The sequence below is a fragment of the Erpetoichthys calabaricus genome, chromosome 9 (genome assembly GCF_900747795.2).
Source record: "Erpetoichthys calabaricus chromosome 9, fErpCal1.3, whole genome shotgun sequence".
Classification (NCBI taxonomy): Eukaryota; Metazoa; Chordata; class Cladistia; order Polypteriformes; family Polypteridae; genus Erpetoichthys; species Erpetoichthys calabaricus.
In genome coordinates, this window is record NC_041402.2 from 23,242,894 (window position 1) to 23,314,982 (window position 72,089).

A 72,089-nucleotide genomic window follows, 5' to 3' on the forward strand; every position below is an offset into this window, starting at 1 on the left:
TGGACTTTTCATCCATATGCATTAGGTGACATAGGAGGCTGATTAGTACACAGTCATCTGAGGGGCTCAGTTTTTGAAAGGTAAGGGCTGCATGAACACTGAGGGGGACCACACCCCAGTCATCAAATACTGATGATACTGAGTATGTAGAGTTACCCACTGGCCTCTGTTTATGAAAACAAAAGTGTGCACGCCCCCTAATTTGAGAGTTCATGGTATATATCCAAAGAGGCGCAGTTTGTGCTATTAAAGGAGTGCACACTATTAATGCCAAGAGGGACACCCTCACAGGTCATCGAAGTCTAATAATACAGACTAGCCACTATGGACAACGAGTGGTGACATCATCAACTCTGCCTAGGGCTCTGAATGGTCTCTGACCATCAGTGGTAGTGAATCTGCCTCACATGAATTTTCTATGGCATGGTGCTAAAGGTGTTTGCTGTGCTACACCTGATCCTTTGAAGTAAGTGCAACATTTAGTTTGTCTGTTCTCAACAATCTTTATAATACACGTATCCTGCAGTGGTGCCCACACAATCCTGGATTAACCATTAAGCAAAATAAGCACGTGTTTAAGGAATCAAAGAAAGGGGGGCAACCACGGAAACTTTCCATTGCCAGATTTACCATGGACCATATGGTGCAAAACTGCAAATGCTGCAGCTGAACCAGGTTCCACAAAGAAGGGCTCTGACATTAAATGGATTAGGTCTCCAGGACTCTAAATATATCCAAATCTTATTATGTGATATCATCTACTGTTAAAATCTGCTCCGTACTTCTAAAATTTTTATTTTTATACTGTATTGAGGATTTGCTCTATTTTGTGTATTGTACTGTATTGTATTGTATTGACCACCTTCTTCTGACACCCACTGAACGCCCAACCTACCTGGAAAGGAGTCTCTCTTTGTACTGCCTTTCCCAAGGTTTCCCATTTTTCCCTACAAGGTTTTTTTGGGAATTTTTCCTTGTCTTCTTAGAGAGTCAAGGCTTGGGGGCTGTCAAGAGGTAGGGCCTGGTAAAGCCCATAGGGGCACTTCTAGTGTGATTTTGGGCTATACAAAAATAAATTGTAAATGGAAAACTTACATACATACGAGGTGAGACACAAAAATAACCGGATTGGTAAAATAAAATATTTATTGATGAATTACAGCATTCTAAACATTGTCACCTTCGCCCCCTCCCGATCTCTACACCGCTCCATACATATCTTCCATTGATTGAAACAGTGCTGGAAGACTTCTTTGAGACTCTTCAACAGGCTTGCCATATTTGTCTTCCCTTCATCCATTGAAGAAAAATATGTTCCCTTCAGGTCACTTTTGATTTTTGGGAACAAGTGAAAATCACAGGGAGTTAAATCAGGTGAATAGGGAGGATGATCGAGGACAGGAATGTTTTTGTTAGTCAAATTCTGCTTTACGGAAAAAGCATTGTGCGCGGGAGCATTGTCTTGTCTTGTCTCACTGTTTGCTTTTTTCACCCAACATTGTTGCGGCAACTCATGTAGCGATTGTTGTGCAAAAACTGACTGGACTATTCACAGGATATACCTAGCCGGTCTGCTATTTGAGAAGGCGTGTAGGATGGGATATAGTTCAATGATTCACGTCTAGCCGACCTCCAAACTGTTTTCCAGGAAAGGCCCAAGTCCAGTCTGGTTATTTTTGTGTCGCACCTCATATATATATATACTATAATAAAAATAATAAAAGAGTAATGATAGAGGTTAATGAAATATATTAATCTTGGGAATACAACAAAATTAGAATCTGGTAACTGCCACACAGTCCACTGAGGATCACGTGATCGTTCTTTTTTTTGGTTATGTTGGCTGTCCTGTTCACTGGGAGTGAGTGCAGCTCATATATATGGGGGCACCAAAATGTTTTTAAGTGCTTAGGTCCTCTAAAGGTCTTAATACCGCCCTGTGCCCACATGATAGCATCATTTAAACACAGGCTTATAACTTCTGGTTTTGAAGAACTTCTAATTAGCCAGTTTTTCTTTACTGATTCACACCGGATTATTACAACGCACTTGGGTGTTCTAGTTTTCATCTTGTATTCCCTAGAATGTGATAGTTTCCATTTATGTGAGGGTATTGTGAGACTTTTTGAGACCTTCCCCAATGGGATGACACACAGAACCGTGACTTACTCGTCTGTTGAGGGTTGTTTGTCCATCGCTGAGGCAACCGCCACAGAAACAACTACAAGCTGACTGCTGCCACACGCAAAGCAAAAGTTGCCTGATGGATGTTGCAGGGAACATTATAACTTGGCCACTGACTTGGCCCCAACCCTGCCTGTTTGCTGTGTCTGTGTATAGTAGAATGGTAGATAAATAACCTTGCTGTCCCTTTTTTGAGTGGAATAAAGCTGGTTTTGCTAAAGTGCTGAGACTCAGCTTCATCTTTGGGATAAAAGACAACGACTCACGCATCACTCTATGAACAGGCATGGTTTTTGATTCTGGTGTCAGTAATATCTCCTTGTGTGGGAGGAATAATTATATCAGTCAAATCTTAAGCAGGACTTGAAATGGTGAGCTCAGTTGTTTCAGTTCAAGCTAGTAAACTTTGTAATCTTGGTAATAATTTTTAATGACTAGAGGATAGTAAAGACAATGATGGAGTTGACATTGGCCAGGAGATTTCCAGGAAATCTAAAAAAAATACTTAATATTTAATTAATACCTGTAGATTTAGTTCATTAAAGGCTATTAAATCATGCCTTTCTTTTAGGTTGTTGCATAAATTTCCTGACTGCTTGGATGCAGTATGGTATTAGTGCATTGGGTGATCTGTTTGGAAAGTCAGGGCCTTAAATCAGTCCAAAGTCTCTGGACTCATTTTAACATTTCTTGTGCCCCCTTTTAATACTACCTGTCAGCTATGGTCAGTGCTTGGGACATATGGTATCTCACTTCACATCCCTTATCCCTATTCTCGTCTTTTCTCTCTTGCTAGTTCCTTTTCTACTCTAAGAACGAAGTCAATCTCTGTTTTCTACTTCCAGTTATTTAAGACTTCTTATAAACCCCTACCCCTCAACCCTCAGTGGTCTCAGGATCTCACATGAGCCTCTCCTCTTTAATGGGATACAGTTTATAAAAATATCGAATTTAGATCAAGAAACCCCAACCATCAGTTTACTTAATTTAAATTTGTGCACAAGTTATATTTTACTATTCATACGCTACATTCAATTGTCCCAGATCCCCTCTCTCATTTTTACCGCTGCCCTGTGATATCCCAGGAATATTTATGCATATGTATTGGTTTTGTTCTCCTGTTCCAGATTTCTAGACTCTAATTTCTTGCTCACTGTCTTCACTGCTGTCAGTTACTATTCCTATCTTGCCCCACATTCTTCTACTTATAGACTTTTCAGCTCTTGTTCTTTCTGTGCATTAGCACAAATTGTTATGTCTGGGCACTGTAGTCACTACACTTTTCCATGTCCGTAGGTCAAAGACCCCTGATTTAATAATGCTGAAGAACTGCCTGTCTACCTTTTACAGCACTCTTCCTCCTGGAGTTGCCTGCATCCCAACCCACCGCTTTTACTTCAGGTGTGCCCCAGGGCTCTGTCCTGGGGCTCCTCCTTTTCATTATTTACCTCCTTCCCCTTGGTAATATCTTTCATAAAGATAACATTAGCTTCCACTGTTATGCTGATCACACCCAGCTCTATCTCACTAGCAAACTTACTGTTTCCTTTCCACCCTCCTCGCTTATTGATTGCATAGCAGAAATCAAATCCTGGTTTTCTTCAAATTTTCTTAAATTAAATAGTAACAAAACTGAGGTTCTCCTCATTGGTACAAAATCAACATTATCCAAAACTGATCATTTTTCATTTGTTATTGATAATTCCTCTGTCTTCCCTTCCCCACAGGTTAAGAGTCTGGGTGTCATCCTTGACAGTACTTTATCCTTTCAGTCCCACATCAATAACATCTCCCGGTCTGCATATTTCCACTTGCATAACATTAATTGTATTCGCCCCTCCCTCACTCTCCACACCACTGCTATCCTCGTTCATAGCCTTGTCACTTCTCGTCTCAATTATTGCAATTCCCTTTTCTTTGGTCTTTCTCGCAAATCTCTTTATAAGCTTCAACTGGTCCAGAATTCAGCTGTCCGCATCATTACTAGAACCCCCTCTATTCACCATATCACTCCTGTTTTGCAGCAGCTTCATTGGCTTCCAGTTAAGTTCCACATTCAATTCAAAATTCTTCTAACTTTTAAGGCTATCTACAACCTTGCCCTTCCATATATGTCTGACCTCCTCCTTGTTGCCATCCCCTCACGCACCCTTAGATCCTCTTCCTCCATCCACTTGACTGTCCCCTTCGTCCATCTTATCACTATGGGGAGCAGAGCATTCAGTTGCTCTGCTCCCTCCCCAGCTTTGGAACTCACTACCATCTGAGCTTAGAAATATTGAATCATTTTCACTTTTCAAATCTAAACTGAAAATGCATTTGTTTAAGACTGCTTCTTCTCTTTAATTACAATTTCTCTGTCTGATTTTAATTTTTGTATTTTAGTTTTGTTTATATTGTGTGTTTTATCTATTATTCAGTGTTCTTGAGTGTTTAGAAAGGCACCTACCTACGAATAAATAAAATGTTTTATTATTAATATTATTATCATAAATTAATGGAACATCCAGGACTCCTCTTAAAACAGAGATCTGCCTGCTCCACAGTTAAGTCTTCCCATGCAGTGTAGTGGTGTGGTCTGTTGGCATCACTGTGGGCCCTGGTGGTATCACACAGAACACAGATAGAGTATGAAGAGTAGGTGAGGTGGGTCTTATGAATGTGCTCCTTATTTAAATTTTACAGGATTTTTTTCACACCGGATTATTATAACATACTTGAGTGTTTGCCTTTAGTTATTTAGTATAATGTAGGCAGTTTTCGCTGGCATTTTCTTTGTTTATGTCCGTCACTATTTTAAATAGCTGCTGTCAAGAAGCCATCGCAGCTCTCAGAGGTGGAGTCACAGACATCATATGTGATACTCTGTGTTACAGGGCCAGGAGTGACACAGCTGGTGAAGGTTTTTTTTATGACAGGTACCTACTTAGATCTGTTAATGTAGGTATAGTGGAGCAGTTAATGGATGGATGGTTAATTGAATACATACATGTAATTGAGGAATCAACACAACCACCCCTTATTAGTGCTCCAGGTTTAAAACAGTCCAGCACTCACACCATTAGTATAAATTGACTCAGCAAAGAGGGAAATGGAAGAAATCACGAAAGGACAATAGGATAGAGAAGGACATGGTATTCGCACTTGGATGAACAGACTGTTCTGCTAAAAATTTCTTGTTTAGCATGAGGTGCCTTTCTTGAGAGTAGTATCAACCGGCTTTGCTTCAGTAAGAAGCAGAGAAGATTGAAGGTTCTTGTTGATTCTCTGCAGGTATCAAAAGAGGTGACACAGAGTGAGCTGAGGGGGCTGGGTTCTGTGGCGTCTGTCAAGTCCGCTGTTAGACAGCAGAGGAGACAAGAGATTCACTGGTGAGAGGTACTGTATTCCAAGTTTCCAAGGATAAGGTGTTTGTTGTCTGTGATGAGGCGAAGTAGCGTTGAGGTTTTGTCTTAGAGACTGAGAGCTGAGAAAATCGTACTGTGATGTGGAAGGAATCCATATGAGATGAAGAAATACATTTTTACTGTGCTTTAATAATTTATTTGATTCCCCACAGTACTGTTTTTCTGAAAGCATTTATATCTAAGTTTATTATTGCAAAGTGGCACTTCTGATTTTAATAAATACACGTATTTTGCACTTGAAAACTTGTTGTCTCCTCATGTGCCCTAGTTGTGCCATGTGCATGGGCACTGGGGCATCACATTGCAAACTTAGAAGTAACAACTTGATGGGTTTTAAAAGGTCATCAGAAGAATTCCTTCCAATCCGAGTTTACTCTTTATGAGGCTTTAAACCCTATTACTTTTGCTTCTCTGCTTTTTGACTTTGGTTTAATGTATTAAATTAGATTTCTGTCTTGCAATTTGGCCTTAGTGACAGTGCAACTGACTGCTCAGTTTTCAACTATTTTCTCAGTTTTGACTTTGCCTTTAACTCTAGGTTACTTCTCAAATATTATTGCTTGGTTGACTAATATGATAATAACTCGGATCACAAATGAGTGACCCTGAGATGAGGCGGCGTTCCGACAACAGGTATGTAAAATTGTGCTGTGCATAAACATACAAAATGGCAGCGAAGGCAGTCCAAGTAATATTTCATAATTAAAGGCGAGCACCCAAGTAAAAATCCAATGTCAAATTCAGAACATAGAGTGTATAAAAAAACAATACATGTGTAAAACCTTACAAAAAACGGGGAAGAAAAATCTATGAAACATAAAGAGAGAGCACATTCCTAACTGTGGTTTATTACACAGGTTGTTTCCCATTTTGAGATATCCATTTATTTTTGACATACTGTATTTACATAAAATAAAAAAAAATGATCACAAAAAAGCCTCATAAATGAACCACACAACTGATAAATTAATACAATCACATTTTCATATTCTAAATTGTAAGGATTTAATAATGGAAAGGTCTTGTAATAGACTATGTAAGCTATAATGTTAAAACTGATTAAAGCATAAGGTGTACGTGTATAAATGAATCCTTTAGTTGACCATAAATTGTTCATTTTAACCGGTTTTTATTTCCTTAATTTTTAAAGCCCTGGTTGAAAATACTTCCATATCCATTATGACTCACTTCTAAAGTCGCAGAGTATCCTGTATCCAAGGCAGAAGAGATATTAAAGGCAGCGTACTAGCAGATTAGCATATTGCTTGCTACATTTACTCTAAAAAATGCCTCTGTAGTCAGGCATCATTACTTCACACACAAAACTTCATTTAAATTTCACTCTCAAAATGTAACAGCTCACACTTCCATTGCTTACCAGGCAGTCCGGAGGGAGACATTTAGATTAATTCAAACTCTCAGTGTTATGTGGCTCCAATTATTTATGCTGCCTGTCTTCATTGTATACTGTATGAATTTCTATCCCATAATAAGAAATAACAAAGCATAAAAAGACATGTTTCCAGCCATAGAGAACTTACAGTCCTCTTGTTCTCCTTTAAGACCTTGTCTTTTTACAACTTTTTGTTTTTGTTTTTGACATCAAGTATGCATGAAATGCTGTAGTTGCATAGTTTAGGATGAGTTAGGAGGTGTAAGCTACTTAACCCCCTCTGTTTAGTTGTGTTTACTATGTTTTAATTAGTTTCATTTATTGTATTTTATTTTACTTATTTATTATTTTGTTTTTGTTTAAAATTTATTTTAGCCTATGTTCAGCACTTTGGTCAGCGGCTGTTGTATGTAAAGTGCTTTATAAATAAAGTTGACTTGACTTGACTTGACTATAAAATGGAATTAGGTGGAAGTAGGACAAATCTGTTTTCTGTTTCACATCAATTACGTTTTTACACCATGAAAATACCTAGAACTGATAGTGACATTTCACAGCTCATCTAGTGCTTACTTATTCTGAGGATGGTGTTTTTTTGATGTTTATTGTGAGTTGTGGTTTTGTGCAATACTCACCTTTTGCAAAAATGTGTCACAATTGCACTGGAGCATAATGTGCCAACACTAATTGTATTTTTCAGTGATCATGTTACCTTTGGAAACTTTGATCTGCAGCAACAAGCGATGTTGGCAAATGGCAAAATGGCTAAAGGAAGTGGGTATCATTTGCAGCTTGTGCAATACAAACATCAATAAAGCAGTTTAATGCAAATCTGAATAATTATTTCCTATTGGGTGTAATTCATTATCTGTAATGAAATGTGGCTGATCACCTCCCATGCCTATGTCGTTCCCCAAACACTAGATGGCAGCATTCCTCTTCACAACCCTCTATCTAGATGCCCGCATTGCAGCATGGGAACTGTGGTTCTATAGGAATTCCTTGACACCAGGGGGCGCTGTTGGCATGTGAATTTGCTGTTCTGCCTGATCTTGAAATACTTCCTAGATTCAATGATTTGGCCCTGGAAGGGATTCCAGTCTCAGCTTAAGTGAGAGCCCTCCATATTGTCTAGGGAGTCAGAGTTGAGAGTTGAATCAGGCAACACTCACCTGGGAGGAAAGGAGGAGAAAGAAAAAACTGATAAAGTAGGAGAATCATCGGAAGGGAAAGCCTGTAGTTTCTGTAAAATAAAAGCTTATTTGCACTCGGAACTTGTGTATTGTATTCGGGTTTGGAGTTCAGTTAGGCCTCCTACAGATCATGGATCTATAGATAAGTATCTATCTATTTACACATGAATGCTCTAAAAAAGTTAACTACCACACTCGCTCTACAATTTATCTCGCTCAACACCAGTTAGTCAAAAGACGACCCCAACTAGCTATCTCTCAGTTTTATATGCTGGGCCCATTTGACCTGTCCAATCTCTCACAATGCCGACCAGCATACCCAATCATAGACACTATTGTGATGTTTCAACCACGTAGCCTGATTGCAGGCAGAAGTCTCCTTGTTTCCCAGTGTCCGTTTGTTGTGCCTTTGCATGGCTGTGGCAGGAATACGTGCACGTGTCCCAACTTTCAGGCAACTTCCTGAACTTCTCAGAGACTTTGCATGAGCGGCTTGTGTGCTCATTTATTTGCCAGTGGCCCTGCTGCAACACACACTCATTTAAGTGGATGTCCTTCTCAACACGTATGAAGCAATGCCTTGATGTTGGCATTCCAGCGGTCATAAGTTCTTGCAGGCTGACAGACATCTTCATACCCGGCTTGAACAGCCAGTGGACACTTCCTCCTGTGGCATGGCTTCATGTTGCTGTCCCAGTCGTTTCTCTCCCAGATCCTTCTTATATTTATTTACAAGTTTACCATATCCCTTAAACTGCCACAATCTTGGGGGTTAATGCACCCCTGGATGCCAAATACTTTTTTGCTGCACTTTTTAAGGAAACATCACAAGAAAAAGTGAACTTTTAATGGACCACGTATTTTTTTCATGCAAAGAGCATCACAATTACTACAACACTGATCATTTTACACACTGCCAATGAACTGTAAAAACTATAAAAAATAACTGCAACAATCTATTATTATATGTACAAGGTGCAACTGACCCCATTGATGAAACTCATTAAATCACCGAGCCAACTGCGCATGATGATGCTTGCAGACTTGTCTAGTGCAGCAGCTGAATCCCAGGGACAGTGATGCTGATTCGCTAGGGGGGCGGCAATGGTCATGAGCTGGCTGCTCAACGAATGTATGGTACTGACTGATCAGCTCCAGCCTGCTGGCAAATTGCACTGGGAACCAACTATAGCCAGTTGCGGCGTTCAACAAATGTATGTTGCCGAATATACTTGGCTCCGGCGCGCTGGCAAATTGCATTGGGAACCGACTATAGCCAGTTCTGTGGTTTAAGGGCTACATAGTTAGTTATAAGAAGAAAAGTAAATCGATAATCAGTTACTGCGGTGGGTTGGCACCCTGCCCAGGATTGTTTCCTGCCTTGTGCCCTGTGTTGGCTGGGATTGGCTCCAGCAGACCCCCGTGACCCTGTGTTCGGATTCAGCGGGTTGGAAAATGGATGGATGGATGGATAATCAGTTATTTTACTTTACAAAATAAACCCTGTGATACGGTCTATCATACTACTCATTGTGGCTATAACAGCCTCCACACTTCTGGTAGGCTTTCCACAAGACTTCGGAGTGTGTTTGTTGGAATTTGTGCCCATTCAACCAAAAGAGCATTTTTGAGGTCAGGTACTGATGCTGGGTGAAAAGTCCTGGATCAAAATTTGGCATTCCAATTCTTCCCAAAAGTGTTCAGTAGGGTTGAGGTTAAGGTTCTGTGTAGGCCACTTGAGTTCCTCAATCCACTTATGGACCTGTTTTGTGTAGAGGGGCACAGTTATGCTGAAAAACAAAAGGTCTTTCAACAAACTGTTGCCACAAATTTAAGTGCCCAATTGTCTAAAAAGTCTTTGTATGCTGTAGCCTTAACAGTACCTATCACTGGAACCAAGAGGTCTATCCCAAACCCTTAAAAACAGCCCCAAACCATTATCTCTCCTCAAACAAACTTCATAGTAAACACCATGCAGTCAGGAAGGTAGTGGTCTTCTGAGATCTGCCAAACCCAGATTTTTTCCATCAGATTGGCAGTGAATTGTGAGTCATCACTTCTTTGCACATGTTTGCATTGCTCCAGAGTCCAATGGCGGTGTGCTTTACACTTCCCCAGCCAACATTTGGCATTGAGTATAGTGATTTCAGACCATTTCATGAAGCTCCTCATGCACAGTTCTTGTGCTGATGTTAATTCCAGAGGCAATCAGGAGCTCTGTAGTGAGAGAATTTAGGTGATTTTTATGTACAATGCACTTCAGCACTTTGCAGCCCCACTGTTTAAATTTGTGTGGTTTACCTGTTCATGGTTGAGCTGTTGCTGCTCAAGATCAAGCAGAGCAGAACTTTTTCATACTGACTTGTAGCAAAGGAGGAATCCTATGACAGTACCATGTTTAAAGTTACTGAGCTCTTCAGTACGACTCATTCTACTGCCAATGTTTGTCAATGGAGATTACATGGCTATGTGCTTGAGTTTATGCTGGATAACTGACAGATTTCAAACAGCTGGGCACATAATATGACTAATGAATAAAAACAATGTTTTTCTATATAAATAGTTTTTAAAAATTCAGCCACGAATAGCCATAATTATATATATATATATATATATATATATATATATATATATATATATATATATACAGTGGTACGTCGGTATACATCCTTAATCCATTCCAGATCCTTGGACTTATACCAAATTAATTTTTCCCATAAGAAATAAAGGGAAAATGATTAATCCGTTCCCATGAAAAAAAATTCTATTATTATTGGCATATTATACATTGATGGGGTTGTATAAAATAATTTAAACACTGCTTAATATTAAAATACATAAATACAAAAGCAATTAGATGAAGTAAATGAAAATTTAACCTCACTTTACTTTTTAATAACGTCTTTGTTTTTCACAATCATAGATACCGTCATTCTCTGCATATCGTATACAGCAGCCAAGTCCCGGATACGCATGCCACCTTCATCCCATTCAACAATCAATTCAAATTTACGCGAAAAAACAGAAAATCACGTGAAAATTCACAGAGAGTTATAGTGCGGGTTGTTCACTGAATGCTAGCAACTGGCATACTGTTGCTCGTGGGCAGTCATGGCTTTGTCTCGACAGACGAAAACAAGGATAGCATGCGGTGTTCTAGCACGTGAGTTGTATTCCAAACAAAAGTCGTATACCAAGCAAAATTTTTCATGTCCAAACAGGACGTATACCAAGTTGGACTTATTCCAAAGCGGACATATACTGAGGTACCACTGCATATATTATATATATATATATATATATACAGTATATATATTGTGTATATATATATATACATATACATATATATATATATATTTAAACAGCTAGAAGCACAATAAACTGACTATAACTCCGTCTACATCAGCAGTCCGCACAGATTTTTGGAGTATATTGTGGGCAGTGGCACTTTATTCACTTTTATTTTGTTATATGTGCATCCTCTCACCTGGCACCACCTTTGCACTTTTTCATTGTCTCTTTGACCACCGTATGTGTTGCCTTTCACCATCACATTTTGCTTACAGTAATTTACAGAGCAGGTTTGTTTTATTGGTAAGCAGCTGATTTGCAATGGAAAATGATGTAAAAATATATTCAGCTGTGACATTTCTCCCATTGTCTGTGAAAGGCTCAGTAAGTCATATCACCTCGGTCAGAGAGTGAAAGTGTATCAACAAAGCACTGAAAGCTTTTCATCAATGGTTCGGTTCTGGCCAGGCTTATAACACATGATGCAGTTCTACATAAAGTGTGTCAAATGCCTGATAACAGCAGCAAAGGTTTGATTTCATATTTGTTAAAATTTCTAAATTGGCCTTTTGCAACGGAGTATGGATGCTATCTGCTTTGTTGTCTTTGATGGAATGGCATCCTGATAATCGTTGGTTCCTATTTTTTCCCTGATGCTGACAGAATAGTTACCAGCAGTGGAAATTGCATATCCAGAATATGGATAGAAGGAACAGAGCAGGAAGAGAGAGCTTTTCATGTTGCATTGCTAACAATTTCGCATAATGTTAATAAAATATCAGTTTATATTAATTAAACCATAGCAGTTCTTTAAAAAATATAACCACATCAAAAACATTAATGTCTTTAGATTAAAAATCTAAATATGCCTTTAATGACACAGGCATATTCAGGCCTGGATCTTGAATAGAATGTTTTTTTTTCTCAGCACTCAATAAAAATGTTAAAACACTTTTTTCACAACTAGCTACATTGAAGTCCATATAAAAGTTACTTTCCAGTGTTTCCAGGCAAGTCCTTAGAGAATGTTTTGACATGCACTTTGTGATTGGTATAAGAGTTTGGACTCTTTTAGATTAGTCCAAGGCTATTTACCTTGTGGCTTGGTAAATAGTAAGGCTTGAGTCAAAGCCTATTTTCGTAGCTGCTAGGTAAATATCACATGTCTTTATTTGTCCAGCAGCTGCATGAACAAATATTTCCAAAGGCTTTGTACACAAGACACTATGGGTCTGTTATTTTAAAATCATATCTTCACTTTTCATATTCTGAAATATTTATTCCCAATTGTGACTTGCAATAATTAATATTAGACAAAGCATCTGAAATACGGTATGGGTACTATGATCAATATTTGCATGCAAAAGATCATAAATTATCTGTATTTGATACTGTAATTTTTAAGATAACTGAGACAAAACAGCCATACAAAATAGCTTTTTGATTTTATAGAGGTTAAAAAGTAAGTGTCAAAAAGGTACCTGGCAAATGGCAGCATACTAAATTATAGTTTTATTCTTTGTTGTCATATTGTACACAACTAAACAACAACAACATTTATTTATATAGCACATTTTCATACAAATGGTGTAGCTCAAAGTGTTTTACAAGATGAAGAAAGAAAAGTTTATATGAAACAAAATTAACATCAGGCAATACTAAGTAATAAAGAATAAAGTAAGGTCAGATGGCCAGGAGGACAGAAAAAACAAAAAAATGCTCCTGATGAGCTGGTGAAAAAACAAAACTTGCAGGCGTTCCAAGGCCAAGAGTCCCAACTGGGCATTCTACCTAACATAAATGATCTAAATCAATGCTTATGGATTTCAAGACTCACATGAAAGAATTTGATGATGATGGTCATGTGGACATCTGGGGCCTCATGCATAACGACGTGTGTAGAATTCGCACTATAACATGACGTAAGCACAAAAGCCGAAATGTGCTTACGCACAGAAAAATCCAGATGCAGGAATCTGTGCATTCGCCAACTTACGCGTTCTTTCGCTACATCAATCCCGCTCAGCGTGAAAATAAACGCACGTGCACGCGCCTGCTGCCCTACCCTAACTCCTCCCAGAATTACACCCCTTTGAATATGCAAATCAATATAAATAGCCCTTAAGCCCAGCGTTCTGTGAAAAGGCAATGGCAAAAGTACAAGGAAAAATAGAGAAAAGCCAAGCAAAATTACATCTTGCCTGAAGAAGGGGCCTGAGTTGCCTCGAAAGCTTGCATATTGTAATCTTTTTAGTTAGCCAATAAAAGGTGTCATTTTGCTTGGCTTTTCTCTACATTCATAATGGCTAACACGGTACAACACCCTAGTACTAAGGAAAAACAGAAGAATTTTAGCGAATACCAAATGGAGGCAAAGAAAAACTTACTATTTGTTGGTTTAAACAGTTATATAAGCAACAAAAGGAAGTTGATCGAGTGACATAGCGTGTCGGAGAAACTCGAAAGCTCAAGTTCACAAAGTCGCACAGTGCCGAAATAAAAAAGAAGTTGTCACATATCAAAGTCGGTGTGAAAAGGCGACTCGTCTGAGTGTCATATGAAAGCTTATTAGGGTACAGTGAAAAAAAAGGCACACAATGTGAAAAAAGCACGAAATGTCAACTTTAATCTCGAAATTTCCACTTTGATCACGTAGTTTATTTTGTCATTAAAGTAGAACATCATAAACTTCATCTTAAAATCATTTAATTTACTAGTTTCTCAAATCCCATCGTAACTAAGGTAGCGCGTTAAATGCTTTGTTGTGTATTTGATCTTATATGTGCTCTATGTGCCTGAATCACTACGTGCTCTTCCTCCGACAGGACACAGAATCCATTACGTTCATAATATTTCAGCTCTCTGAATAATTAAAATACTGAGAAGTATACGTGATATCATTTTCATGATGATATGAGTTAAAGCCTGTTATTAAACATGGGAACACAGTGGCGCAGTGATTGTTCATGTCTTACACAAGATGCTTGCTGCACCATGCGCGACCTTCAATGAAATGCTTTATTACAGAAGTACTGTCTTTTTCAAACGTACTAACCCCCAATTCCTGTCCTTACTTTTCTTTCTCCAAATACCCAGTTGCCACACAATCAGCTCTGTAATAGACGTTAAGCCATCTATAAGCTTAGAACGCCGATTCTTCAAAACTTTTAAGGAACATTGAAATATCTTCGTAATGTTTAATTATACTATCCATCTATCCTTCCAGTGTCGCGCCAGCCACAGCATGAAAACAGGGCAAGGCAGAAACAATCTGTGAACAAAGCTCAAGCTTGCTAGTGCTGTGGCACCGTGTAGTTGAAGTTAAAGTTTTATCTGTATAATATAACCAACATATTTTGCTGCATTTCATCTTAAAAATGATATCGTCATCATATGTAAATATGCACTTTATAAAGTGGCTCAGGTTGTGCAATATTATTACTGTATCATAAGTACAATTACCTCACGGTAACTTGCAAGTACAAACAGTTCTACAAGGAGCACTTGATGGACTGATTGAGTGCATTTAGAGTTCTTGGGATGAAACTGTTTGTGAACCGCGAGGTCTGAACAGGAAAGGCTGTGAAGCGTTGGTCAGATGAGAGCAGTTCAAATAGCAAATGGCTGAGGCAGCGAGTGCTGTATACCGATAATTCTCTTTCTGATCAGCTGCTGTAGATCTGTGATTCACACTCAGATACAGTGATATAAATACTCCGAGTGGTGCAGTGAGAGTAATATGGAAAAAGATGATCCGCTGTGGCAACCCCTAACGGGAGCAGCTGACAGAAGAAGAAGAAGGTGCAGTGAGAGTAACAATGCTAAAGCAGTTATGGTATTTAGAATAGTTTGACCATTCTGTGGACCATTATATTGTTACAGGTTAATTACAATCAGATGCATTAAATTTATGAACGATGTGCGGTTAAATTCAGTGTATTTGATAAAGCAGCCGTCATGGATGTGGATCTAAGAAAGGGTAACCACACAGGAACAGTAGCACTGCTTTGACGCTGGGTGCCGCCAGTCTGCAAAACCAAGCGGAGAACTTGCGTACGACAGGGTATGAGGTACCATGGAAAAGTGCGTGGCTTTACGCCAAGTGTAGATTTTATACATCGCAATTTGAACATGGAAACGTTCTTACGCAACATTTCTGTGCGTACACACCGTTTATACATGAGGCCCATGGCCTTCAATCCATCAGTGTAGGGACTGCATGATGCCTTGACCAGGTGGAGGTGGTGCAGATCCCCACCACAGGAAAAATAGAAAAAGAACAGCAGAGAACAGTAGGGATTGGTATGGATTGTGGAGCCTTAATGAAAATGATAATTCAATGCACATATAGCTTAACGGGGATACACTAAAATGTAGTTATGAGTAAGCTGTGTTTTTTGCCCCACCATATTAGCCTGCCAAATTTCTATCAGTAAACTATTCCAGATTTTAGGAGCATAACAGCATAAGGCTGCCTCACTACCAGTATCTGTAAAGTAGGACACGTTTCTTTAAACTGCCATTGTATATAAATGTTTTGTCCACATATCTTCTTAACATAGCTTCTTTAACAGGAATTTAAAATGACATAATAATATGCTACATATGTTTGTAGCATTTACCATATCTATACCAATTTATTTTTCATTTGATTCCATTCTTTTTTTTCCAAGTTCTTATCAGGTTTATTTAACTGCAGATTTCTACATTTTATTAAAAATCAACCAAGAAAAAAAATCCTATAGAGGATATATTATAGCGGCCTACCACTAATTGTCTTAAAAGTTCATATTCATTCAGCAAATCAGTACTTTCTTTATCGTTACGCATTCATTTCTAGGGGTTTGATTATATTTTTACTTCTCTTTGAGTAATCTGCAAAATCGTTTTTTTCCTCTTTCACACTCGTTTAACAAGCATAGCACAGTTCTACTTTTGATTTACTTCATACTTCATAGTATGATTGTTTAGCACTGTTGTAATACAAAATTATGCAACCAACAAACACCATATTTCTTCATCGTTAGAAAATACAGCATCTTTGTAAAGAGGAAAATAATGACTACATCCATCCATCCATTATCCAACCCGCTGAATCCGAACACAGGGTCATGGGGGTCTGCTGGGGCCAATCCCAGCCAACACAGGGCACAAGGCAGGAAACAATCCCGGGCAGGGTGCCAACCCACCGCAGTAATGACTACATGTCAGTCCTATTTTTAAATTCAGCACATTACTATATTGTTATTTTATTAAGCTGAATATGTACTTACTGAAAATTTCAGCTTTCAATGTACCATGTTCAGATTTTTTTGGATTCTATTTGCCATATCACAGTTTCAGTGCAAAGTTTTCAGTAGCCGTGCAACTTAATTGTAAGAGGCATTTCTTTTTGCTAGAGCTGTTGATCAATCGCCATTAATGTTTGCAGTTTATGTGTTGAAAATTTCAGTGATTTAATTTTTTAACACAACCCCAAAAAAGCCTTCATTTAATCCGGTCATTTTGACCACGCTCCTCACTTAATGAAACCGCGCCACACGAATCCAAGTTTTCATCCACACATTCCAGTAGAGTCGCTACCCATCCCTTGTAATACGGATCATCCCGTATTGGAACATAAAATAAAGAGTACTGTGTTGAATTAGGACACAATTTGACCAATATTGTCAAACACATCGTTTCATATATAATCTAGCTCTTCAGAGTGCAGAGAATAACATGAGAACAATTAAAATCAAACCAGTTGTACTAACAGAGTGAATGAGTTTCATTTTTCATGTCACGCTATTGTCGCAGGCACAGGCCTCTTACCATTATGCTGCCTTCACATATTGACAGTAACAATAAAAGCAAAACAGTCACATCGTACAGGATAGCAGATCATCAAACAAGAACCAACATGCAGTGAGGTTAGCTAATGCAAGTCAGCCCTTGAAACGTAAGATGCTGTTGAGGCATAGTCTGAGTGCAACAGAGAATGTCAGTGGGTCGACCCTGTCCCTGCCTTCAAGGTTTTTGTGTCACATATGGAGGGATATCTGACCTGAAGCAGAACGGTGTAGGTGTTACTCATGTCCGAGCAGCTAAAGAGCCAGATTATATAGAGTGGAATCACTTGATTCCTTATACCTCACACAAACTTCCCCAGACACAGACATGGTTGTTGTTGTTGAATTAATTGTATGTTAATAACTATAACCTACATTATAACCTCCAATAGTGTATACTGTATTATAATATTACCAATAAAACTAGTAATAATCAGTGCAAATTGATGATACCGCTATTTCCATCCATTTGGGCTGAAGGTTAAGATTATTTTATAATTCATAAATGATACATTCTAGGACAATGAGCGATCTAAAGCATCTAAATAAATAACACAATCAGATACATATTTTGATTTTTTTTCAGTCTATGTTTTGCTATTTAAAATCCTAATCTATATATATTTTCAAACTAATTAATGTCTTTTTGAGTTAATTGCTGTGGAGTTGACTGGTGTGTATCACGTAGTTAAGAAAACCTGAGCTACAGCAGTGCTGATTGTGCACAAAAGCTAAACTAGGATGTTTAAGCTTTTTAATATTTAATTGTTGGTGTAATTGTTAGTGCTTTTGGTATGTTGTTTTGCATGGTAGCAGTCCAAACCACAGGTATTGGTTTTCTCACATATTAGTGACCCCTAGGGGCTGGGGGGTATTTGGTGGTCGTTGGGTAGGTTTCTTTTACAAAAAACTGTTCAACAAACTATCTGAAATCTATATATATAAAAGCCAAATACCACAGACTCACTCATCACGAAATCTCCCAAACCATGAGGACTTGGGACTTGAAATTTGGAATGTAGGTTGCCCTTGGCCCATAGGTGCTCGCTAAGAAACGGTTTTAAAAATTTTGTGGTCCAAGCACAAAATTTCTTATAGTTTTTTAGACCCGTTTGTATGTCTGTCCGCTTTTCACCAAAGAACTACTTAACAGATTAGATCAGATTTTTTTTCTATAATTTGCTTGAACATTCTGTTGATTTTGCGACTTTCTCATTGCGCTAAGTATCATAGTTCACTTGCGGTACTGTTTTATTAGCGCAAATCTGAGACAGACTTATTGGGCTGCGGGGAGGGGGACGGGGCCCTCCTCACTTACGTGTCTGCCTTGGGGCGTAACCTTAACCGCTTAATTAGCGAACAAGAGAACTACTTAATGGATTTAGATCTTTTTTTTTTAGAATTTGCTTGAACATTCCGGTTGATTTTGTGACTTCTCTCATTGCGCTAAGAATCATAGTTCACGTGCAGGAACGATATATTTGTGCTAATCCGAGACAGAGGCTGCGGTCTGAGGGGAGGGGGAAGAATGATGTCAGGAGTAGGGAGCTGGGCCGGGCCCTCCTCACTGTTGGGTTTCACTACTACGTGGGCGAAGCAGCGGGGGATGGCCAGTAATTTAATATACATAGGGAAGCAATTGTTTTGGTTAGAAAGTTATTTCTGCCTTACAGAAAACTATTAATATGCTTGAAGGAAATACAATAAATTGTGATTAATGTGCAGTTAATTTTGATTAAAAATTGTAATCATTTTTAATCAGGTTTAAATTATTTAATCAAACAGCAGCCCTAATTTTTGCCACATTCATCATGTCACACAAGCTTTCACCTCTTGGTTTGCTTCATATAGAAACTGTTTAAACTAGGAGGTATGCTTCACTTCTTACAATTGTGTGCTTTAATCAACCCATGAATTAAAATAGCTGGACACATTTACTCATTCAATGATATTTCTTTATTTTTATAATTTTCTACATAGAGAAGAACACAAAACTATGAAAAAATCACATGGAGTTATGTAATTTTGGAATTAGGCTATTTTGAAGAATACAGAATATACGGTGATTTGGTCAGGAATTCTTTGGTCTCTGTATATTTCCATGAGATCTTTTGTAGATGTTTTTATATTGTGTGCTGTGGTTCAGTGTTGGTCTCCATAAACATCCATTATATCAGAATGTTTGTTATTTATGTTATCTGTGAAAACCTGAGATTTACTTTTTACTCGGCATTACTACTAACCACATGAAAAAATACAAGCTACCCCAAAATCATTACCAGCAAGATATATTATTGAGACCTTACTCAATCTACTCATATTTGAACAAACTACACATTTTTTGTGTTATGCCTTTCTCTTTGTGTTTCCTTTTTGTCAAACTTGGTTTCCTACACCCGATTTATTAATGCGCATCAAAAAATCAAGTAGCAGAAGGAAAAAAGAATCCTCTAGCCTACTGTAAAAGGAATAATTTCACATGGCTTCTCCGATTTTAACAAAAAAGTTGGATCAAAAAAATGCAGTAAAATGAGATCAGTGACTTATACATTGAGATCTGTCAGAACTCTGGTGTAAAAAAAATAAAAGTTACATCGCTTTCATTTTTAATGAAAACACCAATATCAATATTTTACATGTCAGTTGCAGATCTTTTTGTGCCAATCACTGTGTCAGAATCGGCAGCAATGAAGAGATGTGAAACAGTACATATTTTATATATATCTAACAACAGTAATCTTAGTTGGGTGACACATGTTACTGATAAGTCTGTCAACTGATGCCTAGCATATGCTGTTCCACTTTTCTTCCAGATGTTATTTCAGACTTTGAAAATCCCCAGGGGCACTAAGTTGTGCTTGAATATGTCACCATGGGTGCCATATAGATTTGATGAGTTCTGAGTTCTACAGATAATGAATGCTACTGTGACCATTTAATCTGGAGCCGCTGGAAGAATTCTGTCACCACTTGAATATAAGCACACTGAAGTTGGTTTTTGACTTATAAGAGCTTTTCATGGTGGAGGAAACTATGCATTGTTGTCTTTCATTGGGAACTGAATCTGACTGTCAAGTATTTTGTGCTGGAAAGCACAGAGGAGGTACAGAAGAAGAGATACCAAAGACATCTATTCTGTAAAATGTCCATCCCTCTTCCTCTGTAAGATACTTCTTACGGTACCACAGTATGTGCCTTCTTGCATTTCTGTTGTTCTTTACTTAGATTTAAAATAATTTACAAATATTCTTTTCCAGGGTGGCATGGTCAAGTAATGTTTAGCACTTCCTCCCAGAAAAAGAGTGCATTTGAAAACCGTGCAAGTTAGGAATGGTGTGTTGCACATTCTCTCGATACCTTCGTGGGTTTTCTCCAAATACTGTATTTTTCCTCTACCTATCGAAAAGACATGAGTGTTAGGTTAATCTGTGACTTTAACTTGTTGGAGGCTTGATTTTTTTTTTTTTTGTTTCATCTGACTGCTTTTTATTACCCATGGTGTGAAAAATGTAAAACTAACAAAATAGTTTTTTTGGCAACACTCTCATCAATCTCAAAATCCTCATCTGACAGCACAGAATCTGAGTCATACACAGCACATCACTGGCAAAAGGTTTCAATTGGTGGCTGTCTGCATTTCACGCCATACTGTAATGAAAATGAATGGCGATTCATCCCTGTCTCATGGTCTTTGCTGCCACCGAGTGGAAAAAACTTTATAGTATATTCTAGGTGATTTTTCTTGGCGGTTAGCCTTCAATTCTTTATGTGTTGACTGTTGGTCGACACCCAAATTGATAGTGTAAAATTGGTCCAGTGTAATTGTGTGTGAATGAACATGCATTGCAGGGTTTGGTTTTAACCTTGTACCCGATATTGTCAAGCTGTTGCTCCCCAAAACCCTAAACTATAAAATGTAAATTCAGTTTAAATAACTTGGATCAAAGTATCTTTATCTTTATTGCTTGATAATCTCTCTCTCTCTCTCTCTATATATATATACAGTAATATCCAACGTCTGTCTGTCTGTCTGTATGTCTGTCCGCTTTTCACGAGAGAACTACAACAGATTTAGATCGGGTTTTTTTCTATAATTTGCTTGAACATTCCGATTGATTTTATGACCTCTCCCATCACACTACTAAGTATCATAGTTCACTTGCAGTACCAATTTATTTGTGTGATTCAGAGAAAGATACAGCAAGCCAAGGGGAGGGGGGCGAAGCCCTGCTCACTCACACCAGCCTCGGGCATCTCGTACATCTGCTTAGCAAGCAAACGAGAGAACTACTTAACTGATTTAGATTGTGCTCATTTCTAGAATTTGCTTGAACATTCAGGTTGATTTTATGATTCATCATGCTAAGAATCATAGTTCGCTTGCAGGAGCGATATATTCACGTTAATCCAAGACAGAGGCTGCAGGCTGAGGGGAGGGGGAAGAGTGACGTCAGGAGTAGAGAGCTGGGCGGGACCCTTTTCACTGGCCTGTTTCACTATTACATGGGGGGAGCTACGGGGGATGGCTAGTCTACTATATAATAAAAAGGTCGGTGTATCCAGTCCTTCTGAGCAGTCTGATTGGACAGTTTGATTTTGCTGACACAATGAAAGACGAAGTACAAGTGTGAGATGCATGAGGAGGACTAAAGGAGTATGAGTATGAGAGAGTCGCTTTCAAAAGCGACAAGTATAAAACCAGACAACAGTTGAGAAAGGTAGCTATAAGAAGCAGACTTTACGGGAATGCACTCAAGAGAGGGAGCGCTGGTTAAGAGACGTTCACACATGCTAATGATAGGAAAGGTGTTGGTATTTTTAATTTATTTTAGTAATTTTTAATTATTCTATCTAGGCTAGTTGCTTTTTAATTTTTTTTTAAAAAAAAAGTCAAAGTAACTGGAGTTTGGTACAGGGAGCAATAAATTGTGATGCATTTTTTAAAACCATCTTCATGATTGTAAGTGTTTAACTGTTTTATATTCAAAGTTTGAAGAAGCACTTTTGAAATTCAGTGGTGTTAGATATTTGGTATGGAAACAGGGGTAAGAAGTAAATCAGGAATACATTTAGAATAGAGTTATGTGTTTTAATATGTTATTTATCATGGAGAGTGGTGTCGTGTTTCATGTTGGTTGCACAAGCAAGTTAGAATTTCACTTTACTCTATACACATGGCAATGCCATCACCACTACAACTACTATTTTACATTACCAATGTTTACACACAAAGATCAAACTGGAAACCTTTTACAGTCATATGCCAATTTACAGCCGATCGAGTTGAAACCATTTGTACTTAAAATCAAGGTCCATAGGAAAACAATAGAATAATTATGTTCTGGAAATTGCTAAAATCAGTCACTACAGGCCGCAAAGTCCAGACATCTTTTGTTTATCATGAGCTTTCAACATCGCTGCCAGGTATAGAATGATAAACTCTATACAGAAGCAGTGAGAGAATTGGTGATGGAGCTGCAGAAGTAGAAGACTCTCGGCTGTCTTCCTTCCCGGCCACATACTAACAATAAGTAAATGTATATTGTGGACGTGTGAGGAATGATAATTCCACAGAATAAATGTTGGGATACCTACCCAGCTGTCCCCGTTTTCATTAAATATTTTTAAAGGCAAAACAAAAAGGGTACTCGAAGACACAGTTGACAACTACAAAGGTAGCCTCCCCTGAGTTCACAACAATAAGGGTTTTCTCCCTCTCTCCTCCACTTTCTGTCAGTATATGACACCTTGTCTTCAGGTTCCACGGTCAGTGGAATGATGCCTCCTAACAGCCAGCTTTAGAAATAAAGAGCCGGTGATATGGAAGAGGCTGGGTCAGTTGCCCTCAATGTGCATCTTCTCAGAACTGTGGAGGGAAAAGGACTTCATTAGAGCCAGTGCCCCATGTCGTCCCAGAGTGACATTACATGCCTCAGACAAGCCCTGAAGGTGAAATTCATGACAATATATACACCACTGCTCTCACAGAGTTCCAATCTTGCAGGCACTGATTGTTCACGTCATGCAGCATTTTTTTTAAAGTCGCACTTTAAGCAAGTAGCATGTCTCTCTTGTTTCCAGTCTGTGCACATGGTTCACACTTTTTTCTTCCATCAAGAAGATAGAAACACCTTGTAAATAGTTTTCTTCTAGCACCATAGTGAGTTTGTTTTGCTTTTTCTTTATCTTAGCACCATGGTGAGTTTGTTTTGTTATTATTCATTTAGCAGAAAGAATTCAGATTAATGAGATAGGAGATCACTGAGCCAACGTAGATATTAAATTTGTTTAGCATTTAGAGAAATATTAGGTTTGCACAGAATTAGTGGCTCAGATCCCTTTTGTACAAGATTGTCCCTAAAGAAGCTGCAATATAGGGGTCACATCTTCTTTAGAAAAAATAATTTTATTCCCAGTTTTTAGAAACTTTATCAATGCAGGAACTTACACAAGCATTACCATGCACAAACTGCCTTTTTAGGTAAACCAGCACACTTAAATCATTACCAAACCGCTTATTAGAAGATGTCTGTTCTTTATTCATTTATACCCCAGGTGTCAACAAAGAGAAAATACTAAATACAAGCAAGGGGACTAGACGATACACTTTCATTCACTATTTAATATTCTTTATAATCTTTAACATTCTTAAATATTCTTATTATGCCAAAAAGCAAAAGGAAATAAAAGAAAATGGGTGTGACAATAATACATCTGGCTATTTTAAAAGCTGTCATAGACCGTGCTGGTCAAAACACTCCATGTATATGGCATTCAGTCTTTTAAGGGTACTTTGCTGCATGGCTGTGTTCTTCCTGCTTCTCCTCCTTCCTGATTCTACTCTGTCTTGAATATAGAGTCTTGAAGTTTGTAAGGGTCAAGAAGAACTCCCGTAGCCTCTCTGTTCAGTGTTATTTTGATAAACCATATCAGCACGTTTACGAGGTGAGCATGAATGAAGGTAGTCAATGGCTTGAGGGCTTTGCTTTACCAGTTTATCATTCAAGGCTTTGACCTTTCATTTGTCATGCATGTGTGCCTGCGGACTACCTTCCTGGCTCTGATTAAGTAAACAGTTCCATCCTGGGACGTGAGGGGACGCTGACGCTAACAGTGTCTTCTCTTTATCCTGTAGCATCAAAAGGCTGCCTAATGACAATGCTCCAAGGAGGCTCTGAGAAGACTCCACTACTTCCGACACCAACAATACAAAAAGCAGCCAATCAGGGAACATGTTGTTAGTCATTGACCCGCTAAACAGTAGGAATATCTACTACTATAGTCAACTATTGCTATTAAAGAAGAGACTGTTAAGAGCCATATTTGTTTCCATTTTTTGCTATATTTTTTGTAATAATTAAACAGCGCAACCCGGCTGGTACCGCAGGCTTTCCCTTGCCTGTCATAGTCTGTTTCCTGCCTGTGTTACACTTTGTCACAATAAGACACAGGAAGCATCAAAGATTTAGGGCAGCCACCCGTATAATATCCCTGGCTGCAAAATGGGTATTTTTTCATGAGTAGTGAATGGTACAATAGAACCAAAACAGAACTGATCTGATAGATGAGAATATGAGGCTTTAAAGGTCAGTACAGGAAGTGATGTCTTCGGGACTGTAAGTGACATCCTCAATAGTGCCAGACCCGGAAGTGACATCTTCGGGACCGGAAGTGATGTCTTTAATGGTACCGGAAGTGGTGTTATCGATGGGGCTGGTGTCGGAAATGACGTCATCAATGGCGCCGGTACTTAGTGGGATTTCCCGTGGATGGTGGAAGATTGAGAGAGAGAGAGAGTTAGTGCAGCTCGCCACCCCCTGGTCTTGTGTGGTACTACTATTATTCAGGCCCTCTAGCTGCCTCCTAGTCACACGGGTGTGACAACATGCTAGACTACACTTTTTTACAATGATAATTTTCATTTTTGCAAGTTTTATCTTCTGTCTGCTATAACGGCTAACACTTCCTCGTTCTGAGGTTAAAACTTGCTAGTTTTACAAAGATGAATTGTTCAAATGCAAAACAAAATAAATGAACTTACACTTTAAATATACAGTTATAATATAAAAATGTCTATAATTCCTCTTAACACTTTAAAGCACAAGAATAAAATCACATTACACTACACACCATATCACTCTTAATGGACGGAACTGGATGAAAACATATTTGCACATGTTTAGATGAGATACAAGTTTTTAAATGGACGAACGCAGACATTACAAAGCAGCTTAAGGTTGTTTAAATTTTACAGTCATCTTTATGGACCTAATGTTATCCAAATGATAAAGGTTTCCTTATACACCATACCTCACCCTGAACTTATCTGAAACAATGTTTCCTTTTTTTCGGTTGTGCTCTATCTTCATTACGCATTTTTACCATGCCTTTTATGTACGAAATGTTATTCCTTTATAATACTGAGGAAGAATATCAAATGTAAAGAAAAGTTATTGAGACTCTGCACTTGTCAACATATCTTTTGGTCTTGAAATGTAATTGGCTTGAAATTGTGAATCTTCACAACTGGCTTTAATCTTTTTATAATTGAATTCTGCTGGAGTGGTCCATTGATAGAATTAATAATACCTCCATGCAGTCTGAGATTATCTCAGGATCAAAGAAGGAACTGCATAAAAAAACATCATTAATAGAATCTTTAGGTATTTATTGGGATGCGGGCGGTTTTTGCTGAAAATTTTCTTCCACCTTTTCCTGTTTTTGCTTTATTTTCTTTTATCCCTTACATTTTGCTTTTAGTTTTTTTTATGTTCAGGTCAGCATCATGTCTAAGTATGTGTGTGTGTGTTATTAATGCTTGTTACATAGTAGAGGTTAACATAGTGCAAGACTGCAGTAATATCACAAGTCTCATTTAAAATCTGAGATTCCCAAATTATATTCATTTAGATCAGCAAACCACCTAATTGTCCTTCTCTGACCCACCAGTGTTTTGGATACGTTGCACACCATTTATAGACCATGTAAATGGACATCCAGTTGGAAATGGTGTTTTGGCCCAAATGTTGTACTCTTTCTTATGCTGGAGAATTGTTAGGGAAAACTAACAAGAGTTTAGGATTCCCATTGACTACTAGGTGTCAGGAGGAAGCACCATACACTGGCATTAAATAGTATGTGAACCCCTTGGAATTAGCTGATTTGGGCATTAATTGGTTATAAAATGTGATCTAACCTTCGTCTTAGTCACCAGTTTAAGCAAACACAATATGTTCATGCTAATAAGACATAATTATAATATTTTATGTCTTTATTGAACACATCCATCAAATATTCCCAGGGTGTTGTGGAAAAAGTAATTGAACCATTGGATTTAGTAAGTGGTCTAACCTCCTTTGGCAGCAGTAACTTCTAACAAGTACTTCTTGTAGTTATGGATATGGCCTGCCCAACGTTCTGGTGGAATTTTGGACCATTTGTTTTATTATAGAACTGCTTTATCTCAACAATATTAATAGGATGCCAGGTGTGAACAGCTCTTTTGAGGTCATTCTGTAGCATTTGTATTGGGTTAAGGTCTGCACTCTGACTAGGCCTCTTCAAAATCAGATCTTTTTTTTGAAGCCATTCTGTAAAAGATTTACTTCAGTGTTTGGAGTAATTGTCCTGTTGCATCATTCAACTTGTATTGAGATTCAGCTGGTCATCCTGACAATACCTTGTAGTATACCTTGATAAACTTGGTTATTCCTTTTCTGCTTGGTGATGACATAATACTCCCTCCACTGTACTTCACTGTTGAGATGTTTCATGTCTCATGTTTCCATATTGTTCCATGTTGGTATGCAGTCCCCTTTCTTCACCATATGTGTTGCTGCATATGCTTCCTGAACAATTCAACATTAGTTTAATCAGTTTAGAAAACATTTTTAAAGTGGCACTGTGAAGTGTCAAGGCAGCCTTTGCCAAAAATTACGTGTGGAGTGATGTTTCTTTGGGACCAGGGTCTTCCACCTTGGAGTCCTAGTTTTAGATTGGTTGCAGAAGTAACAAAGTAGTTTTATGGAGACCACCTGTCTGGTGTAGACTAAATGCTCCTGTATGTTGAAGGCCCAACTTGTGGTGAGTCAGTATGCTCACCCAACCTACAAAACGAAGTCGAAAGGACACTCCAAGCAACTCCTTGAAAAGGTAATTGAAAAGCACAAGTCTGAATATACCTTTGAGTCCAGTTAATTCAGTCTTTCAGAAATGGAAGAAGGTTCCATTGCCTAATGAGACCAAAATTAAGCTTTTGGCCATCACACTAAACACCATGTTTGGTGTAAACCAAACACTACACATTACGAAAAACACATCATCCCCACTGTTAAACATAGTGGGAGCATCCGCCTGTGGGGTTTCTTTTCTGCAGCAGGTTCTGGAAGGTTTTTTGAAGGTAGAGTGGAAAATGAATGCTGGTGGAAAATTGTGTTAGAAAACCAGATGCAGTCTGCAAGAAGCCCGTTTATTATTTATTGTATATCTGTATAAAATAGAGTACTGTAATAGAGGACATGGATTGTCTGGCACCCTAGCCGGGATGGAATGTACCTTACCTGGTCAGTAGGCCCTGTTAATGGATGGTTCAGATGGATGGATGGGTTGTTGGGTGTTCCCTTTCCTGGCTGGGACTGTACCCAATACCCAACACACTGGATGGCAGCATCCCTCTGGTGGGATACCTGCAGGACTGCATGGGAGTTGTAGTCGAGACAGTCCCTTGGGACCACCAGAGGAAGCACCTGGAAAGAATATTCACTCTCCTAAGGAGGTTCTGCCAGACACAGAAGTGCTTCCTGAATGCAATATTGTGGCATCAGAAACAATCCCGGGCACAGCCACTCCACCTCATGCTGTAAAAATTGTTTTAGAAAATGAGTGGGACAAAGCTCACCTGGGGATGGAAGAAGAAAAGAATTGAAATTGTGCCGACTGTGTTAGAGAAAAAGCCTGTACAAAAGGTATTTTTGCAAAAAAAAAAAATATTTCTGTTTATTGTAATATATTCACCAGCAAAGTGTATATTATTATCGTTGGATGCAGTCCCTCCCTGTGAAAGATCCAAGAGGACAATGGGAAAAGGATCTCTCACTCAACATATCAGAAAAGGAGTGGAAAGTAGCAATGCAGAGAATTCACTCGAGCTTCATATGCAATAAGCATACAATTATTCAACTCAAAATTATATATCGAGCACATCTGTCTCGCTTAACACTAGAATTACCAGAGTCTACGAAAAAACTCGTAGATCCGGCCCACCTTAAAACCGTTCTCACCTCTCTTTTGTCTTCTAAATGAGCCGATTAAGATGAGCCAGCAAGCAGCCAGCTATTCCATCCACCACCGTTGCAGAACGTTCACTAAGTTTTCCCAGCTCATGCCTTGTTTGATTATCTGGGAGTGACTGAACTGCTAGAGTTTTAGAGTGGAAATAATAGATCGTTATTTGGAACACACGCATTTCATGCGTGTTCCGTTTCTACAGTAATCTGTGTAAACACATTGTTAAAACAGAAACTTTTTCATATTTTAGTAATAAAAGTTACAAAATGTGGCATAAACTATAGCATTAAGATTTGCTGACTTAGCGCTACAGCAGCCTTGCCATGCATTACAGACCCGTATTCGATTCCCCGCTGGGGAGGAAGTGTTTTTTTTTCTTTGTAACCTCAAACGGACATAAAATTTATAAATTGGTATGCACTGTAAATCGTTAAGTTTAAAATGTCGATCGTGGTTATTTCTATTGATTAATTCATACATTGTTACTTAGAGTCAGAACAGGAGCTTATTCAGCTTATTCAGCTTCTGATCTGACTCTAACACCGCCACAGTATAAATTCACACCCAATCTGACTCTGTTCATTTTCAAATAATATTGTACTAGTGCGATTATGTTTTCTGATTGGTACTATTTGCGTCGTCATAAAATGATTTCTTCAAAACATCACATATATTTGTCTCTTTCTTTTTTTAAAATGTGCGTTGATCACCACCAGCATGTTGTAGCACACAGCAACTGGAACTGCATGTTCTTGCGCGCACTGAATAAGACAGCGCTATATGCAATCATCAGATTCAAATGTTAACAGTTCACAGTTCACACACACGCAAGGATCGTCTTTCTTACATTTCCAACATGTGTACCTGTTACAATGTATTCACTTCTCTCTATGCTGTGGTTTCTATTACACACCTGAAAGAAAGACAATATATGTGAAAACATCATCGCACTAATGCAATATTATTTGAAAACGAACAGCGTCAGATCGTTTGTGAATTTATGCTGGACCTGGAAATTCTCTGATGTGGAATCAGTTCTGTATGGTTGTGGGCGTGGGTGTGCGTGGTGGACATAACTGGGAATTACTGTGAATGTGTGTTGTGTTTTGAGATAATGAATAGAGCTGCGAATTACAGGTGCTTGCTCAGTGTAATAGAAACCATAGCACAGAGAGGTGTGTAAACTGCAACAAGTATACATGTAAATGTAGGAAGGGTGCTCCTTGGGTGAGCTATAGCACGTCTTTATGTGAAAACAGCAGTGTCAGATGGGGAGTGTCTGATGATTGCATATAGTGCTGAAGTTAATACTCTTTATTATGCTTTCCTCTGCATGTCCAGGAGTATAAAAGAAACAGCATACAGCAACGTGTGGGGACTGGCAAGATTGTGGGAAAAAAAACACGCGGTCATATGTATCGTGATACACTGCAGAGCTATAGCGCGTCTTTATGTGAAAACAGCAGTGTCAGATGGGGTAGGAAGAATGAAAAGTGAATAAAAAAAAAACAAAAACAAAGCTAACCTTTACAAATATCATAAATTTCACCGGCTGTTACAGAATGAAATCAAATGTATCTTTTTATTCTAAAATAGAATAGAATAGCAGTTCACTTCTCAAAAGGGAGTCGTGCAGGATCGAACTCGTGACCTATTGATTGCCAGTCAGCAACTGATACTGTTACGCCACAGCAGCAATCATTGCAAATTAGTGTCAATGTCGCACACTAAGGCGTCTTTTTTTTCTGCAGTTGTACTTTTGAATAAAAGCGCACTTGTTCTGTTATATTTGTACCTTTCGTGAAAGTGTTTCTTTGATATTTGGACTTCAGGCTTCATACATTATATAGTTTATGCCTACATTTTGACATTTACTACTAGAATATGAAAAAGGTTTTTGTTTTAAAAATGTGTTTACACAGATTACTGTAGAAACAGAACACAAATTAAATGAGTGTGTTCCAAATAACGATTTATTATTTCCACTCTAAAACTCCACTTCACTCCCAGATAATCAATCAAGGCATGAGCTGGGAGAAATTCGTGCAAGTTCTAAGTCAGTGGGGGGATGGAATAGCCGGTTACTTGCAACTTGTACATTTAGATGACAAAAGACGATGGCGGAGAGGTGCGAAAGGATTTAAGAAGCGATTTAAGGTGTGACAGATCTATGAGTTTTTTCGTAGGCTCTGGTAATTCTAATGTTAAAACTGTCCAAAATGTTTCCAGGGCAAGATCCAACCTGCGAACGTTTCAATCAAGTTCCAGCCTCACTGGGTCACATGTTTTGGGCCTACACCAAATTAACATCATTCTGGACAAACATTTTTAAATGCCTTTCAGACAGCCTTGATGTCACAATCCCTCCTAACCCATTAACAGCGGTGTTTGGTGTTCTTCCTGATGGGCTTAAAGTGGAGAAGGACAAACAAACTGTGATTGCCTTTACTACACTATTGGCACGCAGACTTATTTTGCTAAACTGAAAGAATCCTAACTCTCCTTTTTTAAGTCAGTGGGTAACTGATGTTTTATCCATCCATCCATCCATTTTCCAACCCGCTGTTATTTGAAATTGGAAAAAATCTAATTCTGACTTAGAGGGTCTGTGCACAATGTTTTCAAAACCTGGCAGGATCTAATCAATAATATTTTAGAATAAGCTCTTAAAGCACTGAGAAATCAGATTCTCTTCCCATTTCTTTTTCTTCTCCATTTATTTTTATCTGCCTATTAAACTCATCAATTTATTTATTTTTACTAGCTTTAAGTTTTACTCCGTTGGCCATGCTCTCTTTCTCAAGGGTGGGTTGTTGATTTGTTTTCATTCCTATTTTTTGTAAAAATGTATCTATCTGTATTGAATGATTACAATAAAATCAATAAAATTAAAAAAATATATATTTATTTAAACCCGCATGTTTGTAAGCTTTTGTTTAAGATTTGGGGATCTGAGACACAACCCAGTGGTCACAGTAGCCATGTTTAGTCCTTGTGATACAAATCCAGTGATATGTATTTCAGCAATTTACTTTCATTAAAGAGAAATTCAGTATTATTGAGTATTATTGCCATATGTTAAATATATTATTTAACTATTATTGCTAATTCTGTTTTTGTCTAAAGGTGGTAATTGACAGATGCAGCATGCACAACTAAAACATTAGTTCAGCACCGTTATCTGTAGTGTGGAGAGGCGAAGATGACTTTTATATTATCCTTTTTTTACAATTAGAAATGAGCTATTGCATTTATATTGCATTATCTATATTTTACATATTAACATTCACAGCAGGACCTAAAAAAAAGATGTTGTAATCACTTGGCAGGATTAGTTAAAGTACAAGAAAGCAGGATCATACTCAGCATGACAACTACAAAAGATTAATTTTACAAATAAGCAACTTTACAAATACCATCTGCCACATCTTCCATACAGGCACTTTGAAAGAGGTCATCTGCCTGAAGCTAAGCATGTTCAGGCCTGGCTAGTACTTGGATGGGAGACCATCTAGAAAAAGCTTGGGTTGCTGCTGGTAGAGGTGTTGGTGAGGACAGCAGGAGGCAGTTATCCTGTGGTCTGAATGTAGATCCTAATGCCCCAGTGCTTTTATGGGGGCATTGTGTTATAAAATGGTGCTGTCCTTCAGATGAGATGTAGAACTGAGGTCCCAACTCTCTGTGGTCATAAAAGATCTGTATGCTATTGTCCTCCATTGCCTAATCATTCTGGCCCCCTAATCTTCCTCTGTCTCTCTCTCTTACCACTTTACCACCTAATAGCTAATATGTGGTGAGTGTACTGGCACAAAAATTGCTGCAATTGCTACACATTAGTGGTGGATGAAGTAGATAGATAGATAGATAGATAGATAGATAGATAGATAGATAGATAGATAGATAGATACTTTATTAATCCCAAGGGGAAATTCACAAGTGGCTCCCCAATCACTATGAAAAGTGCTATGAGTAATGAGAAATGCGCTATATAAATGTCTTCTTCTTCTTTCGGCTGCTCCCGTTATGGGTTGCCACAGCGGATCATCTTCTTCCATATCTTTCTGTCCTCTGCATCTTCTTCTGTTACACCCATCACCTGCATGTCCTCTCCCACCACATCCATAAACCTCCTCTTAGGCCTTCCTGTTTTTCTCTTGCCTGGCAGCTCTATCCTTAGCATCCTTCTCCCAATATACTCAGCATCTCTCCTCTGCACGTGTCCAAACCAACGCAATCTCGCCTCTCTGACTTTGTCTCCCAACCATCCAACCTGAGCTGACCCTCTAATGTAGACCTTCCCTTTCACTCTTGCTGATATCTGTCTGTCACAAATCACTCCTGACACTTTTCTCCACCCTGCCTGCACTCTCTACTTCACCTCTCTTCCACAATCCCCATTACTCTGTACTGTTGATCCCAAGTATTTAAACTCATCCACCTTCGCCAACTCCTTGCATCCTCACCATTCCACTGACCTCCCTCTCATTTACACACATGTATTCTGTCTTGTTCCTAGTGACCTTTATTCCTCTCCTCTCTAGAGCATATCTCCACCTCTCCAGGGTCTCCTCAACCTGCTCCCTACTATCTCTACAGATCACAATGTCATCAGCAAACATCATACTCCTGTCTAATCTCGTCTGTCAACCTGTCCATTACCATTGCCAACTCCTTCTGGCCTTCTCTATACTTCTCCATCAACACCCTCACAGCAAACATCACATCTGTGGTCTTTCTTGGCATGAAATCATACTGCTGCTCACTAATCATCACCTCACTTCTTAACCTAGCTTTCACTACTCTTTCCCATAACTTCATGCTGTGGCTCATCAATTTTATCCCCCTGTAGTTAATACAGTTCTGCACATCCCCTTTATTCTTAAATATCGGCACCAGTACACTTCTTCTCCACGCCTCAGGCATCCTCTCACTTTTCTAAGATTCCATTAAACAATCTGGTTCAAAACTCCACTGCCATCTCTCCTAAACACCTCCTTGCTTCCACAGGTATGTCATCTGGACCAACTGCTTTTCCATTCTTCATCCTCTTCATAGCTATCCTTACTTCCTCCTTGCTAATACGTTTAACTTCCTGATTCCCTACCTCTACATCATCCAACCTCTTCTCTCTCTTGTTCTTTTCATTCATAAGTCTCCCAGAGTACTCTTTCCTTCTGCTCAACACACTCTCCTCACTTATGAGTACATTTCCATTATCCTTTATTACCCTAACCTGCTGTACATCTTTCCCAGCTCGGTCCCTCTGTCTAGCCAATCGGTACAGGTCCTTTTCTCCCTACTTAGTGTCCAACCTCTCATACAACTCATCATACGCTTTTTCTTTAGCCTTCGCCGCCTCTGTCTTCACCTTGTGCCTTATCTCCTTGTACAATTTTCTACTTTCTGTATTTCTCTAACTATCCCACTTCTTCTTTGCCATCCTCTTCCTCTGTATACTCTCCTGTACTTCCCCATTCCACCAGCAGGTTTCCTTTTCCTCCTTACAATGTTCAGATGTCACACCAAGCACCCTTCTTGCTGTCACCCTTACTACATCTGCTGTAGTTTCCCAACTGTCTGGTAATTCTTCACTACCACCCAGTGCCTGTCTCACCTTCTCCCTAAACTCAACTTTGCAGCCTTCCTTTTTCAACTTCCACCATTTGAACCTTGGCTCTGCCCACACTCTCCTCTTCTTGATCTCCAACGTCATCCTACAGACCACCATCCTATGCTGCTTAACTACACTTTCCCCTGCCACTACTTTTCAGTCTTCAATCTCCTTCAGATTAACTCTTCTGCATAGGATGTAATCTACCTGTGTGCATCTTCCTCCAGTCTTGTACGTCACCCTATGTTCCTCCCTCTTCTTAAAATACGTATTCACCACCGCCATGTCCAGCCTTTTGGCAAAATCCACTATCCTCTGACCTTCTTCATTCCTCTCCTTGACAACATACCTACTCATCACCTATAAAAATGTAAAGGATTATTATTATTTGAGGGAGTAGGGTTGGCTGCACAACAGGTTCAATAACTTTCATCAGGTTTCCATTTTGGTAAAACCCACGTTCACCAACAAGAACCACATTCATCCATCTATTACCTTAATCCACATAATTGAGTGTTTCTCACCCTTTCTGGTGTGTTGACCCACTTTTTCCCAAGTAAGTGTCTTCATGACCCATCCCTACTATTGATAAGGTAAGCATGTGCATCAGAACAGGGAGGGGTTCCTCATTGATGAACTGAGCATGAAAGTCAACAATAGGGGAACAAGCGCAATGGTCATGGGGGCGACCCACCATGACCCTCTCGCAACACACTACCATTATAAACAATAGTAACTCATGAAGCTCTGGTGGCAGCCCATGACCCAAAAGTGGATCGGTTGAGCAGGAACACTAATTTAATCCACTTATATGGTTGCAGAGTGGCTGAAGTCTAAATGATCCTGAAATGAGTGCCAGTCAACCATAGGCAAATGAACACCAACATTGACTTCCAACTAGACAGTTCAAAGTTGCTGCTTAACCTAATAACCTTGCCTTTTGGTTAAGGGAATAAAACTGGAGTACATGGAGGTAACACTCCACACAGATTCCACAAAGACAGGGCCATGCTTCCAAAGGTACCATTGTCCATCCATTCATCCATCCATTATCCAACCCACTATATCCTAATTACAGAGTCATGGGGGTCTGCTGGAGCCAATCCCAGCCAGTACAGGGCACGAAACAAACCCCGGGCAGGGTGCCAGCCCACCGCAGGGTGCACAGTCCCACACACCAAGCACACACTAGGGACAATTTAAGATCGCCAGTGCACCTGACCTGCATGTCTTTGGACTGTGGGAGGAAACCCATGCAAACACGGGGAGAACATGCAAACTCCACGCAGGGATGACCTGGGAAGTGAACCCAGGTCTCCTAACTGCGAGGCAGCAGCACTACCACTGCGCCACCGTGTCTCATTCCTTCTTCTTGTCTTTTTTTGTATCTCCTCACATCCATTTCAACCTTCTCATTTCTGCCACATCCAAATTTTCCTGCGCTTCCTTTACTGCCCATGTCTCAGCTCTATACATCATTGCTGGTCTTACCACTCTCTGATCTTTAACCTTCACCTTAATTCTTTGATCACACAATAGCCTTGAAACCTTATTCCAATGGTTCCATCCACACTGCCCTCTATGGGTTTTCTATGCATCTCATTCTCCATCTTGTGCTACCATTGATTGTAAATATTGTCACACGCATGTGCATGGGAGGCAGCTATAGGACTCAAAAGAAGGTAATTCCCGGTCAGACCAGGGGTTGGTAGAGTGCACTAATCCTTTCTCTTATCTTTCCGCAGACTAAATGCGAGAAATTCTGCCTGACTCCCATGATGTCACTTCCAGTTCCGCCCCAGAAGACGTCACTTCCAGACCAGCAGAAGAGCCCACCTCCTAATGACGTCATTTCCACATCCCAAGAAGTCACAGCTTGATGACCTCATTTCCAGTTCTGGTCCCAAGATTTCCTCTTCCTGTTTTCTCAACTATACATCTACCAGGTTTCCTAACCTGTTCGGTTCTGTTTTGGACTCTTGCCTGTAAAGACCATTTTTCTCAACTTTTGCATTTGCAGCCACTTCCAATTATACGGGAGGCTGCCACAAACATTTTTTGTTGTGACGAGTCTTGCTTATTTACCACATCTTTATATTTATCCACTCTTTTTAGTAGATCAGTGGAATCCTGATCATCATTTAACCTAATGTATTATGTCTTCTTCCTATTTATCTTTAACCCTCTATTTTCCAACGCACTTCTCCATTCTTTCAACTTCCTCTTTTCTGGTGCTACACAACACAATGTCATCAGCAACAAGCCTATACCTGGGAGATTAGTCTTTTATCCCATGACTCACATCCATAACCAGATCAAAGAGATAACACTAGAATTACCAGAGTCTACGAAAAAACTCGTAGATCCAGCCCACCTTAAAACCGTTCTCACCTCTCTTTTGTCTTCTAAATATGCCGATTAAGACGAGCAGCAAAAAGCCGGCTACTCCATCCCCCACCATCTCAAAACGTTCACTAAGTTTTCCCAGCTCATGCCTTGTTTGATTATCTGGGAGTGACTGAACTGGAGTTTTAGAGTGGAAATAATAGATTGTTATTTGGAACACACGCATTTCATGTGTGCTCTGTTTCTACAGTAATCTGTGTAAACACATTGTTAAAACAGAAACTTTTTCATATTTTAGTAATAAATGTTACAAAATGTAGGCATAAACTATAGAATGTGCGAAGCCTGACGGCCAAACATCAAATAAACACTTTCACAAAAGGTTCTAGGCGGTAACAACACCTTCCGTGGCGTAACGCTGAGATTTGTTGACTTAGAGCACGGCAGCCCTGCCACGTTGTAGAGATACGAGTTTGATTCCCCGCTGGAGAGGAAGTGTTTTTTTTTTCTTTGTAGCCTCAAACGGACATAAAATTTATAGATTGGTATGCACTGTAAATCGTTAAGTTTACAATGTCGATCGCGGTTATTTCTGTTGATTAATTCATGCTTTTTACTTAAGAGTCAGAACAGGAGCTTATTCAGCTTCTGATCTGACTCTAAGTAACAGCGCCAGTATAAATCACACCCAATCTGACGCTGTTTGTTTTTACTTCGACGATGTTTTCTGATTTATGACGTAAATAGTACCAAATGATTTCTTCAAAACGGCACATATATTTGTTTTGAGATAATGAATAGAGCTGCAAATTACAGGTGCTTGTTCAGTGTAATAGGAACCATAGCACAGAGAGGTGTGTACACTGCAACAAGTACACATGTCGTAAATGTAGGAAGGGCGCTCCTTGGGTGAGCTATAGCGTGTATTTATGTGAAAACAGCAGTGTCAGATGGGGAGTGTCTGATGATTGCATATAGCGCTGAAGTTACTGCTCTTTACTATGTTTCCTCTGCATGTCCTGGAGTACAAAAGAAACAGCATACAGCAACATGTGGGGACTGGCAAGATTGGGGAAAAAAAAAAACGACGCGGTCATATGTATCGTGATACACTGCAGAGCTATAGCGCGTCTTTATGTGAAAACAGCAGTGTCAGATGGGGTAGGGAAGGATCCTGAACGTGACTGAGAGAATGAAAAGTGAATAAAAAAAAACAAAAACAAAGCTAACCTTTACAAATATCATAAATTACACCGGCTGTTACAGATTGAAATCAAATGTATCTTTTTATTCTAAAATAGTAAAAATAAGAGCAGTTCACTTCTCAAAAGGGAGTCAAGCAGGATTGAACTCATGATCTTTTGATTCCCAGTCAGCAACTAATACTGTTACACCATGGGGCCATCGTAGTAAATGAGTGTCAATGTCGCACACTTAGGCGGCTTTTTTTTTCTGCAGTTATATTTTGAATAAAAGCGCACTTGTTCTGTTATATTTGTACCTTTCGTGAAAGTGTTTCTTTGATATTTGGACTTCAGGCTTCCTACATTATATAGTTTATGCCTACATTTTGTCATTTACTACTAGAATATGAAAAACGTTTCTGTTTTAAAAATGTGTTTACACAGATTACTGTAGAAACGGAACACACATGAAATGTGCGTGTTCCAAATAACGATCTATTATTTCCACTCTAAAACTCCACTTCACTTCCAGATAATCAATCAAGGCATGAGCTGGGAGAAGTTCGTGCACGTTCTAAATCGGTGGGGGGATGGAATAGTCGGCTGTTTGCAGCTTGTCTTTATCTGCACATTTAGAAGACAAAAGACGATGGCGGAGAGGTGCGAACGGATTTAAGAAGCGATTTAAGGTGGGACGGATCTACAAGTTTTTTCGTAGGCTCTGGTAATTCTAGTGTTAAAGAAGATCCCTGGTGCAGACCTACTCAAACTGGGGTCTTGTCTGTTATCCCAAACACTGCTTTTAACCCAAGTCCTTACTCCCTCATGCATACCCTGGACAATCCTCACATACTTCTCTGGTACTCCTTTCTCTCTCATGCACCTCCAGACCTCTTGACATGGTACTCTATCATAAGCTTTCTCCAAGTGAATAAACACCACATGTGATGCTTTCTGCTATTCTTGATGCTTCTCTATGAGTTGTCTCAGTTGTTTCTCTCTCTAGCATAAAACCAAACTGCTTCTCTATTTTGGATCTAATTTACCTGACCTTAGTTAATGTATTTAACTGTTTTTCTGAAAAGAAATTTAAAAAAGACCTTAGTTGATCTTTTCCACTCATTATTTTCTATCTATTCAATAGGACACCCCTGAGTACTATTCAAACATTATGGGTATAGAAAATTAAACAAGCAAATGGCTACATTGTCCTCAAAATACTAAAAATGTAACATCTGAACATAAAGTACAAAGTTATGGGATTGCATTATTACACATTTCATATCAAATTCAATCTCACACATTACATATCAAATTCAGTCTTAGTCATGTGTATATTCTAGTCATTATTTAGCAACAGCATATTGTGAGGGAAGGAAGGCATTTTGAGTAGTAAGCATCCAATACCCAGAGAATTCTGAATTAAACCCAAACTCTCCCTTTTTTTTTTTAAAGGTTTATAAAATATTGCCATATCTTCATGCAGTGCAGCAACACTTCTTAGTGATAGCTAAAGAGAGGACTACCATTGATGAAAATTCCTCTAGGCTGCAAGGCTGAGAAGCCGCTCACAGCACATCTCCTGAATGTCAGCCCATTTGTCAGGCTGTTATTCTACAGGAGCAAGTAAAAAGCAACTTTTCTTCTCTAATTGCCTGAGTGCAAGTTACTGAAAAGTGATGGAGCTTGAAGAAGCAGCCAGCAAGTGCAGCCTTGACGATTGCTTCTGAATAGTAATGTACAGCTATCTATCCAGCAGATTTTAGCCGTAGAGAATCTGCTCCAAAAAACATTAATTAGTGTGTTCATTACAGATCAGATCATGCTGCACTGTAGTAGCAGAAATGTGCACTGGAAACTCTGTTTTAACAACATTCACTCACCAACATTTATAGTTAGAGAAAATGGAATAATATAAGAGGGCAAAAACATGAACATGGAACTGATTAGGTTATGGTGCTTAAAATGAAATTGAAAGAGACAGACTAATTAGTGAAATAAATGTTCCCATGGGAAGTTCTGACACTGAATGATGACAAAACTTAGCTATTCTTAAACATGTTGAAAGGAAGATGTATTAGAAACATTTCAAACCAGTAAGAAAAGGAGTACAATAATGTGTAACCCCTTTACACTCCATATAAAAAAAAATAAAGAAAAAAATCAGATTTCATGATGTTAAAATAAAAAAAGTGAGTTTAAGGCTTCACTTATTTATCTCAGTCATGCAAGCCATGATAAGTATTTCTGACAAATTCTGAAGTTGTAAATGAGGGACGCCCTTAAGATTCAGGGGCGGTAGGGTAAAGCCCCAGCAAAAAGCTGGAAAAGTCCCCGATGGCTGACCTTGATTGAAGTAATATGGAACGTTTGACTAAAGTTAAACGTATGGAGTGCTGTCCATGTTTTTTTATCAACCACATTTGTTGCAAGTATAAACTAAATATAATTTAGCATAAGTAAAACTCAACAGCCTGCACCCCACTAACTGCCAGTTTGGTAGCGTTAGGGCTAAAGAAGTCATCTTCTGTTACATTGAAACTGCGAGTTGCAGTACAATTTATGCTCATGTAGTTTTAATTCTATAATTTACAAAAAAAAAATATTTTTCCTTAATATTGCCTGGTGTGTTACTGACATCTTCAGGGGTGAATCATAAGAAATATATTTAGAATATTTGCTTTTTCTTTAAATTTCCTGTTTGCTGTTTTTTTTAAACCATTTCACCCCCTCCTTGACTGTTCTGCTAGTGCTAAAATACTTAAGAAACTAATAATGTTATGTTTTGGAAGTTACAAAATGTTTTCATTTGATTACCTTTATGTCCTTTGCTGTTTTCTTATTTTGTGTGACCAACTGTTTATGGGGGTGAGAATACAAGAAAATAGATTTAAAATAAAATAATTACAACCACCATTTCCTACCCAAACAGATGACACAATATACAGGTGCATCTGAATAAATTAGAATATCATTGAAAAATTTATATATTTCAGTAATTCAATTCAAAAAGTTAGACGCATATATAGATTCATTACACACAGAGTGATATATTTCAAGAGTTTATTTCTTTTCATTTTGCTGATTATGGTTTATAGCTAATGAAAGCCCAAAATTCAGTATCTCAGAAAATTTGAATATTATGAAAAGGTTCAATATTGTAGACTCCTGGTGTCCCTCTCCACTCAGCTAATTAACCACAAACACCTGCAAAAGTGTCCTGAGCCTTTACATGGTTTCTCAGACTGGTTCAGTAGGCCACACAATCATGGGGAAGACTGCTGACTTGACAGTTGTCCAGAAGACAGTCACTGACACCCTCCACAAGGAGGCTAAGCCACAAAAGGTCATTGCTAAAGAAGCTGGCTGTTCACAGAGTGCTGTATCCAAGCATATTAATGGACAGTTGAGTGGAAGAAAATGGCAGAAAAAGGTGCACAAGCAACAGGGATAACCGCAGCCTTGAGAGGATTGTGAAGCACAGCCCATTCAAGAATTTGAGGGAGATTCACAAAAGGGCTACAACTGTCTCATTCCTTGTGTCAAGTTACTCCTGAACCAGAGACAACGTCAGAAGCGTCTTACCTGGGCTAAGGAGAAAACAGACTTGACTGTTGCTCAGTGGTCCAAAGTCCTCTTTTCAGACTAAAGTAAATTTTGCATTTCATTTGGAAATCAAGATCCCAGAGTCTGGAGGAGGAGTGGAGAGGCACAGAAGCCAAGTTGTTTGAGGTCCAGTGTGAAGTTTCCACAGTCACTGATGATTTGGGCAGCCATGTCATCTACTGGTGTTGGTCCACTGTGTTTTATCAAGTCCAAAGTCAGCACATCCGTCTACCAGAGAAAATTTGTGCTTCCTTCTGCTGACAAACTTTATGGGGATGCTGATTTCATTTTCCAGCAGGACTGGACACCTGCTCACACTGTCAAAAGTACCAATACCTGGTTTAATGACTGTGGTATCACTGTGTTTGATTGGCCAGCAATTTCGTTTGACCTAAACCCCATAGAAAATCTATGAAGTATTGTCAAGAGGAAGATGAGAGACACCAGACCCAACAATGCAGACGAGCTGAAGGCCACTATCAAAGCATCCTGGGCTTCCATAATACCTCAGCAGTGCCACAGGCTGATTGCCTCCATGGCATGGCACAATGATGCAGTAATTCATGCAAAAGGAGCCCCGACCATGTGCATACATGAACATACTTTTCAGTAGGCCAACATTTCTGTATTAAAAATCTTTTTTTTTTTTTATTGGTTCAATGTAATTTTCTAATTTTCTGAGATACTGAATTTTGAATTTTCATTACCTGTAGGCCATAAACAGGAAAATGGAAAAAAAATAAACACTTGAAATATATCACTGTGTGTGTAATGAATCTATATAATATAGGAGTTTCACTTTTTGAATTGAATTACTAAAATAAACTAACTTTTTGATGATATTCTAATTTATTGAGATGCAACTGTAACATTCTTAACTACATTAGCTGTAACTCTTTTAGAGTTTTTTTGTGGAAAATGTGGAGGCAATCGAAGAACTTGTCCACTTGTCTTTGTGCAACCCACATTGAACCACTTCAATCTGATTCATACCATGTCAATCAAGTGGATGAGACTGTGAACAAAGACTCATGCTTAAACAGCATCATTAGGTAAACACCCCACTTGAGCCTTCTAGATCTAGGTAATCTTTGTTGTTATTGTGTTTTAATCGATTAATAATGAATGCATTAATTAATTTGTACCAACACATTTTTAATTTGTTCTCTCTTAATATCTGTTTTGTGGTAACAACATTGCGTAACCATAAAAGGCATGCCTATCTCTGTCATTTTTCCAGACATATCTTTATCATGTCTGAATCCACTGCAAAATGTTCCGATGTTGTATGGTAACACTGACTTTACAGATATACAATATGTCCTGTAAGTTTATTCCAACTGAATAGGGCTTGAGCTCCAGTCAAGGGGCCTCATGTATAAATGGTGCATACGCACAAAAATGTTGCGTACGCCCGTTTTTCACGCTCACATCACGATGTATAAAATACTAAACTTGGCATAAAGCTACACACATTTTCACGCCAGCTAAATCCTTGGCATACGCAAGTTCTCCGCTCGGTTTTGCAAACTGCCGGCACCCAGCGTCAAAGCAGTGCTTTTGTTCCAGTGTGGTTTCCCTAAATTTTTTAAATCCACATCCCTGACATGGCTTTATCAAATACACTGAAATTAACCGCATATTATTTATTAGTTTAAGGCATCTGATTGTAATTAACCTGTAACAATATAATGGTCCACGGAATGGCCAAACTATTCCAAATACCATAGCTGCTTTAGCGTTGTTACTCTCAAGTATTTATCCCACTGTATCTGAGTGTGGAATTTCAGCTCTACAGAGGCTGATTGAAAAGAGAATTATTGGTATACAGCATTAAGCACATGCTGCCTCAGCCATGCGCTATTTGAACTGCGCCCATACGGGAAACAGCAATTGGGGTTACTACGTTTGAAAGAGACAGTACTGCTGCAGTAAATTATTTCATTGAAGGTTGCGCACGGCGCAGCAGGCATCTTGCGGGAGGCAGGAACAATCTCTGGACGGGTGCCAGCTCGTCACTATCCCTGCACCATCGTGTTTCCATGTTTAATAGCATGCTTTAATTCCTATCTTCATGAAAATGATATCAAGTATACATCTCAGTATTTAAATTATTCAGAGAGCTGTAATATCATGAATGTAATGGATTCTGTGTCCTGTCAGAGAAAGAGAAAGCCCGTTTAAGAAGCACGTAGTGGTTCGCACATATAGACACATAGAAGAACACATACAATACAATGCATTTAACGTGCTACTTTAGTTACGATGGTATTTGAGAAACTTGTAAATTAAACGATTTTAAGATGAAGTTTATGATGTTCTACTTTAATGACAAAATAAACTACATGATTAAAGTGGAAATTTAAAGATTGAAGTTTACATTTTCGAGCTTTTTTCCCCATTGTGTGTTTGTTTTTTTCTTTTCTCTGTACTTCCTGTTGTTGTTTATACCACTATTTAAACCAACAAATAGTATGTTTTTCCTTGCCTCCACTTGGTATTCACTGAAATTCTTCTATTTTCCCCCACGCTTTTGCAATTGTCTTTTCACAGAACGCTGAGCTTAAGGGCTATTTATATTGATTTGCATATTCAAAGAGGCATAATTCTGGGAGGAGATGGGGTGGGACAGCAGGCGTGTGCACGTGCGTTACTTTTCACGCTGACTGGTATTTATGTAACAGAAGAACGTGGAAGTTGGCGTACACACAGATTTATGCATCTGGATTTTTTTGTGTGTACGCGCATTTCCGCTTTTGACCATACGTCATGTTTTAGTGTGAATTCTACACACACCATTATGCATGAGGCCGCAGGTGTCCAAAGACATGGACGTTAGGTGAATTGGCGATCCTAAATCTGACCTAGTGTGTACTTGATGTCTGGGCTTGTGTGCCTTGTGATGGACTGATACCCTGTCCAGGGTTTATTCCCTGCCTTGTGTGCTATGATAGCTACGAAAGGCTCCAAGTCTCCTCAAACTTTTCTGGATTGATCAAAAAAGAAAAAATTGGGTCATTTTACTCAAAGTCTTTCAATCTCTCAGTTTCTGGAATGTACCGAAAGATGTCATCGGAGTTCCAAGATAATGTGATGACAATATCGTCAAGAGACTGAAAGCTTCCAGTTTGAATATCATAACAGAATATTTAAATTTTCACTAGAAATGCCTTCCAAGCATTGAATAATGCTAACACTGTTTGTCCTGCACCTTCTAACTGCAGATTGAGTGTATTCAGATGTCCTATAATAACCAACCTAAACATAAGTTTTACTAGCCGTCACTCATCTTCTAGCTCTGGGTAGTTCAAACCAACCTCTTTTAAAAATGTGCAGAGAAAATCAAAGCACTTGACAAACTGCTCCAAAACCATCTCATGAGGCAGTGGAGTGGCAAACCTTCTCCTGTAGTGATCAAGACCGTTAGTAGGTTAATGACGAGCGACCGATCAAGTTATCACACGACTTTGCTTGTCATATATTGCTGATGTTTTCCTGATAAATTCTGCTGTCTTCCTCTTCCATTCATTTTTTCATTTCAAAGTGACGCCGTACACTTGATGCTCGGTACACTACATTTTCACAACACAGAGTTCATACATCTTGATCTTCTTTCACGACAAAACCAAATTCCTTCATCCACCTGGGTTGAAAAGATCGTCTGTTACACTTGCCTGCCATTTTCCAACATGTTAACACAAGGCCACGTCGATTAGATAGTTTTGTTAATGGCTACTGTTGCAGTTGTTTGTGCAGCTTGGAAGGGAAAAGAAAAAAGTGCTTGAAACAGCCTGCCTGTGGGACATCCTGACTTTATATTAGGAAATCATGCATAACACTTAACTTTGTGCTTTGTTCTGTGGTAACAGTTTGCACATAAGAGGTCTTATTCTATAAACCAAATGTTTAGGTGAGACTTTTAATGATTAACTATTTTGGGACCTTTGGATGTTATTTAATGGCAGTGGGGTATTGCTTGAATGTACGTTTTATCTGAGTGCTCACTGGTTTGAAATGTTCACTGGCCTCTATATGTAAATGAACCTAAGTGATAACAGGAGCTAAGCAGACTTGCTATGGGGAGCCTTGCTGCTCATATGGTGAACCTTCACCATGTGGTGTAAATAAAAAATTTCATTTATAACAATGACTCAAGACTTATTTACTTTTTTAAGTATTTTCTGTAAGCATGCAGAGTATTGTTCTTAAGTGTTGTTTTATTTAGTTACTAATGTAATCTTTTTTTTTTTTTATAATTACTTTAATGACACTACACGCTAGACAATAGTTAACAAAATTTACTAAAGTTATGTTTTAATGAGAAATATCAAATGATTTTACAGATTATTGATCTTCCAGGTGCCCCTGAAAATGACATTGCGTGCCTTAGGTTGCCGACCCCTGGTTTACGTGAACTTTATTTCACCCTAGCTTTATAACGCATTGGTGAGGCCTCATCTGGAGTACTGTGTGCAGTTTTGGTCTCTAGGCTACAAAAAGGACATAGCAGCACTAGAAAAGGTCCAGAGAAGAGCAACTAGGCTGATTCCAGGGCTGCAGGGGTTGAATTATGAGGAAAGATTTATAGAGCTGAGCCTTTACAGTTTAAGCAAAAGAAGATTAAGAGGTGACATTTCAATTCAATTTCAATTCTTTATTGTCATGTGTACAAGTACAAGTACCACGTACAATGAAATGCTTGCTTGCATGTGCCCCTGCAGACAGTGAACATAGTCAAAAAAAAAAAAACACATACAATAAATAAACTAATATAAATAAGTAAATAATTAAAACCAGAATCTAGGAATAAAAAGAGACAGTGGCAGAAGTATATGTGCAGGTAGCAGTGGAGGTGACACAAGGTTACTGATTGTTCATGGGTCTGATTGCAGTTGGGTAGAAACTGTTCCTGAACGTGGAGGTGCACATCCGAATAGGAAGAGGGTGAAAAGTGACAGTGCAGGGTGGCTGGTGTCCTGCCTGATACGGTTCACTTTCCTGAGACAGCGTGTAGTTGTGGATGTCATGGATCACAGGGAGCAGTGTGCCCGTGATCTGCTGTGCTGTATTCACCACACACTGCAGAGCTCTGCAGTCCTGAACTGAGCAGTTGCTGTACCAAGATGTGATGCATCCTGTCAGGATTGATTCCACAGTACACCTGTAGAATCTGCACAGGGTTGTGGGGGACATCCAGGCTTTACTCAGTCTCCTGAGGAAGTAGAGGCGTTGTTGGGCTTTCGTGACTACTGCCGCAGTGTGACTTGACCATTTAAGGTCATCAGTGAGGGTGACTCCGAGGAACCTAATGCTGCTGACCTGCTCCACAGTCTCACCTCCGATCTAGATGGGGCTGCACTCTGTTGCCTGTTTGCGGAAATCCACAATCATCGCCTTAGTTTTGCTAACGTTGAGGGTGAGGCTGTTGTCCTGACACCATTCTGACAGGAGGCCGACCTCGCCCCTGTAGGCCATCTCATCGTCCTCGCTGATCAGACCTATTACAGTGGTATTGTCAGCAAACTTGACGATGGTGTTAGAGCTGTACTTAGCTATGCAATCATGGGCGTAGAGAGGGTAAAACAGGGGGCTTAGCACGCTGCCCTGCGGGGTACCAGTGTTCATGGTGATGATGGAGGAGGTTTTTACACCAATACGCACTTGCTGAGGTCTGCCGGTGAGGAAGTCCAGTACCCAGTTGCACAGTGAAGAGCTAAGCCCCAGATCTAGATGACGGTGTTAAATGCAGAGCTGTAGCCCACAAACAGCAGCCTGGCATAACAGTTCTTGTTCTCCAGATGAGACAGGGTGGTGTGAAGTGTTATGGAGATGGCATCCTCAGTGGACCTGTTGCAATGGTAGGCAAACTGGAGGGGGTCCAGACTGTCAGGGATGATGTCCTTGATGTGTTCTAGCACCAGCCTCTCAAAGCACTTCATGGCTATGGGAGTAAGTGCTACTGGGCGGTAATCATTAGGGCAGTCTACTTTATTTTTCTTTGGGACAGGGATGATGGCTGTATGTTTAAAATAGGTGGGGACAGCTGAAACTCTCAGAGATGTGTTAAAAATATCCGTAAAGACAGCAGCTAGCTGGTGGCAACATGTTTTTAAAACGCGACCTGAGACTCCGTCTGGGCCAGGTGCTTTGCGGATGCTGAGTCAGGAAAAAGTCTTCCTCACGTCATCCTCTAAGAGTCTCAGGCTGGAGTCTTGTGGCGCTGCGGGGGGTTGCACTGGCCTGTCCGTGTTAGCGAGCTCGAAGCGAGCGGAAAACACGTTCAACTCATTCGGGAGTGAAGCGGTGGTAGCTGTAGCCGCGTGTTTCCGGGGTTTGTAGTCAGTGATCAGCTGAATACCCTGCCACATCCGACGAGCGTCTGAAGTGACTTAAGTGTTTAAAATTATGAAGGGAATTAGTCCAGTGCTTAGAGACTGTGACTTTAAAATGAGTTCATCAAGACCACAGGGACACATTTGGAAACTTGTTAAGGGTAAATTTCGCATAAACATTAGGAAGCTTTTCTTTACACACAGAACCAGTGACACTTGGAATAAGTGACCAAGTAGTGTGGTACACAGTAGGATTTTAGTGACTTTCAAAACTCGACTTAATGTTATTTTAGAAGAATTAAGTGGATTGGACTGATGAGCTTTGTTGGGCTGAATGGCCTGTTCTTGTTTGGATTGTTCTAATGTTCTATGAGTCTATATTTTCAAGATATGGCTTAGTAAGCTTTTTTCTTTATATGATATTAAATATGATTTCACATTATGTTTGGCACACTGGAGAAACGGCTCACACCTTTAACCTTCTTGTTTTATTGTTGTCCTAGAAAGATGCTGTTTGAATGTTGTCCTCATGTTGTGTTGCTTTATTTCAGGAGCTTCAGTTATCTTTCAAATCTTAAAGATGTGTAGGGTAGTTTGTCATCTCAGAACGGGCAGAGATTGGGTGTGCCCTGTCATGAACTGCCATCCCATCCTGGATGGCTTTCTGCTTTGAGCCCAGTGCTGCTGAGATGAGCTTCCCCGTCCTGAAAGCCTGTCGTAGAAAAGGTGAGTTCAACAAATAAGGCGAGTAGGACATTGTGGGAGAAAAATTATGTTTACAATGAAAAGAGCACTACTCCCTTACATATTACAAAATTAATTTTAGTCTTATCATTTTAACATGAGTGTAGATATTCATGCTGGAGAGATATCTTCCTTGTTCTATTTTTATTTGTATTTTTTAATAATCAGTGTTTCAGATGAATTAAGGTCACACTATGGTCAATATGTAGGTGGATGCCTGTTGCATTTTATGTAATAAATTGCTTTTTCACTAAGGAAACATAATTAAATTTGAGTGCAGCTGCTGTTTCTTTTAAATTAAATCTTAACAACATAATCCCTTACCAGAACATCGCTATTAATAACTGACTTTGTAGGAGAATAAAGAGAGCAATTTCTTTTAACCTGGCTTTTCTTAGTTTTGAAAGTAATTGCAATCATTGTAAGCCTTAGCATTAAATTCTAATAACACAAGGGGGAATGCAACATGATTATTTCAGTCCTTCATTTCCATTTTGCTTAAAATACCTACAATCCTGGTGTCTTACCTTGTATGTCAATATATAAATTAATTATCTCCAACATACCATAGTTTACCTGTCCATATCCTGATGTGCAAGAAGACTCGAAAGAAACTGAATTGTACACAGGCAGTTTCCATCAATGACTCTGAAATATACAATTTAATAAAGAACGATGTTAAAACATGCTAAACATTTTCTCTTTAATGCGGAATCTGCCACTTGAATGCCCAGATGCAGCATGCTGGATTGAAACGCTTTTACTGTGCACATTCCCCTTATGCTGGTGTGGGTTTTTCTTACCCATCTCAAAGATGTTAGGATAAATGTGGATTCCTAATTAGCCCCCGGTGGGTTGGGGGGTGGGTGTGGGCAGACCCTGCATTGGAAAACCAGACTACCTAAAGGAAAACTCCAGAGTCCGCACAGACAGCAACCACATACGAGATGTGACCCACAAGGCATCAGCACTAACCAATATGCCACCATAAAAAAATCCATTACTGTAAAAAAAGGATAAAATCTGAGGTAACAAATCTCTTTAGTATTAGTCACATCAATACCTGCTGCATTATCGTGCCGCCCTTTATATTTCTATGTCCCACATAATTTATTTATTGGAAAGCAGCATCTTACCTCCATTTATTTTATTATCTGCTGTCCTCATTAGCACAATAATTAGGAGCTCAATCCTCGACCCGAGTTTTGGTTTCTGCTGACATACAACCACACATTATAAGCACTATGAGAAATCAAGCAGAAATAAAAACGACAGAAAAAATTAAACTAACAAAATCAGGACATCTTTAATGTCAGCAAAGCACTGCCCCCTTCACCTTTGGGACCTAATTTAAACTGACCAGGGGTCTACTGCGGGTGTTTTTGTGATGGATTTAGTCTATCAAAGACTAAGCTATGGTAATCAGTTGACAGCGGTCTTCTTGTAACAAAGCATATATTCTATTTCTAAATTGTATTCTTCCTGTTCTTTCACAGCTCTATATGTGTAAACATGCACGAAGTAATACAAAAATATTTCAACAATCACATTTTTAGAAATCAATATACACAATAATAATTGTAAAAATAATAATCTGGCTTTAACACAGGGAATAAAAAGTGTTGGTAAAATAATAGAAACAGCCATAGTGAAAGAAGAAAAATATTTCTTATTGTGCTTAGTTAACCATAAGCAACATTTTGGGGTCATGGTCTGCCATCATTTGTATTGCTTATCTGTGAAATGCTTGAATACAACTGAATCAGACACAGTGTTCACCATTTTGAATCATTCACTAAAAGCAATACAATTATGCAACACAGACCTGAGCACATTTCTTATTAATCCATCCGTTTTTGGACACACAGGCAGCTAATGTCTGTCATTGCAGCATTAGGCACAATGTAGAAACCATCTCTAGAAGGGAGTACCAATCTATTGTAAAGCACACTGCCCCACACTATGCCAATTTAGAAACAAAACTCTGTCTGGATCTCCAATGGACCAACTCCTGATCTGTGCTGCACTAAATTGTCTGCTGCCCCGATGCCTCCTTTATTAAACTCTGCATGATTTTGTGCATGAAAATATGCTGTAACTACAAGGGGGCACCACTGAACCCCAAAACACAGATACAAAAATGCCCAAGCACAAATCAGATTCAAATAAAAGATATTGATTCAACTGCATCACCTTCTTTATGCAATGACAGGCCACAATACACAAATATAAATCCCGACTCTGACTCAAATAATTCAGGTTGCAGGCTTTCTTTAAATCCGACCTGGGAAATGCTTCTGGTGTCATGCCCAAGTTGTCCGGAGCACTTCCTTGTTGTATGGCAACCAGGCAGTCCGCCCCCCGCAGTGCCCTTTGGCAGCACCTAAAGACCCCAGCAGGTATTCCTAACTAGTCGGCTAGTTTCTTGAGAAGTGACAATATTTAGCTGATATAAACTGACAAAAAAAAACAAAAAAGTTCTTCAGTGCAAATATGTAGCATTAACCCTCTTAAAAGGGAAATAAAATACAGTCTGTACATTATGTTCATCACTTCTGAGGTTTAATATGCTTGTGACATCAAGCGTCAGTGATTTGAATTTATTATGCATGTGAGTCATCATTTATGTGATTTCTGTACTTGATTGAGGGTGTCGTTATTTCCCAGTTTCTCGGAAATGTTGCATACACCTGGATGAGAGTTGTCATAAATATATGCAATGTTACATTGTCAACTTTTCTTTTATAAACATGCTTTACTGTATAAATGGTGAGTTGCGTAGAAACGTACAGTTTTATAAATCTGATTGTTTTTTGCCATACGTATTTTCCATTTTTTTTAGTGTGTATATATTTTCACACTTGAATCTGTGCAAAGTTTTATAAATGAGACACTTTGGAGATGGATTAAAATTTGAGGATCAAAGAAGGTTCAATGGAAAATTAAAGCAAAGATTTCCAGAAGCTATGAGCCACTAAACTCATTATTTGGGAAGAGTACTTTGATTGTGGTGGTTGGAATTTGAAGAGTCCAATCACAGTTGCTGCACTTTTACTCGCATTAACACTGGAATTACCAAAGCCAACAAAAAAACTCGTAATTCCGGCCCACCTTAAATCTGTTCGCACCTCTACGTCAGCGTCTTTTGTTTTGTAAATGTGTTGATCAGCAACAGCAGAAAGCAGCCTGCTATACCATCCTCCCACCGCCACAAAAACGGCAAAAAGCGCTCCCAACTCAAGCCTTGTTTATCTGGGAGTGAGTTACCGGGAGCTGTATAGTGCAAATAATATATCGTTATTTGGAACACATGCTTTTCATGTGTGTTCTGTGTCTACAAAGATCTATGTAGATGTAGCATGTCAGAAATGTTGAACACATACCTAAAACACAAACTTTTTTCATGTTTTAGTACTAACGACAAAATTGTGACATGAAGTATATAATGTGTGAAGACTGAAGTCCAAATATCAAATAAGCACTTTCAATAAAGGTACAAATATAAAAAAACATGTGCACTTTTATTCAAGAATATAACCAAAGAAAAAGACATCGGGTTAGTGTACTTCGTTGACACGACTGCTTTGATAGTACATTCGGTAAGAACTGCTAACTCATAATCAACAGGTTGCGGGTTCAAGCCTTCCCGCTCCCCAAAATGCTTGCCCATGTCAATCAAACACAGGAAGCTCTGCAGTCTACTTGTGATTTTACGCTGTAGGAAGATAAGTAAATAAATCAATGTAAATAATATTCGATCTGGCTTTTATATAAGTAACATACTGTATAAATGTTTTTTTATATAAAGACCATCAAAAAACATAATCACAAACTGGGATCTGCACGATACCTTGACGAGCTCTGCTGTTTCGTTGAAGGACAGGTGTGTGGCAAACTGACTGGCAGGATGATGCCAGACCTCTTGCTGCATCCAAACGATGCCATCTTTTGCCTTTATGCCTGGTGCAGCTGCATTGTTCTTATGTGTGACTGGACATTTCTTGAGGGGAGGGCTTCTGTTCTCTTTCTCCGATGTAGAGCGCTCATTCTCATCTGAGTTCACCTCTATTATAGCACGTATTTATTTGAAAAATTACAGTGTCAGATCAGGGCAAGCATGAGAGAATAAAACTGAATAAGAAAAAAACATACATTTACACCGGCTGTTACAGACTCAAATCAAATATATATTTTTATTGTATAATAGTAACAATAAGAGCAGCTCACTTCTCAAAAGGTTTATTTTGTGATGCAGCAAGGTTCGAACCTATGACCTCTTGATTATGAGTCAGTAGTTCTTACAGCTGTACTACCAAAGCAGTCATAACAACATAACAATTTCTTTTTCTTCGGTTATAGTCGTGAATAAAAGCGCACTTGTTTTTTTATATTTGTACCTTTTGTGAAATTGCTTATTTGATATTTGGACTTCAGTCTTGACACATTATACACTTCATGTCACAATTTTCTTGTTAGTACTACAAAATGAAAAAAGTTTGTGCTTTAGGTATGTGTTTAACATTTCTGTCATTCTACACTTATATAGATCTTTGTCGACACATAACACACATGAAATGCATGTGTTCCAAATGACAATATATTATTTACCCTATACAGCTCCCGGTACCTCACTCCCAGATAAACAAGGTTTGAGCTGGGAGCACTTTTTTGGCATTTCTGTGACGGTGGGAGGATGGGATAGCAAGCTGCTTGCTGTTTGTACTTATCGACACATTTACGACAAACAAAAGACGGTGACGGAGAGATGCGAACGGATTTAAGGTGGGCTGGGATTGCAAGTTTTTTCGTAGGCTTTGGTAATTCTAGTGTTAAGAGGTGCAGTTGGAGTAAGGATCCTTATAAGGGAGCAGCTGGCAAAAGACAAGACCCTCCCCTACAATAGGACCTAAAAATGGATCCAAGTGATGAGAATGTTTGCTAAATCTGAAAATGACAAACCGCCAGCATAACCATGGTGTGTGTGTGTGAATAATTGTGTCCCTAATAGAATGGAGACCTCCCCAGGGTTGATTCCCAACTTGCTGTCACTGGCTCCCCATGATCGTGAATTGGAAAATCAGATTAAAAAAAAAAAGAGGAATTGGTGGATGAAAATGGAAATGCCTTCTGGTTTTAATTTTAATTGTGTGGTGGATCTTATAGGATTTACCACTGCCAATATTGTGCCACAGCAATTGAACTCCATTCAAAGAGATTGTTTGTTGACCAAGTCTGCCTTGGGTACCTTTCTTCCCATTTTTTGACCTAAACAGTTTTATTCAGTTATATTAATTACATTTTCATTCTAATATTTTGCACCAGTAGAATCAGCTTCTTCAAGAACCTCTTCCGGATTTAAAAGGATTTCTAAGAAATACTGAATATGCAGTTTCTGTTTTATTTTATTTTTTTGCCATGCGTTTAAACCACACAATTTTAATATTTTCCTCCAAGTATGTACTTACTTAAAACACAGAGACACACTCAGGTAATGTATCATAAAAGCCAGACAGTATATTGATCTTTACTATCATATTTTGCTTGTTTTACTGATTTTAATAGCAGTTGGTTTAATGTGTGTTATAAAAGACAAAGAAGACTTTTGTGGTTCAGTATGCTGACATGCCAGTTTTGCATGTACTACTGCTGTGACCTCAGGCCTCATTTTACACCTGCGCTGTAGGAACAGATGTAAAGATGCTAAGATTATTTCCTCATGCAGAATCACTGGCTTGTACCATACCACACCATTTTCAAAGACTGCTTAATCCTGAGCAAGGGTCACAGGGGGCTGGAGCCTATCCCAACAAGCATAGGGGGCAAGGTAGGAACAATCCCCTTTACAGGGCGCCAGACCAGCGCATGGGGAATACACTCACACACACTAGGGCCAATCCAACTAACCTGCATGCCTTTGGACCGTGGGAGAAAACTGGAGCCCCTGGAGAAAACCCACACAGATTCGAGGAGAACATGGAGACTCCATATAGGGACACAAACATTGGTATCCTAACTGCAAGGCAACATCTCTACCACCATGCCACCTTTGATAGCTTATAAAAAATGAAGTTGATATACTCTGAGTTGTCAGGGCACCATTTATCTTCATACCAATTCTACATTTAGCGTACCATACACACGATGTGATAGTATTGTGTGGTATAAATCAGGTAGAACAGCAACTTTGGCATCAATTAGAGTTCAATTCAGTGCTGGAGCGGGTAGCCTTTACTACAAATGACATAACACTTGTATTATTTTCTTTGGATTTTTCTGTTTTCTTTTTAATTTTTTGCTTCTGGTTTCTGTCTTTGGAGTGTGTCATATAAGACAGAAGTGGGATGGCATTCCTGCTCTGGTAAGGAACCATCTTTCCCTTGGTAATGGAAGGGTGGAAGGGAGCCTCCACCCAGGCACATGTGCTAGTTCAGTACAGCAGGTGGCAGTAGCTCTCTGGGAGGTCTCTCATACACAGTATACACCTGCAGGGTTGCATGGGAATTGGAATTCTAATCAGCAGCCCTGCTGGGTCTCATGGGAGCTACCAGGGGGAGCAGTGGGGAGAAGGTTTCCTCATTTTAGGGAGATTCTGCCTGACCTGAAAGTGCTGCCTGGATTCAATGTGGTAGCACCAGAAGAGCACATGAGTCTGATATAAAGGAAGCCATATGTCCTCACTTGAGGAGTCAGAGTCAGGTGGAAGAGGACGAAGCTCACTGAGAAGGAGTGGAGGAAAAGAGAGAGACAGACAGAAGTTAGGAGACTTGTGCAACTTTTAGAGAAGCCTGTGAGATGTATTTATGCACAATAAATCATTTTTTGAACCCAAGACTTGTGTAGCTGTGGCTGTGTTTGGGATGCTGCAATGCCCCCTACTGGTTACTATCCAATCAGTGATTTGGAATTGTTTTGCATTACATTGACTTTGTTAGGCATACCATTTTTGCCCATTTTCTACCTTCTTTCTTGGTTTTTGTTTATGACAATTCTTTATTTATACAGATTCTTTAAGGCCTTGTCTTTTAAGCCAGACCTTTTTACAGTGGCCTTTCCCTTGACAAAGAAACCAAAGATATCTAAAATCCAAAATATTCTGATCCCAGGCATTTCTGATTACAGAAACTGAATCTGTTTTTGGTGGTAAACTTAACTCTTGCTCAAAGAAGGGGTATACCCCAAGGGACTGGTCAAAGGGCTAACAGAAGTGAGACTGATTCCACCAGATTTAAAGTGCTGGGCTTCATGGATTGATTGACTAGAAGCTCAATTGATTGATAGAGGGCTCTTGAACCTTGGTTAAATAAGGAGCGTTTAATAAATGAGCAAACAGTTATATTGATCAACTGTTACTTAAGTTGATCTTTTGGGAATTTCCTTTACAAATTGCAGGTAGTTTACTAAGAAACAGACTGCAGACAAACTCAGGTGACATAACAATATGTTTAAAAATACAGTAACCAAAGTTAGAAATGTCAAACTGTTCAAAAAATAGGAAAATCTTACTGCTGAAAGGTCGATCTTTGATGTGACATGAGACTTAAGAGATTCTCATTTATGTTTCATTTAAGAATCAACTTCATCACAGATGTTCCTTCTAAAGTAAATAGCTTTAGAGAAAAAGGAGACACGAGATACAACTGCGGTAAAAGGAGTCAATATGGAGAATTTGGTTTGAAAAGCATGGTATATATTTTGTCAGATCTCTTTATAGTCTTGTTTTAATCTATTTCAATACTTTTTATTTTTTTGCATGTTAATGGACTGATGCCTTCATCCAAGTGGACATAACATTTCAGATATGATTGGAGCACAGGCAGATGATGTTACTTTCTCATAGTTACAGGTGTGAGAAGTGGGATTAGAACACAGGGTTTGAAGTCCAAACTCTTAACCACCATGCCACACTGCCTGTCTTGCCCGCTAGAATGACAATGATCTAATTGGAGCACAGCAATATAAATTAGAGGAGCTAACAGTATTAGTCAGAAACAAGAGCTACAGTTTTGTGATCACAGTAAACTGTTTTATTACCACCAACAATTGTCCATACATTTCAACATATATTACTTAGCACACAATGCAAATACTTTCAATTTTTATTTTTTTATATGAGGATCAGTTTATTAATAAACAAAATCAAAACAACACATAAAAACACAATTTCACATTAAATTACAAGAAAAAAGTTGAGAAAGGATAGTGTATTAACCCTTTTGGCCCTGAAATCCTATTACTAGTACATAAATATGCAGCCATTTTTGTAAAGCACAGGTACATTTGCAGCCATTGGAACCGGGCGTGCTACTATTAGTACAGACTGGAGAGACTGGCATACAGTCCGCGAAAACGCAGAAGTGAAAATGGATGCTTCCGGACTGTGCACACCACTTTTAATTTTATTTCCTCAAGAAGATTGAAGAACTTGGAAGCTATTGTATAGTAATAATCACAAATTTTTTTTTGTTTTTTTCATTTTTAAGCTTCCTAGACACCCCAAAGGTAGAATATCTCACAAAATAATTTTTCCCATAAAAACAGGAAATCCAGGAACGAAAGGGTTAATCCCACAATTATATACAAAAAGTGCAATATCAAAAGACAATTCAACATATGGAAGCAAGGTTCATATAAATAATTAATGTAATATTAATAAAAAGAGCAAATTCTGAGTTTGAGTTTAAGTTATCCAAAAGAATAAATGAAACATTTAAAAGTGGCGAAAATTCACAAAGAAAGGTCTGGTAACTCCAAGTCCATCTGGTGAATTGAACCATTCAGTTATTAGGCTGCATGGAAATCACAAATCACCAAAGTGGTATTCAGGTTGGCTGGCACGGTGGCACTGTGGGTAGCGCTGCTGCCTCGCAGTTAGGAGACCCGGGTTCGCTTCCCGGGTCCTCCCTGCGTGGAGTTTGCATGTTCTCCCCGTGTCTGCGTGGGTTTCCTCCGGGCGATCCGGTTTCCTCCCACAGTCCAAAGACATGCTGGTTAGGTGGATTGGCGATTCTAAATTGGCCCTAGTGTGTGCTTGGTGTGTGAGTGTGTTTGTGTGTGTCCTGCGGTGGGTTGGCACCCTGCCCGGGATTGGTTCCTGCTTTGTGCCCTGTGTTGGTTGGGATTGGCTCCAGTAGAACCCCGTGACCCTGTGTTCGGATTCAGTGGGTTGGAAAATGGATGGATGGATGGATGTCCTAAATATGCAATGAAATGACTTTTAATAACTGGGGTTTCCTTTAAGATTTATTATGGAACAGGGAGTAGATGCTGAAGTAAACACTATAGTTCAGAATACTTTCAAAGTGATGTTATTTGAATCTTAAATCTAGATATGATCTAGATAATGTAGATATGATCTTATTTTCCATTTGAACCACCTGTTCTATTCTGAGCTTCATTGGGCAGTTTGTTTCTATTCAAGTCCATGTATTCATTTCCATTTATACCCTTTACATTTGAAGTTGTAGCATACCAATCATTGGTGTCTACACTCCTGTTCTGCAAACCTGTTCTTCTACGATGTAAAATAGTAAAAACCAACACAATCATTGTAAAGATGAATACAGTGCAGCAGCTCCCAACTGCTAATGAAAACAAATTCTTCTTGGTCAGCCAGTTAGCAAACATCCTCTATGCCCCAGCAAGGGGAAGCAAAGGTCAAATTCTTTCAAAGTAAAAAAAATGTCAAGATACTATTTGGAAAATCTGTGCCCATTTTGTGACTTTGCTGAGATCTCTGCTGAAACTCAAGGGGAGACACTTATGTGTGTTTTTGTGGGTATTTTTTCAGAGGAGAAAAATCTGAGAATCATAAGACTAAAGAAAATGTCCATCCATTCATTATCCAACCCACTATATCCTAACTACAGGGTCACGGGGGTCTACTGGAGCCAATCCCAGCCAACACAGGCCGCAAGGCATGAAACAAACCCCGGGCTGCCTAAAGAAAATGTCTCCGTATTATTTCTTTCTGATCTCACTATTGTCTAGGTGAAGCCAAAAATATATTAAGGTGGTCTCTTTTTCTGATTTTTCATTCCTATGAGAATAAATAATTGTATGAAATAGTTTAAAACATTTTGCTGAAAAATGGGAAGCTCAACTGTAAATGAACACAACAGAAAAAACTCTTAACTAGATTGATCTACCAGCAGTCCATTGTTCTGCATTATCATATCTGAAATAAAGCACCCTATAATAAATGAAGAGGCAAGGCTTGTGTGAATCAGTCTATGTAAACTAGGGTTTAGGTGAGGTTTTTAAAATCGAATTCTAACAGTATTTCCATGTGAAAATGATATAAATGATTAATGCAGAACAGGAAAATATGAAGAAGTCAATAATTATAAGCAGCTTGACCAAGAAACGGTTGCAAAATAACTCTTTTGATGTATTCAGTAAGGCTTAATTTGAAAAAGATATTGAATTTTGAACCAAGTGGAGCCATCAGGAACTGAAATCTAACACATCGGTAATGTGTGTAAAGCCTGAAAGCTGGCATAAATAGGAAATCAGCCCATCACAACGTGAAAAATCTCATCCATTCTCATGGAGCTTCAGACCAAAAAGAAACAACCAGAAATCAGCAGGCAGAGAGTCTCCGAAGCAATCAATTTGACCAAATAAAGAGAAGGAGATAACAAGTTCCGTCTGAAAAATATATTAAAGGACGATTTTTGTGTAATAGAATGAAAATACTAAAGAAATCTCACTGCCTGATTGATGTAATAGGTATGCTTAACTGCTTGAAGTACAACTGGAAGCTTTGAGTATAATGAAAAACACATCAAAACCAAACTAATTTTAATTTTGTACAAATTCCCTGTACATAGAGCTGGATGTTCTCACAATTTTTCTATAACACTAAAATTATTATTATTATTTTACCTATTTAGTGGACACCTTTATCCAAGGCCACTTACAACATTTCTGATATAATTGGTTTCATTTCTTTTGTTTTTCCAGTGAAGTGAAGATGAAGATTTCAGGACCTTTTCCTTTCTTCACCACATGACAATAAATTTGGAGTCCCTATTTGATCTCTAACAGTTTTTAAGATCTTTTTGTGTCGTCTTTTGAACCTTTATAAATGAGCTCCGTGGTCCTGATAGAGCTCTCCTCTACAACATAGTATAGGTTTATAGGGACATTCAACATATATTATACAGTATATATATATATATATATATATATATATATATATATATATATATATATACTGTATATATATAGGGTGGTCCAGATCTAACTATGCAACTTTTAATGCAATGCAATAATTGCATAATTAGATCTGGACCACCCTGGGGTGTATATATATTTTTATATATATATATATATATATATATATATATATATATATTTATATATATATATATATATATATATATATATATATATATATATATATCTTTTTTAAGTCTGAATTGAAATCTGATTATTAGGTGGTTGTCTACCAGGTAATGCTTGTGGTTGGTCAGCCAGTCAGCATACATTTGCCACGTCTTCTTAGTTGTGAGAGGCAGATCATTGATATGTTATACAATATCTGCAAAATAATACAAAAAGTACACAACAAGTGTTTCATCCTTATGGCGGTTCATCAAGTGTATGCACTTTTGTATCCCCTTACGGGGCTCGAAACTCGGATGTCACCGCCTGAGGCAAAGACCCTGACGCAACACCACAGTGGTTGGTTTTCTTATTTGGCAGGGTGAAGATCAGAGTATAAGGGTGAAACACGTGTACTCTTTGTATTATTTGGCAGATATTGTATCACATATCTATGATCTGCTTCTTGCAACTGAGAGGACGTGGCAGATGTTTACCGACTGACTGACCAACCATAAGTGTTACCTGGTACACTGAAAAAAGTATAACATTGATGTTGTTCATTCAATGTAAATTTTCTCTTTCAAGCAACTTAAGATTAGTCATTTAGCGTTGTAGCTTAAAATATTTGGTTTCAGATCTCAATCAAAGTAAAAAAATTTGTTTATACCAAAGTAAGTTATGGTGGAGGGAATAAACGTAAAAATCCTATTTCAGTTATCTTAATATTTTAGGTTGTTCATGTGCTGTGTTTGAGGGGCTGTTTGTATATTCTTTCGGTCGAACTTTCTAGTGTGATGGCTTTCCAACTGCCAAAAAAGAAGAACAACTTAAAAAATAGATTTACTTCAGTATAAAACAAGTGAACTGCACCCAATCACTCTAAATGATTTGCCTCAACTTAAATATTGTGGGATCAATAAGCTAAAAAGAATTATATTGGTTCAGATTGAAAATATTAAGTGTGAATCATCACCTTATTTTTTTCAGTGTAGGTAACCACCTAATAATCTATAATTGCGATTCAGACTTAAAAAAGAATGTAATGCTTCGATCTTCAGCCTGCCATTTAACCAAACCAGCCGCCGTGGCACAGCGTCAGAGGCTTTTCCTCAGGCGCTGACCTCAAAGGTTCAATCCCCATAAAGGAATCCAAAAGTGCATACAACTGACTATACCAATAGGAGCAAAACATGTGTCATGTTCTGTTTGTATTATTTGGCCGATATTGTATCACATATACAGGCCCCCGTCTGTGATCTGGCATTGCCTCTGGATGGATAGAATGACAGAGACTCTGGGCCTCTGATCCAGCAAACTATCAATGGACAGAACAACAGAGATATGTTGGTCTTGTGCTTCTGATGCACCTCATAGGCCCAAAGAAACGTCATAGTGAAGGAGCTGAGTCTCTTCTCATCTTCAGCAATTGTGCCCTTTGACCAGCTCTACCAACTCAGCCTTACACTTTAGCTCCTGAGTTAGCTCAGAAGTCTTTTTTGCATGTAGATGTCACTAGTTTCTAGTTTTTACTGGTTCTGATCTGATTTTTATATGAGTAGTGCACTAGAAAGCTTTTTCTAAAGATCAATTACTGTTTAACAAGATCTTATTTTTCTCAGATTAGAAAAGGATTTTCTTAGTACACACTTTATCATTTTATGAAAAGCGCTATATAAATAAAATGTATTATTATTATTACTATTATGTAAAATAGGAAAGTGTGCCACACCACCCTCATGTCAGGAGACAGAACAAACTCTGAAAATATATGATTAATAATCAGAGTGCATAATATGCAAATAATAAAACATGGGCATTGTGCAAAAAGACAGCATCTTAATGATAAATAAAATATTTTTTAAATATTTTAAATATTTTTAAATATTTTATTTAATTCTTGCCCATATTGTACAAATAGTATAATGGTTGAACTTGTGATTTGAGAGTTATGGTACAGGAAGAATAAAAAGGGAAGTTTGCCTGTCATAAGCCTACTCAGCTAAAACATTACTTCCAAATAAAAAGACTCTCACAGAATACATATAAATGCATCAATGGAGTTTCATATCATGCTGAGTCCAATCCAATCTAAAATGCGCATAAATGAGTCGAGGCATCAAAGAATTTGGATATGTCTATTGTAAGACTCTACTTTAAAGAAATACAATTGCTCATATTAAATAGGCTGCGTGTTTACTTTCAATTGAAATGTAAAACTACATTCATTTCTTTATTGTTGCCACTACCCTTTCATATGATCATGTTTTATTGCATTTGTTCAAACAAGGCAGAAACACTCAATAAGTTGAAAAGACAACAACTTATGTCTTTGCTTTAGTTCTTTTTTCTGTGTTAATGTTTGATTTTGGCTTCAAAAGAAGTAGATTTCTTCAAAGGAGGTTATCCAAGTTGAACTAAATGCGAGTTTTTCCAAATTTATGCGACATAAACAGATACACAGTATATCAAAATCAATAATTAGTTAGATTTACTGCAAATGCATGCAAAATAGCAGAAAAGTCTACTTAAATGTTTTCCTGAGTTTCAGCCTAGGGGATTTGTTTGTTTTTGTTTTTTATTTTCCTTCGTTACTTGTTCTGCTAAATCCATTAATCCATTTCTAAATCTATCACAGCAGCCTTGTCTGAGTCAACTGCAGAGAACACTCACATACACATCCACTCTCAAAACCATTTAACATAAAACACACATCACTGAGAAGTGAAAAGTAAATTGGAGTAACTGAAGGTAACTCATAGAAAGAATTAAATTTTTTGTGGAGACACAGACAGAGATAAGGTACTAAGGTACTAATCAGGGTCTTTGAAGTTGTCAGGCAGCACCACCCGTGTTAAACACAATGCAGGCGAAAAGGATTCTTGATTTAAGCTATCATTACATATTTTTAATACTAAATGGCTTCAGCCTTTCAGACCAAAGTCTAATAGCCAATAAAGTGAACAAATAATTGTTTGTTTTTTTTTTTTACATGTCATTTATGCCTCCTTAATACCCCCTCTAGATTTATTTAGATTTAATGACTGCAACCAAATGCGATCAATGATTCCATATACGGTATTCAGACTCCTTTACTTTTTGCATACTTTGCAGATGTAATTTACCGTATAGACTCACGTATAAGTCTTGAAACCTGAAAAATCGATCATAAAATCAGACCCCGACTTATATGTCCGTTCAAAAATGCAACACTTAATCTTTTTTTTTCTTCTTGCCTCCTCCAATCTCTCATCAGTTTCTCAGATGCATCAAATTTTGTTGTAGCGGCACAGTTACCAATTTCTTTTGCTACTTCAATAACGTTTAATTTAAAACTGTTGAGGCAAAAAATTGTCACCACAAGGCTTTTTACCTGAAATGAAGGCTTTTAGGAGACACAGGATAGGCAAACAGAGTCTATAGTTTTATTGCAATAAAACAACAATAATAATAACATGGACTCAACCCAATACGGCCAAATTAAGCTGAGGCTTGAACAGTTCAGGTCTCAAAACTATTATAGTAAATTCTTATCACTCCAACCTCACTCAGATTAGCTCATTTGCTGTTTTTCTCTGACTCCCCTCTGCACCTGTCCAGCTGATACCTTGAGTTCTCATGGGAACCGTTATTAACTCCTGACTTCCCCTACAGTTGGCCTCCGGTATTTTACTGTCTATTGTGTCACAGGTGTCTGGTCACACTTATAGGTAATCTAACTTAGACACCATTAAAATATCCAACTACGCCACCCAGTTTTATTAAGAGACTGGGAACTCCTGAAATTTACCAATAATAGCACACAGGTTTCTTTAAATTGGGCGGTGAGTAAACACACAATGAAAGACACAACAGTAATTTCAGAAAAAGGCAACAGTAAGTTCTATTGTACAAGACAATATAAGGTACATTAAAAAGATAAACAAACATAACAGAACCTAAACATATCAGGAATTAATTTCCTTTTTTTTTAAAAAGGAAAATACACAGTCCACACTCTAAAAGTCCGTAAAAACAAGAATTGGAGGATACAACCTTTAGTGGTGCAGAGTCCAGTTTGGGCACGGTGTTACCCCAACACTTAATTGTTCATGGATGCACTCTGTTCCCCGGCAGAAGTTGTGTCAAATTCTTGACTCCCTGTCAGCGTCTCTTCGTTGTTCCTTTTTCTTCCACTCTGGGCTCCTTGTGTGGCTGGGACCTAGGCACGCCTCATTCCTCGTCTGTCAGCTTCGCTTGGTCCTCTCATGCGGCTTCCCTCTTTCGCTGGACCCACAACTGGCGTCTCCTTGTGCAGCTGTCTCTTCCTCCCTCCCTGGAAGTAAATGTTGCCGTCCTTGTGCCTCACGTCGTGCCAGCCAGGTACCCTTGTCTGCCTGCGAGCCCCTGTGCCCTGTCCGAGTGTCTTGGCAGCGTTTCCTGTGGACTCTCCCCCTGCCTTCTGCTGGCCAGGCGTTTATATTTACTTCAGCCCCTGCTGTTGTCAGTCCTGGACAAACAGTTTAATCAATGGCACATCTAAATTGCCTGGGTTTAACAATTAATAAAAACACAGGTTAACAAAATGTATGGTTACCAAACATTAATAAGTACAGATATGCTGATTAGGAACCAATATTTCCAAGCCAGGCAAATACAGACATTCTCTAAGGCCAAACTTCAAAGCAGTGACTCCCTTGCAGGACAGCAAATACCATTAATAAGTACAGATATGCTGATTAGAAACCAATATTTCCCAGCCAGGTAAATACAGACATCCTCCTTAATAAGTACAGATATGCTGATTAGAAACCAATGTTTCCAAGCCAGATAAATACAAACATTCTCTAAGGCCAGACTTCAAAGCAGTGACTCCCTTGCAAGACAGCAAATACCATTAATAAGTACAGACCGCCTTTTAACTTCTCACCCCCCAGTCCCAACAATGGGTGCCTAATGGAACCACCCAGTGCACAAAAAAATGTAAAAGTGTCCCCCTCTGACATATTGTCTGTCTTTAGTTTCTGTTTTGCTTATTATGATTGGCCTAGGCTGATCAGATGTTCCCTTCTTCCATTTTTGGGCATTCTTTTATCATTTCCTTTCCCTTGGCCTTCAAGCTATTTTTATTTAGTGGCTGAAGCTAAGCTTTAATTAAAAAGAAATATAGCATGCACCTTTATTTAATTCTTTGCGTGGCAGGCCTGACTTGTATTATTTTCTGCATATAAGGTTAATGCTTATATACTTTTCTATATTTATTTATACTAGTACATGAATATACTCATTTTATTTTTCATGCATTACATCATCTTGACCTTGTTAGTAGCAATGCCTTTTGCTGTTTCTGCTGATTCACTATTCCAGCTGGCTTCTCACGTGCCTACCAGGACCATTTTCTATATTATGTCATTGGTATTGTTCCTCAGCTTCCTAACCTTTGAACACAGGTGTCCATATTACCCCTTCTTCTGTCCTCGATAGTTTCTGTGCGTCATTCTCTTTCTATTCTGTCCTTCCTTTCCCAAATTGGTAATTCTGCTTCAAGCTTAAAAATAATGCAATATGGCTAATGTTTTTTATTTAACTATTTGCTTGACATATCTTATTTGCTTGACATTCTAATTTATGCTAAATCTAATGCTTCAGAAGCTGTTAATGACTTTTATGGATATTTATGCTAATATGCTATTTTTGCTAATATATACATTTTTATCTTCCATAAAACCAGCTTCATATTTTTTCTGATCACATGCTCCATCGTAGATAAGGGATGCTCTTACAATAAAAGTGCATGAGGGTGTGAGATACAAAAAACACAAAACAGTGAAAACATCGCTTCGGAATAGTTTGGGTATTACTGTGTGGTCCCATAGGCACAATAGAGAGAGAGAGAGAGAGAGAGAGAGAGAGGTTAGGAGCACACGCTGATACAGTGCATTGCCGCACCCACAAAGAAAAAAAAGGCCGTGTGCTTCGTGGTTACTCTCTCAGGTGGGCATTAGCATATCATATCTCTTGGACCAATAGCATGAGTTTACCGCATTCGACTTATATGACCGACATTATAAAATATGGGAAATTATACGGTAAAATCAAGCCCCGACTTATCCATGGGAGAACTTAAACATTTTTGCCTGTCAGTCTACACTCAATAATCCATAATGCGAAAGTAAAAACATGTTTTCAGAAAGATTTGCAAATGTATTAAAAATGAAAAACTGAAATCTCTCATTTATATAAGTATTCAGACCTTTAATTCAGTACTTCGTAGAAGCCCATTTGGCACCAATTACAGCTTTGAGTCGTTGAGTCCCTACAAGCTTTGCAACCCTAGACTTGGGCATTTTATGCTATTCTTTCTGGACCATTAGATTGAATGGGAAGCATCTGTAAGCTGCCATCTCCACAGATGATCAATGATGTTTAAGTCTGTGCTTTGGCTAGGCCACTCAAGGACAAGTCAATATTGTCTTGGCTGTATGTTTCAGATCATTGTCATGGTGAAAGGTGAACCATCACCCCAGTGTGAAGGTGTGTGCACTCTGAAGCAGGTTTTCTTCAAAGACCTCTCTGTATTTGGTTGCATTTATCCTTCCCTCAATTCTGACCAATCTCCCTGTCCATACCACAGACAAGCACCCCACCCTGTCACCACCATGCTGCACCATCGGGATGATATTTGGTAGGTGATGAGCGAGGCCTGGTCTTCACCAGACATTGTGCTTGCAGTTTTGCCCATTTTTTGTCCATGCCCTTTTCATTTGTGTTATTATTTGTTAGAATTGGGAATAAACAATGATGGGTGCCAATTATTTTGGTCAGTTTCAAGTTATTTCAGAGACAATTATGGGTTCTTCTTTTTTCGTCGAGGGGTACCAACAAATTTGTTCATGTCTGTACATTTGTGACTTCTGCTCTCCTTATACATTTAAACAGTCCATAGATAAACTGCTGATCCTCTTGTGTTTATTCCACAGCACTATCAAGTGAAGCCCTTTATTACCCATTGTCTTTCTGATTAGAGAGTCATGTATGCTGACCTTTTGCTCAGGCAAGAGAAGCGTACTAGTCTTGAATTTCCTGGGTTCTCTTGTGACTTCCTAGATGATTTTATGCTGTACCCTTGGAGTAATTTTGGAAGAGACCAGCAATTTTAGAAGGTTCACTACTGTTTCAGAAATTTTTCTTTTGGATATTATGGATCTTGGTTTGGTTTTACAGCTATTTCCAGACTGATAGATATAAATATTTTCTGAATATATAATATATAATTTTTTCCTTTAATCATGGTATTATGTGCTTCTTGAATCTCTGTGCTAGCAAACTGACAGTATGAGTCAAAAATAAATGAGGTTTATGGGGATGACTATAAGCAAGAGTAGCTGTGTTGATTCATAACATTCTAAAAATATTTTCCATTGATTGACTTAACTAGGGGGCAATTACTTTTTCACACACCAGTTGATATTGGATAACTATGTTCTTAAAGAAAAAAATGTTATTGTTTACTCAGGTGCCCTTTTTGTTGTATTTGCACATAATGCAAAAAGCACCTACAGAACATTCCTGTAATTTTGCTGAACTTGAGGTGAAGCGAATTCAGCAGGTTTCATTCATCAATAGTAATAAACAAAATTGTGACAGCAAATGCTTTCTTAAAATGACTAGAAAACTTTAAAATGCTTCAGCTTTCAAACCAGCTGAACAAGTCTCTGAATACAACTAAATGTTACACCATTTTACATGTTTTAATATTAAATTTTGGTTGAGGCCCTGAAAACATTCAGTGTCAGTAACCTGCAATGGCAACAGATCAGGAAGGGGCTTTTCACAATTTTATTTTTCACAGTAAGAGCTATAGTGTAAACCAGTAGTTCCCAACTCTTTCTAAACCCTGCACCCCTTAGAAAATATTTTATTTATGTTTGTATCCCCTATAAAAGTAATATCACATTTGAAGATGAAGAAGTCAAATTTCTCATTGTTGAACTACAAATTGAAACACAAACAGTAGTGTGGGTGAACAAACTGAACTCAAAAAATGGGCTTTTAGGTCAATGCATAAAATGTAAATATAAATTGAGCAATTTACCTTTTTAAATCGGGCGGCACGGTGGCACAGTGGTAGCACTGCTGCCTCGCAGTAAGGAGACCTGGGTTTGCTTCCCAGGTCCACCCTGCGTGGAGTTTGCATGTTCTCCCTGTGTCTGCGTGGGTTTCCTCCGAGTACTCCAGTTTCATCCCACAGTCCAAAGACATGCAGGCTTGGTGCATTGACGGTCCTACACTGTGCTTAGTGTGTGGATGTGTGTGTGTGTCCAGCGGTGGGCTGGCACCCTGCTTGGGATTTGTTTCTGACTTGAGCCCTGTGCTGGCTGGAATTGGCTCCAGCAGACCCCCATGACCCTGTTTTAGGATATAGCGGGTTGGAAAATGACTGACTGACTGACCTTTTTAAATCACAATAATCTTGTAAATGTGTCCTCAGTGAAGCTTAGAGACTCGATTGATGTTCCCAGGTTTGGAATATCTTGTGAAGCATCAAGCGTCATGAGGAAGTGACATAAGGGGCTTGGAGAATTGGAGACTCCCATGAAGCAGTGGGTGCTGGCACACCAGTAAGCAATCAAAAATAGTCAATGAGCTTTGCCCCCACACCCCCCCCCCCGGATAACACCTTCATTGCAGTTCAAAAACAGATGCACTGCATGGTTGCTGCACTACTGCCAGGACCACCAGCAGATGGGCTGAGATTATGCAGAAGGTATTGATCCAATTCAGTGCCACGTTGTACCCCTCCTGAAAAAAATGTCAATAAAACTTGAAATCAGTGACATTTCACTGGGCTTGCACAGAAATCAATACTAGACCTCACTCTTTTCTACATATCATTGCAAAGTGCAAATTCCATTCTCTTAAGAAATGTTAATTACCTTAATGAATGTTTCAACCGCAGGAACAAACCCATGAAAACACACATTTCTGTAGCTCATTCACAGATGACAACTGCGCATTCAATGCTTGATTCTTTTTATATCACAGAACAGGTGCATTAACCAATAAGAGAAAGAGAGAGAGAAGTAGTGAGCATGTGCTGATTAGATGACCTACAAATGATGGCACACTGCAAGACACTAACTGCACCATGAAAATGTCAGAAAATGGACCTTGCTCAATTTTGGCAAATCATGATGCAGCCTTCCTCTTTGTTGAACCCCCTGAAATGCCATCTCACACCAGGCACCCCAGTTTGAGGACCCCTGGTATAAACATTTCATTTTATTTTTAAACCTCTCAGAGGTTATCCAGGAAAATTAAGGAGGATGACCAACTGTACGATATCCTACTCTATGCAGCAGTCCAAAGGCAAATGTCACCTCCCATGCAAAAGAAAACTGGAAACACTCGGCTTGGATAAGTAATTCTTACTATAAACAGTAAACAAAAACAATAATAATAAAAAAAAAAAAACTTTAATTGTTCACGCAGTAATGTTGAAAGGCAGCTTCAAAAGTGATCATGACAATCCCAAGAAAGAAGCTTCATTACAGTATGGCCTCCAAGAGCACAGACAGAAACTCCTCCCTGATCCACAACTCCCTTGCTGATTCCTTATACCATTTTGAATTTTATGAAAAGGTCTTTCACAAGGTGAAAAGGATTTTCTTTGAAACCCACATTATGCTCCTTCCCTCGGGTGATTTTTACTGATGTTATATAATACCCAATGGAATAATGTGTCTAGCTGGTTCAACAAGAATGTCAAAATATCCCCTGAAAGAAAAATAAGATAAATTATTGAAGGAAGTCACATACAGTATATTAAAACAGCTTGTTATTATGCTAATTGTAAGCCTTTAACTATAGAAGTTTCCATCATAGACATTATATACCGACCACGCTAAGCCAATTTCATTTTATTCATGGATATATTAATGTCAATATTATAGCTACAAAATCCCATTCAACTCTATTATTAAAAATATTAAGCTTAAATTTCAATTAATTGTCTACAATTTGAGTGGCATGCTGGTGCCTCACAGATTTAGTGTGCTAGTTGGAATCCTAGCCCAGTTGATATCTGCGCAGTTTGCATGGTTTCTACAGGTCTCCTTTTTTTGCTCTTTCTACTACTTTACATGTACATGTTTATTACATTAACTCTAAAATTGCCACATATAGATGTGTGTGGGGGTTTGTTTCCTGCCTTGCGCCCTGTGTTGGCTGAGATTGGCTACAGCAGACCCCCGTGACCCTGTAGTTAGGATATAGCGGGTTGGATAATGGATGGATGGATAGATGTGTGTGTCAGTGTGCCCCGCTATGGTTTGCTTAATTCCTGAGTTGGATCCTATGCTGCCGAGATAAACCTCCTTTACCTGTAACCATGAATTTGGTAGAGTAAGTTTACAGACTATGTATTGATGCATGTGTATGTGTTTTGGGGAAATGTGAAACCCCATGCCCTTTGCCCAAATTGATTCACCTTGTGACCCAGTGAGAGAAAAAGGGACACAGACACACCACACAATGTTCTGTATGGTGCAGAAAATGAATCTTTATTACAATAGATGCATTGACATGTCCACAAATGATCAAACATGTGCACTCTTCAGACCCAGTCCACAATAGTGACACTTACTACAAAAGTGAATACAAAAGAAAAAATCGGGAGTGGTCTCCCCTAGACTTTCTCGTATACTCAGATATGTAGATGGATATTTGAGGAGTAGACCTCAAGACAATGATTATATTTTTATATTATGTACATTAAAGAACAATCAACAACGAATCAAATCAAATTAATAATACAGTAATCCCTCCTCCATCGCGGGGGTTGCGTTCCAGAGCGACCCGCGAAATAAGAAAATCCGCGAAGTAGAAACCATATGTTTATATGGTTATTTTTATATTGTCATGCTTGGGTCACAGATTTGCGCAGAAACACAGGAGGTTGTAGAGAGACAGGAACGTTATTCAAACACTGCAAACAAACATTTGTCTCTTTTTCAAAAGTTTAAACTGTGCTCCATGACAAGACAGAGATGACAGTTCTGTCTCACAATTAAAAGAATGCAAACATATCTTTCTCTTCAAAGGAGTGCGCGTCAGGAGCACAGACTGTCAGAGAGATAGAGAAAAGCAAACAAATCAATAGGGCCGTTTGGCTTTTAAGTATGCGAAGCACCGCCGGTACAAAGCTGTTGAAGGCGTCAGCTCACACCCCCTCCGTCAGGAGCAGAGAGAGAGAGATAGAGAAAAACAAACAATCAAAAATCAATACGTGCCCTTTGAGCTTTTAAGTATGCGAAGCACCGTGCAGCATGTCGCTTCAGCAAGCAGCTGCACAGAAGGTAGCAACGTGAAGATAATCTTTCAGCATTTTTAGACGAGCGTCCGTATCGTCTAGGTGTGCGAACAGCCCCTTTGCTCACACCCCCTCTGTCAGGATCAGAGAAAGTCAGCGCAAGAGAGAGAGAGAGAAAAGTAAGTTGGGTAGCTTCTCAGCCATCTGCCAATAGCGTCCCTTGTATGAAATCAACTGGGCAAACCGACTGAGGAAGCATGTACCAGAAATTAAAAGACCCATTGTCCTCAGAAATCCGCGAACCAGCAAAAAATCTGTGATATATATTTAAATATGTTTACATATAAAATCCGCGATAGAGTGAAGCCGCGAAAGGCGAAGCCCGATATAGCGAGGGATCACTGTATATTGAATTATAAAAGTAAAGTTGAATAAATCGGACTCTGCAGTTGCATGGATAAAAGGTAAAGTACCACTTCCAGTTAACGGAAATAGCCCAACAGTTGATAGAAATCTACGTTTTGTACCTAAATTTGGTTGACCTAAGTGAAAGGAAACTGAAGTTATCGTGTTTACATAAACACAAACACACAAAGACAGACACACAGACATAATTCCAAAAATTGTATTTTCGGACTCAAGGAGATCTAAAACGTTGAGATTCATGAAAATCTTTGGACGATTACAGTACTTTCCCTATACTTCATATACCAGAAAGTAAAAAATATTTCAAATACTTTGAAAAGATTGATATATTAGAACATTAGAACAATCTAGATGAGAACAGGCCATTCACCCCAATAAGCTTGTCCATCCATTTTATCTTGATTTTTCAAAACAATTTAAAGTTGAGATCTGAAGGTATTTAATGTTCCTGTGTACCACACTACTTCATAATTTTATCCATTTCTCTTTAGTTCTTTTCGTGAAGAAATACATTCTACCATTTGTATGAAATCTGCCCTTAACAAGTTTCCAACTTTTTTAAAATAACTTGGACTTGTATACATCAGAACGTTATATATCCTAACATCTGTGTGTCTGGCAGTTGATAGTGATAGTGTCG